Below are 72,089 nucleotides of genomic sequence, written 5' to 3' on the forward strand. Positions count from 1 at the left end.
CTGGAGCTTTCATCATTAACATTTTTATGTGTATCAGTCATTGCTGCAATATAAGAAGCACAGCAGCCAATGTGCACAGCAAACTTACACAAAGAATGACATGATAGTGACCAGGGATTTTTTTTTTAATTTAAGAAATGTGATTAGGTAATTCTTTGAAATAGCATAAGGGATCATCTAGTCTCATTTTAGACATTCAGCACAGATTTCATTTAAGTCAAAGGTTACAGGGAAAAGGCAGGAGAATGGGGTTGAGAGGGATAATAAATCAACCACAATGGGAATGATGGAGCAGACTCGATAGGTCAAGGGGCCTAATTCTGGTCCGATGCCTTGTAGTTTTAATATCTCAAAGTATTCAAACGTGTGACAACTCCAGCAGTATTACACAGGAACATGCTCCAAAGTTTTTGTGCTTGCATCTTTGGAACTGTACTTGAACCCACAATCTTTTGACTGAACTGGCTGACACCTAACTATCTTTGAACTTTTCTTAAATTCTGATAAAGGGCCCAGACGCTATCTAACCTGCTGAGCATTTTTTTAAATTCAGGTTTTCAGCTGGGACCACTTATGTCACTAATCAGCAATCAACTTAAGCAAATAAGTTTCTCTTTTTTTTAAAAGATAAACAAGCAATAACCTAGACCATAATTAGTATAAAACAACAAATTAAACTCAAACATTAGTCCCTACTTGATTTGTACATTCCAGACTCTCCCTGAACACCCTGCATGGTACACCCAGAGCCAGATGCACATCATCCCTCTCCCTCAAGCTGGCTCAATCTTATAGAATCAATTTACCATCCTACCCTGTGACTTCCTGCACTGTTATAGTGAAACCCAACATAACCCCGAGGAACTTCACTTCCTGTCACAGTACCGTGCAGCATTCTGAACTCAATGTCCCTTCCCTCACTGTATCAGAACAGACTATTTCCGCTGCGTGGCCAGTCTGCACCAGTTGCTTAATTTTTCTCTGATTTACTATTTGCAATACCTCACATTTCATTGACATCCTCCAACTGTCCCCTTCACCAATTTAACTCTCCAACAACCCTGGCCTCACCCTAACACAAGCAATCCCTTTGTTATATTCAACGCTCCCCCATTTTTCCTGCAACTTAAACTTAGCTTTTCTTCCTCTTCCCCTCGCGAGCTCTAACCAAAAAAATCCCGAATGTTAACCATAAACTGCTTTTCATTCCACACACGGTGCTTGACCCAGTCAGTGGTTCCAGTATGTTCTGTTTATTTTTCAAATTGACAGATTATCTCGTGAGAGCTGACGATAGTTCTGCGGGTTGCCTTGGTGATGTTTTTGGTCCCGGCGCTGGATTGGACGTTTCGGCGGAGAAGCGGGCCAATAGCGGGAGTCTACTTTGCTTTGCGAACTCTGCGCGGAAAGCTCGAACCGGCTGAGGAGAACGGGCTTCTGTCGCGATCGAAGTCGGAACGGTGTGGACGTTGAAATTTGGGCGCCTCCTTCGCCAAAGAAAAGTTTATCATGACAGAGGCCTTGAAGAAAACGAACCCCGTTACGTCAGCTTCCAGGTGAGAATCGTCGGGGGAAGATTTTCATTTTGAGCTCGCGCCTGAAAAGCACCACAACCAACGGTTCATGACAAGCATGTTTACGTGAATCTAATCATTGACTGAACTGTTACTCAATATAAAAGAAAAGGCAGTTGTGCATTCATCTTGCACTGTTTCCAATTTCGGCTAGTTTCAGAGCATTTAACAATTGAGTATTTAATAAATTGATTGGCGATTTAATAAACAGTCGACGTTTTAGGCTGAGACCCTTCAACGGGACTGAAAAGGAAGGATCTAGAAGCCAGAATATGGAGGTGGTGGTGGGGAGGAGTACAAGCTGGCAAGTGATAGGTGAAATCGGGTGAGGGGGAAGGTTCACAAACACAAGAAAATCTACAGATGCTGGAAATCCAAGCAACACACACAAGATGCTGGAGGAACTCAGCAGGCCAGGCAGCGTCTATGGGAAGGTTGGTGGGTGGGGATGATATGAGTAGCTGGGAAGTGATAGGTTGAGGAGTTAAAGGGCTGAAGAAATCTGATAAAGAGGACAGTGGACTATGGCTAAAGGGGAGGAGGCGGGGAACCAGAGGGAGATGATGAGCAGCAGGTCATGAAGGTGGGAAGGGGTGGGAGGGTCACCAGAGTGAGAGAAAATAAAAGGGAGAGGGAAATAGAGGGGAGTGGTTACTGGAAGTTAGAGAAATCTGTTTATACCATCACGTTGGAGATGATGCAGATAGAATATGAGGTGTTACTCATCCAACAGCTTTGTTGTGGAAGTGGAGGAGGCAGTGGACAAACATATTGCTCAGGGAATAGGAAGTCAAAAGTGGCTACTGGGATATCCTGGTTGTGCAGTGAACAGAGTGAAAGCACACCCCTCCTCCCCCAATCTATATCCAGGCTCTGAATGGTGGTGAGGAGGGAGGAGGTGTGTTCTGTGTTTGTTGAGTGATGTGTATTAATCAGGATACATTGGTGAGACCAATTGTAAATTGGGGGACCACTTCATCAAGCACCTCCACTCCATCCACCAAAAGCAGGACTTCCTGGTGGCCAAATATTTTAATTCCCATTTCCACATGTTGGTCCATGGCTTTTTTGTGGCCACGCTCAAGGTGGAGGAGTACTACCTTGTATTCCATCCGGGTAGTCCCCAACCTGATGGCATGAATATCGATTTCTCCTTCCTGTTTTAAAAAGAAATTCCCTCCCCTTCCTCCTCTACTCACCACTCTAACTTTTACCTTCTCTCACCTGCCTATCACCTCCCTCTGGGTCCCCTCCTCCTTCCCTCTCTCCTGTGGTCCACTCTCCTCTCCTATCAGATTCCTTTTTTGCCAACCCTTGACCTTTTCCACCCACCTGGCTTTCACCTCTTACCTTCCAGCTGACTCTCTTCCCCTCCTCCACCTTTTAATTCTGGTGTCTTCCCCCTTCTTTCTCAATCCTGAAGAATGGTCTTGGCCCGAAAAGTGGACTGTCTATTCATTTCCATAGATGCTACCTGACCTGCTGAGTTCCTCTAGCATTTTGTGTGTGTTACTTTGGATTATACTCTGTTCTTAAATATAAAAGCGTCTAACCCAGGAGGGTGGATGAGGCCTCGGGTCAATATTTGATCCAGAAGACTACATCTTCAGTGGTGCAGCAGTCTCTTAGTATTAGCACAACCGTTTTCTTTTAAAATATGGAAACTTTTTTCGTATGAGGGCTCAAACACACCAACTTCAACCCAGGGTATCAATCAAATTGCAGCTGACACTCTGAAAATAAAAAGATGGTCATTTAATTAGACAGATTGTACCTTAACTGCAAAATATTATACAATGTTCTCTTCATTACATTGAAGATCTGACCAAGGTGACCTGTCTACAATGTCTGGGATGGAACTCTTAAACTACTGTAGGTGGTTAGGGAATCTCTGTGAATATGCTGAGCTTTTGTAATCATTTTGTGAAAACCATTTTCAGAATGATGGGATTGGGCCATCCTTGCAGGAGCTTTCTGAGGGAACGTTAAACAACAGGAATGGGAACCTGTGAAATGTGAAAACTGGATAATATATTTCCAAACAAAAATCAAATCAGGCTAGTTGGCATTAGTGAAGAAATGGTTAATGTTTCTCTGGAACTCAAAAATATGAAGTGAGCAAAGGTAAGGGTATTGTGGAGAGCTTCTTGGATGTTGTAACAAATCATGTTAATTAACTTGAGGAATAAAAGCTTTTAACAAGCTGTTAACCTGCCTTAGTTCATAGCCAATGAACTTGCCAAGTAAAAATCATGTTTATGCACACAGTCAACAAGGTCTTTGTATAGTGATGTAAAATAGCTCCCCGTAGCAGTAGGTTATATTACTTAAAGTGATCATCAGAAACTGAATTGGGGCATTAAACTGGTACTGTGTGTTGTAGGGAGCCGATGTGGGTACAGCAGTAGTTTTAGCAAAGACCATTGCAAGAATAAGGGATGATCTATTCAATATACGTATACTGTAATTGATTTACTTATTATTCTTTTTATTTAATTTATTATTTTTTCTCTCTTCTATATATTATGTATTGCATTGAACTGCTATTGCCAAGTTAACAAATTTCACGTCACATAAACCTGATTCTGATTCTGGGCAGGGCTTTACCAAGTTGTATCCTTTATCCCATTGGGTCAAACCTTGTGAAGGTTAGCTCCATAACTTTAGAACTTGAAGGACTAGTTTTATCTCTTGGCCCTTTTGTCGGCAGATTTCCAGCCCCAGCAATCCCAGTCACATCAAAAATAAGTTGGAGCACATGATCTACTAAGTGGTAGTTTGCATAGCAGTTCCTTAAGGTGCAAGCATAGTTGAGCCCTCTTGGTATCGAGAATCTTTCACAGTTCTACCCAGCCCTGTTTAAGAAACAGAAGTAGGAGTTGGCCATTCAGCCCTTTCTGCCCAGTCTGCCATTCAATCATCATGGCTGATCTTTTACCCCAGTTCCCCTTTGCTGAAGTAACCTGATAAAGCTTCATTCCTTTAATATCAAAATTCCATTTGTGATTTGATAAATGGCAGTGAATTTACCTCCCATAGCCCTTGTTGGCAGAGAACTCTGAAGAATTACGAGCCTCCAAGAAATTTCTTCTTGTCCCTGTCCTGAATGGCAAACCCTTAACTTCATTCTGTGTCCCTGGTCCTAGACACTCCAGCCCCGTGAAGAGTCATGCCTGCACACTATCAAGCCCCATATTTAAAAGGAAATTTTTTTTTAAGCTTATGAGGACACGCAGTCCTCTTTTATTGTCATTTAGTAATGCATGCATTAAGAAATGATACAATGTTTTTCCAGAATGATATCACAGAAACACATGACAAACCAAGACTGAAAAACTAACAAAAACCACATAATTATAACATATAGTTACAACAGTGCAAAGCAATACCGTAATTTGATAAGAACAGACCATGGGCACGGTACAGTCTCAAAGTCTCTCGAAAGTCCCATCATCTCACGCAGACGGTAAACCTCCAGTGCGGCAAACTTGCCAATGCACCATCCCGGAAGCATCCGACCACAGTCCGACTCCGAGTCCGTCCGAAAACTCCAAGCCTCCAACCAACTCTCCGACACCGATGCACCGAGCACCATCTCTGCCGAGCGCTTCGGTCCCGGCAACAGGCAATAGGCAAGGCTGAAGATTTGGGGCCTTCCCTCCGGAGATTCTCAATCATGCAGTGGCAGCGAAGCAGGCATTTCAGAAGTTTCTCCAGATGTTCCTCCGTGCTTCTTCACGTCTGTCTCTATCAAATCAGGATTGTGCACGGCATCCTACTTCACAGATACGATATCAATTCAGAATGGCTCCGTGTGCTGCCTGTTTAATGCCCGTTTAAGCAAGATTCCCTCTCATTCTTAAATTCCAAGAGAGTATAGGCCCGACTTCACTAATCTCTTATTGTATGTAATCTTGTCCTACCTCTCCTGATGTCCAGCAACTCCTTTGTGCCCACATTGGATGAGGTCCCATTGCATTAGAGACAGACTATTATGCTTGATATGTAAGGCTCAGTTTGCAATGAACACAATTTGTGCAAGGGTTCAAGAAACTTAAACCAGTTTGTCAATATCAAGCAGTAGAGCAGGAAGAAGTAGGGTACAGGCTTGCGGTCAAGAAAATGCCCCCAGACTGATGTTGTAACACTACTTAAAAATCCAGAGTCATTCAAAATATTTAAGAAATTTCCAGCCAAAAGACATCTGCCTCTGATTCTTGCAATCAGACCAGGTAAGATTGGATTCCCCTGCCCTTGTGCTAAGGCAGCTCTCACCCCTCTCAGGATTATTTCAGTGTGAGTTGCCGAAGCTGTTGTAGCTAATGTCAGAATCAGGTTTATTATCACTGATACATGGTGTGAAATTTGTTGTTTTGTGTGAGACAAATTACTGTAAGTTACACAAAAAATGCAAAAGAGGAATAGCAAGGTAGTGTTCATGGAATATTCAGAAATCTGATGGAGGGGAAGAAGCTGTTCGTAAAATGTTAAATATGGGTCTTCAAGCTTCTGTAGCTCATCCTTGATGGTAGTAATGAAAAGAGGGCATATTCCAGATCATAAGGGTCCTTAATGATGGAGGACATCTTCTTGAGGCACTACCTTCTGAAGATGTCCCTGATGATGGGGAGGGTTGTGCCCATGATGGAGCCGTTTGAGGCTACAAGCTCTGCAGCCTCTTTCGATCCTGTGCACTGGAGCCTCCATACCAGGCTGTGATGCAGTCCGTCAGAATGCTCTCCATAGTACATCTACAGAAATTTTTTAGGGATTTGGTGATGTGCCAAATCTCAAACTCCTATGTGAAGTACTATATAGCCACTGGTGTGCCTTCTTCATGATTACATCAATATATTGTCTCAGGATAGATACTCTAAGGTAATCACTGGTTGCCGTGTAGTCTCTGTATCTGTGTCATATACGCCAATCTGGAATAACTTTCCAAAAGCATATAGATTACACAAATAAAAAATGCTGATGAACGCTGCAGGCCAGGCAGCATCTATAGGAAGAGGTACAGTCAACATTTCAGGGCCGAGACCCTTCGTCAGGACTAGAGTCAAAATGTGGTCCAAAAGTTGAAGGGCCGAAGAAATTATAGATGGAGAGCAGTGAGAGAGGGTTTCACTAAACTCCCATCGAAGAGAAGATTTAGATTTCTTCAGTGTAGGCATCACTGGAAGAGGCTTCGCAGTAGTGAATTGCTTCCTATAGATGCTGCCTGGCCTGCTGCGTTCACCAGCATTTTTTGTGCATGTTGCTTGAATTTCCAGCATCTGCAAATTTCCTCATGTTTAGATTACACAAAGGATGGTTTGAATCAATAAATTTGGAAATTTATTGTATGTTGGGCAGTAGCTGTGGAGCGAGGAAACAGTTTGTGTTTTGGGGCAATGAATTTCAATTTTGACCTATCATTAATTTCCACCTTGATTCAAAGTCCCCTGATTGTTGGAGGCATGCATTTGCATATAATTAGTTTCAGTATACCTGACAGGAAAGTAAAATGCCATTATTTTGCTTTGGTATTGTGTGCTTTGTGATTTGCCAACCAAAATAACTGAATATGTGGTTTCTGGACAGAAATGAATGTAGGATTCGATCTGTAAAGCCGGTTGACGTCAACAAAGAAAACTGTCCTGACCTAGTGAAGCCAGAGAAAGGAGCTACCAAGCGTGGCAGTAGACTACCTGTGCCAGTGAAAAAGTGCAAAGTAAAATCAGCTCCAGACTTCAAAAAGTTGCATCAAAATTGGGATCAAAACTTCCAGAAGGTAAGTTTCGATTGGACTTAAGAAATCTGCTGATTGTATGCAAAAGGTTGAACAGGCTGGGGCTCTTTTTCCATTGAGAGTGGAGACAGATGGTAATGAGATAGAGCTTGGTGGATTAGGCACTGAAATGTCATTTTTCTTGTAGTTTAACTTTCTAAATGCTTTTATTTTGTTTGTATAATCACCTGTTTGTAAAATGCTCACTGGAATTTTTAGTAATTTGTAATATAGCTGGTTCTGGTTTTTTTTTTGGTAGCTTCTTCGTCTGAAGCCTGAGTCACACCATAAGTCAAACTGTTTCATAGCTTGTTCCTATCAAGGAATTTTCTTATCTGTATAGTTTTCATTATATGACAACCATAACTACTTTGTTCTTTGCCTTTTCTTTGTCTTTGGTTCTTGTTTACAGTAGAGAGTTGGTTACTGTTATTTCTTTATTATGAACAGCTAATAAAACAGCTGTAACCACAAGATTTATGCCTCATCCTTGACTACCGAAGAACTTTCTGAACAATATCATCTCAAGATCCAACAAGGTCTTTGAGATGATCAAAGGGTTTTACAAGGCAAATATAGAAAGGATTTTTTTCACTTCTTTAGAGTTATGGTGAAATCTCTTTACTCAGAAAATGTGAAGAGGCGTTATTGAAATAAATAGCAAAGATGCAATTAGACAAAGTTAAGTAAACATGAGGAATAAAGGATAGGTTGAGATGGGTGAGACTATGCTTATGTGAAGCAAAGACATCAACATAGATAAATTGGGTCATTCCAGCTTTCCCCCCCTGTGTTGTTCATCCTATTTAAAGGAAAGGAATTCCAACTTAGTGTCCATTTTAGTTGAAGGAATTTCATTGTTATCTTCTGAACCACTGTAAGCAGAATTTTCATTTGAAATAAATTATTGAAATTTTAGCAAAGCATTTCCAAGAAGTCACTCACACTGGGGTACCAGTGGCACAATTAACTGTAGTAAAATTGGAACAATTTCTTGATGTTACCCCAATCTTCAGGGGCTCACTTGCTCACTTTCTCACTTTGTATGGAAATAAGTCATTGCTTAGTTTGGAGGCTTCTCTTCTAAAAGCATGTACCAAAGGGAACAGTGGACCCTACATGTCTCTGGATTTCTAATTATACAGTCAGCGTTGATTTCCACCACAAAAGATCAGGACACCATCCCAATAAAGTACAATAGGGTGTACGGTTTTATTTTCCTTTCTGCAAGCTTTTCTATGGTATTATTGCACATGGCTGATCTTATAATTAAAACATTTGATCAAACCAGGAATTGTGGTTTATTTTCCCACCTTTGGTACAGAGGTATCACAGCCAGGTCACATTTTTTCAGGAATTTTTGGATTTTTTGTGTGTTCAAAGTTAGGGCTCCCACAGTTAAAAGGTAAAATTAGAATCTTGCTTTGGATGACCTATACTGGCCTTAACTCCTCTCTGCCAATTCCCCATAAGCATTAATTCTTTGATCTTTCAAATATTTATCTATTCCAGCTAAAATATATCAAATTCCTGGCTTCAACCACCTTCAGCAGCAGAGAATTCCAGACTTTCACTACGCTCTTGAGAGAAGCTGTGTGTTCCTCAAGTGCAACTAAGAATGCACATTAAATGTTAACTTTGGGAGAGATAAGCTGGTTGTGAATTTTCGCCAAGTGTTGCTCAATTTGTGCCTAGTGGTGAGGAAGGAATGGCAGGATGCCGTATGAGTTGCATTACCCTTCACCCACTGCCCTCATTGTTGCAATGGTTACAGCTTTGAAAGGTGCTGTCAAAGAAACCAGGGCAAGTTTCTGCAGTGCATTACATAGACAGAGTACGTTGGTGGAGGGAGCTGATGGTTTAGATGGGTGCTCGAGCCTGTTGACTTGCTGCAACATTTCGGGGCGGTGGGGTATTTAGAAACTCTCACTCTTCTAATCTGCTTTGAGATGTTGATTCTTAATAACTGGAGACTTCAAGACTTCCAAATATTCAGCTAAGAAGGCACTCGAATGTGAATCTAAACAGCAAGGCACACACTGGTCCTGCCTGGATCATCATCATTCTCCCGCAAGCCCATGAGGTGTAATGTAAGCAACCTCGTGAGATTGATTTTGCTATCTCGCCAAAGATGATAGGGGGTCTCATTTTAGACTTTTTAATTGTTAACTTGTAAGTTGCTTTGCTGCACTGCAAGCATTTCAGATGAAACTCGCAATGCGTTTTACAATGACCTTAATATAGAGTTGGCATGTTCATTGCAGTGATTTGTTACACTTAGATTAGTGCCAATCATAACAGTTCCTAGACAAAACCGTGTTAAATAATCACAGATTTTAGAGTAAACAATTTTAAGAATCCGTTCATCACTGAAGTCGTATTAACATACTTCAAAGATTATTGCTAGTCACTCCACCTGTCATTCAAAGCCAGTTTAATAAATTCATTTGTTTTCTACATTTCAAAATGGTTGCACATTATTTCATAGTTCATTTAAGATCAGAAGTAATTTGAATGTAATTTTAACCCATTTAATTGTTTAACTGCCAAAATCTGAAATCAACAAATTAAGTCTTTTGCTTTCTTGCTGAATGCCACTGAATTTAGAAGATGTTATTTTATTCTTTGTCATTTTATTCTGAATATGGTTATTCTCTACTTGGATACTTCTATGTTTTGTTTTATTATTCTAGAAACAAACAGCTGCCAAGAAGGCTTGCACACAGCCAGTTCCATTTAACTTTGCAATACCTAGAGGAGCCAAATCATCTGGGCCTGTGAACACAAATCAAACAACTGGTAAAAATACTCTGGAACTGTCGTTGGCAGTAACCAAGGAAGAGTCACTCAAATCTGAGGAAAGTTGTCCAGTTGGTGCCAAATGTGTAATGGTAGATACAGATCTGGCTGCAGTTGAAACAGTACCAACCCTGAAGCCTAACTCTGGAGAGCTACTGCTCCAAGATAAGCAAGGCTTCAATCCTAGTACATCCGATCAACAAATTGACCAGAATGTGGCAATGAAGAAAAAGAAACAGTACGTAAAAATTCATCTCTCTCAGGCTTGCCAACTGTTAAAGAATGAAACATGTTTATACAGAGAAACCATAGACTACAGAATGCTGTTGCAAAGAGGTGTCTTCTTGCATGAAGCTCTTTAACAGATAGTAATTACGCAAATAGAAGGTAGATTTTAATTGCAAAGGGGGTGGAGTATAAAAATTGACAAGTCCTGTTTATAACTATAGGGCATGGGTAAGGCCATGCTTAAAAATGTTGTCATTTCCTTTACTTACGGTGGGATATTCTTGGATCAGAAGCAGTTCAGATAAGGCTCGTCAGGCTAATACTTATTGAAGCTTGAAATGAGAGGTGGATTTTTGAAAACATAAGATTCTGAAGGGGGCTTAACAATGATGCTGAAGAAGTGCTTCCCCTCATGTGGGTAGCACATTTTCCAAAATAATGGTTTGCCCCTTTATGACTGAGAATGTTTGTAGATCTTTAGAATTCTCTACTCCAGAGAGCTGTGGAGGCTGAATTACTGAATTTATTCATCTCAAGAAGATTAGACTTTTGGACTGGGGAGAATTGACAGGAAGGTGTCAGCTGAGGCCAATATCACATCAGATCAGATTGACTGTGATTGTGGTAAATGGCAAGCTCGAGGGCCATGTGTCATACTACTAATGAAGTTATAAATCCATTCACCAATCAGTTACCTAAAATGTTTTTGAATATTTCTTTTTTACATTTACCAACTTCACTTGTAAAAAGGCTATTTGCTGATGAAATGATTGGATTGGCATACTGTGCAGTATTTCTATCTGCACAAGTTAGTTGAAATTACACAAAGTGGCTTCACGAGTTAATATGGGAACAAAAATGTCAGTTATAGAGTATTAATCAGTTATCTCTGCAAAATTATGAAGAATAACCAAATCTATTTGGGGAAAAATGGGAGGGAAATGCGATTTTAAGAAAACAGAGCCTTTTATAAGAACAGAGAAGGATAACGAGGCCATTCAGCCCCTCACCTGAGTATACAATAAAAACACAAGTAATAAACGTAGGAACAGGTCATTCAACACCCTCATTTCCGCACCCATCCCCCCCATCTCTGCAGCTCAATATGTTCATGACTAATCTTTTACCGTGGCATAATTTTCCTACACTAAGCCTATATCCTTTAATTTGGTAAGTTTCTCTTCTGAATATACTTGGCAACTCGGTCTCCAGGAAGCTCTTATTTAAAGAAATACAAAGATTCATTATTCTCTGAATCAAGTAATGTTGTCTTGGTCTTGAGTGCCTATTCCTTATTCTGAGATTCTGAATTCTAATTTTCAAAACCCCAGCCATGGAAAGCAACATTCTTGTAATTAGCTTGTTAAAAATTGCACATTGCCTGTAGAAATAAAGTCCAGGATGCTTTTTCTCCATTGTCTGAGGAATATAATTTAACTGGACTACCCACAGAGCAGGTCAGAGGAAATGATTTTAAATCAGATGAAATCGTTTTAAGTTTGTAATGCACGCTATTATCATTTCAATCATTCTGAGCTGGTTGGTATATATAAAGGTGTTTTTAGCAAGGTTCAGTCCCTGAGTCATCTATGGCATTCAGTGATGTTAAACTACTTAGTCTGTTTTTTGCTTCCTCCTTTGTGGTTAAGTTCTATCCTTACAATTCAGTTACATTTATCTTATTTTTTCTAGCTTTGATCGTTGGCAGGCAAGTCAAACTCCAAGCAAAACCAAGAGCTCCAAGGTCCAGAATTTAGCACCAGGGATCAAGTCGTCTTCCCCAGTGAAAGAAAAAATTGAGATCCTACAGAAAAAGACCATTAAACCAAAAGCAGGTACCTGGACTAAATCCTTTGTTGCTACCTTGGAAGAGGGCCAAATACATGGGGAGACATGTGCATTCTACTCTCCTACTCTCCATTTTAATTGGGCAACATACCACGTGAGCCGATTGAACTAATTGACCCATTACATAAAATGAAAGCCACTTTACTAAAGCATGTTGATTGCTTTTCTCTAGATTGTTACCAACACGTGATTCCAGTAATGTGGAGAAGAGAACTTGTTTTGCCCTCTCCTGGTGTCAATAACAGTTGCTTAGTCACAAAATACATTTTCATTAAAAGATAAAAATTACGTTTCCATTACTTGTATGGAAAACAGAGCCCTGTGATAATTGGGTTCAGTTTCTCCCTGCATGATGGAAGGCATACAATTTCACTTTGTAGGAGAAAAGTACCAAGTGGTACTTGGGGTTAACGGCAGGTTTAAGTGTAGAAAGCATTATAATTTTGAAGTTGCAGGCTGCAAGTTAGTAATTGTGCAATTAACTGACTAATCCAAATACCTAGTTAGTAATATTTTTGTCTCTGAGCCATGACTGTGGCCTATGGAGTTTTTATAAATATTGCTGGAATCTTCAGATTTTTGTTCAACATTCTAACTTGATTCTTCCATTTTTGTAAAACTATACATTTGGTATATTCATTTCAGATGTTTGAATTTGGAATGTAGTTAGCATGCTTTGCACAGGTAACTAACAAGGAATCCAAATAGTAAAAAGTGTAGTGGAGAATTTCAGTGCACATTCCAATCTAGTAATCATTTGAGAGATGAAAATGGGGCTGGGGCATTTTTGCCTGAAATTTCAAGAGCTTGTCTCCACTCCAAATTCCAATTGTTTATTTTTTTGCTCTCAATGTGATTTACCAAGAAATCCCAATAAATTTAATTTTCAAAAAATGTACATCATTGATATTGTGATTTGCAATTTCCTGGGTGTTTTTTTGCACTCTAAAACAGTTGAGGTAAGTTCAGTAGAAAGTGATGAAAAGCATGGCAGTTGCTAAAATCAGCTGACATCATCTGAAGTTACAAGTGATCACCTGAGACTGCAACATGTGTAAGGTTTTGCTTGCACCCATTTTCCTATTCTGCTGTTCTGCTGACACTCAGCTGGACTCCCTACTTCTGGTCTCCTTTCATCAGGCAGTTTACACACTCATCTGCTGCTGGGGCTCCTTGGGAACAGGTATGGCATGTACTGTAATGATCATTAGGGCAGCTCAATAGAGTAATTATGAATTTGGAAATATTTACTGGATAAGCCTTCAGAATGCATTTCTTCCTACTGACACCAGAGTATTGTCTCTTTCACTGCTACCCTCAAATGAAGAGGCATTTCCTTAAAGTGCTATCTGTCTCACAACATAACCATTTACTCTTTGACATTGTTCCGATGTGACTTTGCACATTCAGGTGAATAGTAGTTTTTCTAACGTCTAAATTTAATGAGAAACAAAATGTGACTTCGGTGAATGTTCTATTCTGTTACATAAGCTCCATGAAGAATGGGATTTTCTTCTGTTTCTTAGATGGCCAGATCATAAAAGGTGATCGATGCTAACACACCACAAAAATGTCATAGAAATCAAAAAGCCACCCCTCACTGCCATCTTTCCCATTCCACTGATGACTTCAAAGTGAGGTAGTGAAGGCCTTCCTGGTGTGTGATATTGTAACCATATCAATGGGTCAACTCTGGCTGTCACATTCTCTCTGGTTCTGAGATCTCTTTACATATTGACTTTGGGGTTAGTAATAGCTATCAGATTTTGAAAACCCCAAAAGGCAAAAACCTGCATATCCCCTCCCATGATCTTGAAGCTGTGCAACACACATCAAAGTTGCTGGTGAACGCAGCAGGCCAGGCAGCATCTCTAGGAAGAGGTACAGTCGACGTTTCAGGCCGAGACCCTTCGTCAGGACTAACTGAAGGAAGAGTGAGTAAGGGATTTGAAAGTGGGAGGGGGAGGGGGAGATCCAAAATGATAGGAGAAGACAGGAGGGGGAGGGATGGAGCCAAGAGCTGGACAGGTGATTGGCAAAGGGGATATGAGAGGATCATGGGACAGGAGATCCGGGGAGAAAGACGGGGAGGGGGGGTGTAAAACAGAGGATGGGCAAGGGGTATAGTCAGAGGGACAGAGGGAGAAAAAGGAGAGTGAGAGAAAGAATGTATGTATAAAAATAAATAATGGATGGGGTACGAAGTTAGAGAAGTCGATGTTCATGCCATCAGGTTGGAGGCTACCCAGATGGAATATAAGGTGTTGTTCCTCCAACCTGAGTGTGGCTTCATCTTTACAGTAGAGGAGGCCATAGATAGACATGTCAGAATGGGAATGGGATGTGGAATTAAAATGTGTGGCCACTGGGAGATCCTGCTTTGTCTGGCGGACAGAGCGTAGGTGTTCAGCAAAGCGGTCTCCCAGTCTGCGTCGGGTCTCGCCACTCTCCTTTTTCTCCCTCTGTCCCTCTGACTATACCCCTTGCCCATCCTCTGTTCTCCCCCCCTCCCCCTTGTCTTTCTCCCTGGGCCTCCTGTCCCATGATCCTCTCATATCCCTTTTGCCAATCACCTGTCCAGCTCTTGGCTCCATCCCTCCCCCTCCTGTCTTCTCCTATCATTTTGGATATCCCCCTCCCCCTCTCACTTTCAAATCTCTTACTAGCTCTTCCTTCAGTTAGTCCTGATGAAGGGTCTCGGCCCGAAACGTCGACCGTACCTCTTCCTAGAGATGCTGCCTGGCCTGCTGCATTCACCAGCAACTTTGATGTGTGTTGCTTGAATTTCCAGCATCTGCAGAATTCCTGTTGTTACATCTTGAAGCTGTGTTTTTTTTTTATGTTGCCAACAGAATTGCAACCTATTTTTCCATGAAGCTGGATCACTGATTGGACTCCACCACTGCCTGTTGCAGATCCCAGAGAAGCTGCTATTTTGTTCCAGGCATTAGTAAACCAAGACTAATTTGACTTGCTGCAAATGGAAGTTGTAGGCTCGTGTAACTCATGTAATCTATCTGTGTTGCACACCTTTAAGTACTGACCTCTGAACAGTCATGTGGGTATAATGTTAACTGTGATGCCTGTAGCAAGGAATCAAAGCTATGGGTGCAGATCTTAAAATCTAAGCTGACATTCCCATACAGGAAATGCTTCACTGTTGGACATGCTGTCCACATTGGAACATTAAACTTGAGTGTCTGTCATCAAGGATGTAATAGATCCTATGGTGCCATTTCAAAGAAAAAACCAGAGCAACCTGGTGTCCTTGTCAATATCAATCTCCTAATTGACATCACTGTATGCTGATTGGCAACTACATTTTCTTGAATTGCAACGATTAACTTCAAAAGTGCTTCATTCATTTATTCACCAGATAGCAATACAGATATTTTTGGTAAGTTTCCTGCCATGCCACCGAGCCACCTAATCTCCTTGTCTTCAAGAGGATCGTGTTGGTGAAACTGGAGCATTTCTTCTTTCCTTTTTTATTGTGTTGTTGCTTTTGCTGCATGCTTCTAAAAGGTGGCACACAATATTTGTTTTGAAATTCTTTGCATTCATAGATTGCCTGCTTATGGAAATTGGCATCAGCCTTTTGTAAACCAAAGGTTGCCCAGTTCAGGACTTGGCTAACACTTAACCCACAATCTCAGTAACCTGCCACTGGATAAGAGGGAATGTCCGTTTGTGTATTCTCATTACTGCCATAGCTGAAAATTTATTTGGCCAGTGTGTACTGATTAAGGCTATTTGATCAGATATGCTTTACATTAGAGCCCATTGACATAGCATAGTACTGACAAAGTAGATCATCTGAAACTTATTCAGCACGCTGACGCTCATTCTGGTTTGGATGCATTGTCAGGACCAGAGCTCAGCAGCCTGAGCTGTACTATGTGTGTGCGCCACTGGATATCTAACTTTTAAACTTCTTGTAAACATTTATCAGATCTTGCACCTTTATGATCACTATTATCATCTGGACATGTTCTTTGCCGTGTGCATTTCCCTCCATTGGAATTTTGCATTTATTATGGATCTCTCATTTATTCTGAGTAATGAGAGATTAAAGTTAGGTTTATCATATTTTGTTGGATATATTTACAACTAAGATATCTTGTGTGCCCTTTCATGTGCTTTACCTGTCTGTCATGGGGGTCATGGTCATACAGAAACAGGTCCTTTACCCCACCAATTCTACACAAAACCATCCATTTACACTAATCCTACATTTAATCCCTCTTTTTAAAAAAAAAAAAAATTCTCCCTTCACTTTCATCAACCCTGTCCACCCCTTCCCTTCCCAGCTTCTACCACTCGCCTACACTCTAGGGGCAATTTGCAGTGGCCAATTTTTGGGATGTGGGAGAAAACCAGAGGAAACCCACACAAGTCACAGGGAGACCATCCAGACTTCATGCAGACAACATCCAAGGTCAGAATTAAACCTGAGCCTCTGCCACTGCGCAGCAGTGGCTCTATTAGCTGTGCCTCTGTGTTACCCGCTGTTTCTTTGAATAGGATATACCAACTTTAACATGAGCTATATTACTTTTTAAAGATGAGCATCTGTGCTCACCCTATCTTCCCACTGCCTTAACAGGGATAGAGTTCCTCTTGTCCTTACCTACCACACCATGAGCTTCCATATCCAACATATCATTCTCTGCAACCAACAATATCTTCACTGGGATTCTACCACCAAATACATCTTTACCATCCTCTATCACCCTCCCCCCCCCCCCCCAAACCACTCTCCATTTTCTGCAGAGATCACTCCCTCTGTGATTTCCTTGTCTATTTGTTCCTTCCCACTAATCGCCCTCCTGGCACTTAACCCCTGCAAACGGAACAAAGCTACACCTGCCCATTTACCTCCTCCCTCACCTCCATTCAGGACCCCAAACCTTCCTTCCAGGTAAGGCAACATTTCACCTGCAAATCTATTGGGGTTGTCTACTGTATCCGGTGCTCCCGAAGTGGCCTCCTCTGCACCGGTGAGACCCAAGATACTGTATATTGGGGGATTGCTTTGCAAAGCACCTTTGCTCCATCCACAGCAAGCAGGATTTCCTGGTGGCCAACCATTTTAATTCCAATCCCTTTTCCCATTTTGACATGTTGGTCCACGGCCTCCTCCACTGCAGCGATTAGACAACTCTCAGGTTGGAGGACCAGCACCTCGAATTCTATCTGGGTAACCTCCAACCTGATGGCATGAACATCAATTTCTCTAACTTGCACTAATTTTTCCCCCTTTTCCTTCCCTCTTCTTCCATTCCCCACTCTGGCTTACCTCATACCTTTTCTATTCTCCTCATCTGCCTATCACCTCCCCCTGATGCTGCTCCTCCTCCCCTTTTCCCATGCTGCACTCTCCTCTCCTATCAGATTCCTTCAGCCCTATACCTTTTCCACCCATCACCTCTTAGGTTCTCACTTCATTCCCTCTCCCCCCACCCACCTGTCTCCACCTATCACCTTTATCTTCTACTTCTTCCCTACTCTCTTTTTCTGGCTTCTTCCCCCTTCCTTTCCAGTCCTGATGAAGAGTCTCAACCCAAGACGTCGACTATTTATTTCTTTGTATGAATGCTCCCTGACCTGCTGAGTTCTTCCAGTATTTCGTGTGTGTGTGTGTTGCTGTGGATTTCCAGAATCTCTAATGTTTACATTTTTCAAAATGGCAGAGTTTTCCATTTCCCTCACCAACTGGAAATAAATTACAAACACTTGTACTAATAGCTTTTTTATGTCGAGCATTCATTTGTTCAGTCATCCTTTTAAAGTGGAAGCTATTGCACACTGGTATTTTCCTAAGCAAAGCCCCAGTGTTTCTAATTGTCCATGTATTATATAAACAGTGAGTTTAAGGATTTGATACTAGAATGACAAACTTCACTTGTGGAAGAAGGACATTGATCACAGAGTGGAATGGACTCAGTGCAAGAGCAATGCAGCTAGTGAGGGTCTTGTTTCCCTGCCCTCTCCATGTAGTCCTGCATTTCTCTTAATTCTGCATGTACAATAGCACGGTATTCTGCATGTTTAAAGTGGGAGCAGTGTTTCCATGTGGGAACATCCAGAATAACACTTTTCTATACAATTATAGGCAATAGTGATGGAGATTTTGTGAGTAATCCAATGGCATTACAGAGCATCCTATCGAATATTGGAATTGATGCATTTAATATTATCAGTGACAAACCCAGTCTGGCAAATGGAGTGTCTGTGAAAAAGAGCATCCTAAATTCTAAGCCATCTAATCTAAATCCAGGTATTTTCCATATATTTTTAATAGTTTCTGTATTGTTTCAAACAAGTAGCATTGTTTATATCAGAAGCTGTAAAGAGACCATGGCTACAAGTTTTTTTTTGTGTGGATTTTCTTGATGTAGGTAATATCAAAAGTATGGCACTGGGGAATGCCCTATCGACTGATGACAGGAATACTTTCGGCATCCTCTGTGGCAAATCTAGCATGATAATCCAAGCCCCTGCGAAGGACAGTGTGCTCCATTGCAAGTATCCTGCGCAAAACCCATTTGCGGTAGGTTATTTTGAAAAGAATGCTCAAAGTATTTGCCGCAAACTTGGCTGATATTTGTAAGCAATTTAAGTGTAGGTCTTTACCACAATTAATACTTGCAGTAATTTCAAAATGTTATCTGAGTTTAGTATCATTGTGCGCAATTTTGGCAATAACTTTTCTATATCATGCTTTAATTCGGAGTTCCTTGCTATTTCTTTTGGCCCATGTGAAATGCCCAAGACCAAGCTGTTAAGTGGATTTACAGGGAGTAAAGATTCCCTGGCAAGTACAACTCTATTTGACTGACTTCTGTAGGGGCAGAGGCTTGGTATACAGCACTGGACTTTGCTATATTGCACCTTGAAGTAACTAGCAGATTACACACCATCATGCCCCCTTCCATCCACCATATTCTGGATGAAAAAGCACTGAACTTTGGATGACAGCTTCTGGAAGGCATAACCCAGGAGATTGTGTTTTCTGAGTTTAACAGCTACTTCATTGCAGAAGCAAGCATATCTCCTATATCTGGAATGAACAATTTTTGGGGCCTGACATGTATTTATTCCTGCATTCAGGGACAGAGCATTATTCATGTTCTCACAATTTATGGGCCATTTCTGCTGATCAGAGGCTGCTTCTAGTATAGCCTTCAGTCTCAGGTGCACCAGCCCATATTTGTAACAAAAACAGATTATTTGGTCACTATCATACTTCTGGTAGTGGCCCTTGCAGTGTGCAAATTGCTGCCAGTTTTGATGGAGTGCAACAGGAGCAAAGTTTCACAAGTACTTCATAGGCTACAATGTGCTTTGGGAATTCCAGAGGTGGTGAATGGCATATGCAAATAAATACGAACTAATGTCTAAAGATAAGTTGGTAACCACAGTCCTTGGAAATACCATCTTCACTTAAATTAATGGGATATTGCAATAAATTTGGTTCTTTGTGGCATCCTCTGGAAGTAATACAGGGCTTTAGATTACAATATCCTGCTGATGATTGATCTAATAGATGAATGAGTTATTAATGAGATTTGGATTACATATAGCTTGAGATCTGAACCTATTACAGTTTGTTTGTATTTCTACCCCGTTTGCTCCCAGTAACTCTGAAAATGAACTGCTTAATTGGCCTTTGCTTTCTTTGATATACCCTTGAGGTCATGGGTGACTTGCTTGCACTCTGGTTCTGAGATGGGTGATGAAACGAGTGTCTGGATCATGAGTGTTGCCTTGAAGTTTTATGTGTGTGTCTTTGACAATATGGAGCTTGTTATGATTAGATTGTGCTCCAAGTATTTTGGCAGGAGGGTGAATCTGTTAGAGTTGGCGTTCCTTGCTAATCATACATTTCCAGAGATTTGTGGATATTTAGATGCTAGTGTTGAGGTCGACCAGGGGGTTCGGTTTGGTTGCCTTTGGGATGAGTTTTCTCAAGGATGGCATAGCTTGTGGTTTTTGCCCTGACCTGTAGCTTCTAGAGTTGGGGCATATGTATTGGTTCCATGTTAAAAGTGAGCTTAGGGTCAAGAGACATTCATTTATCCTACAGGGAAAGTCTCTGAGACATCAGATAATTCATTCTTTTTAGAAACATAGAAAACCTACAACACAATTTTTTGTGGAAATTGATTCCACAAAGACTGTATTCTTTCTGTTTTCCTTTCCTTGTTCTTGCCATCTCTTGCTCTTTTTTTTTTTTTTTTTTTTTTTTTAAGAGCAATGAAGTCGAGATCAGAGCATCCAAATTCCTTGTCTATGATAAAAGCAACATTTCACCTGCTCCCGTTAGGTTGTTCACAGAGTCCTGAAATTGGCCTGTGCATAATTTGTGGCCATTGTTCTCCAGTTGCCACTGAGACTGACCATGGCAAGGTTTCAGCCCAATAATAAGGGGGTGCTTGTGAGACCAGTCCTTGCTACATGGACACTAGCACGTGCATACTTTTGCCTACTGCTGCCTCCTTTTATTCTATTTCCATCTTGCCCTTGCTGGTGGATACTTAATGCCTGGCCCTGCCTCACTACACTTAGTCAAAGAAAGCTGCAGTGTTAGTGCTAAACTCCAGCAGTACACCACTCCATAACTAGGGATCCCGACCCTTGATTTTTTTTCCTTCTATTTGTAAGACCATTAGACATAGGAGTGGAATTAGGCCATTCGGCCCATCAAGTCTGCTTTGCCATTCGATCATGGCTGATCCCCTCTCAATCCTATTCTGCCTTCTTCCCATAACCTTTGACACTTACTAATCAAGAACCTATCAACCTCTGATTTAAATGTACCCAATGATTTAGCCTCCACAGCCATTTGTGCCAATGAATTCTATAGATACACCATACCCTGGCTAAAGAAACTCCCCCTCATCTGTGTTCTAAAGAGACGTCCTTCTATTCTGAGGCTGTGCCTGCTGGTCCTAGACTCTGCCACCATCGGAAGCATCCTCTCCACATCCACTCTATCTAGGCCTTTCAATATTCGGTAGGTTACAATGAAATCTACTCCCCCACCCCACCCCTGGCCATTGTTGCCTTTAAGCTGCACAGGTGTACGGCCACACAGTAACTGAAATGCTCCTGCACACGTAGTCTTTGTTGCCGTACAGCTGGAATTTTCTTTTTTACAAAGTGCCACGAAGTTTACAAGCCATATAAAAAAATAAAATAAAATAAATTTCCTGCTCAAAGCAATGGTTGATCTGTGCGGCAGTTTAAAAAAAATTAGAGAGTGAATGTTGCACCCCTGCCACCTCATTCTTCTAAACTCCAGTGAATATAGGCCCAAAGCCATCAAGTGCTCTCATTCGTTAACCAGGAATTAATCATTGCCAGGATAATTTTCCTGAACCTCTTCTGGACCCTCTCCAATGGCAGCACACCCTTCATAGATACATGACCCAAAACTGCTCGCAATACTCCGAGCCTCAGCATTAAAACCTATTCAGCTTAACGGGGGATGCCAAGCAGGGGATGTGAGTGAATAATTAATCTACAACAAATAATTTACGTCTATGCATTATTTTTAAATTTGGAGATTTGAAACAAGATGCTATACAGATCTCGAAGCATTTTAGACTCCTAAATCTGGAATACTAACAGTTTCACTTTCCACAGATGCTGTCAGACTTGAACATTTCCAGCATTTTGTGTTTAATTTCAGATTTCTGGCACCTGCAATTTATTGATTTTCATATTAGACTCCTGACACACTCCCCCCCCAAAAAATCATAATTGGATAAATGCTATTATAGTTTGTTCCAGTTTATTTAATGCTTTTCTTCTTTCAAAATGTTACAGATATGATTTCATTCCATAGCATCACTGACATTCTGAATGGAATGCAAAGTCCTTCTGAATCCATAGACTACTTCTGAAGTCGAATTATTATGTTGGAAAATGTCTCATGAATCATAACCTTGTTGATAAAGTTCAAAGTACATTTATTATCAAACTATGTGTGCTTTATGCAACCTTGAGATTCGTCTCCTTACAGGCAGCCACAAAACAAAGAAACCCAGTAGAACTCATTTAAAAATAAAGTCCGTCAAACACCCAATATGCAGAGAGGGGGAGAAAAAAACAAATTATGCAAACAATAAAAGTAAGCAAATTGCATTCAGAACAAAAGTGAGTCCATAGACACAAAACCCGGAGCAGGCCTCAGCCTCAGTGCAGTGTAGAGCCGAGTAAACATTGCAGAGCAGCGAGCAGAACCAGTCCAGTACCCTAGCCTTTCAATCCATCTGGCCCGGCATTTAAATCTTCTAAACATTGGGTCATTCCCCGCACTAGGGCCTGGGCCCTGCCACATCGATACGGACCCTGCTGCCATGTTTCAGCCCATACCCACACTTTCCAAATAGGCCTGGCACTTAGATCGATCAAATCTCGCTCTTGGTTTAGGTGGACAGGCCTCGAATCTGCCTTTCTTCCACTCTGTTTGGCCCCACATTGCCTCGACTTTGCCTCGCACCCATACACTTTGAACCTCTCTCAGCCTCTCCTTCGCTTGCCTCTCTATTGTTTGGGGTGATCGTTTACTATAAATTTTACAAGAATAAGTGTTATTAATAAAGTATTTAGATGTAATCTTTGTTTTGTTTGTTGCCAGTAAGTAGTTGCTGGGCTTCAGCAGCGCCATCTTAAACTGGAAGATAAGGTCACTAAGATTTTATCATATTGAACGGATGAAACTTTTACTGTATCCACCCAATTTGTGAAAGTAATCTGGTGTGAGAATCGGAGTTTTAAAGTAAATTGTCAGAGAAAGTATTAAATCATAGGATGGTGGTTAGTTTTTAAGGTAGTAAGTTGCATTTGCTCCTAAGAGTTGTTTGACTGCTGCCAAAGGCATGTACATGATTTTTATCTCTTTGTTTTACCACCACCAACAGTATGCTGTTGTCATTGTATCAAGAGTGGAGCTTTTCTGAATTCAGGACCATTTAGGGGCAACTGGTCAGGGTCGGAGTCACCGGGGTTCATGAATCTGGACCAGGTACACAGTTAGCTGGGGTCTAGATTGGATATGTGGGCAAGTACAAACTGGTTGCAAGTAATGTGGACTTGATTAGTGTAGATTTTTAGAATATATCGGGAGCAAGACTGTAGCCAGGCAAAGTGTGGCCCCTCTTGGGGACCAAATGGGTAATCTGTGTGTGGAGTCAGGCGATGTGCACAAGGTCCCAGGTGAATACTTCCCACTTGTGGTCATGAAGAAGATGGAAGAAGTATGTAGATAAAATGGAGTAGGTCGGTATTAAGAATGAGGAGGTGTTAGATGTCGTGAGGTGTATGGGGTTTGATAAATTCCCAGGACCAGATGACATCTATTCCCAGATTGGTATGGGAAACAAAGAAGGAGTTTACTGGGGCCCTGAATAAATTTTGCATCTTTATGTCAGAGCTCTGAAGCAATGTGCTCCACCTGCCTGGATAAGTGCAACTTGCGAGAAGCAACCTGCTAGATTTGCACTTCATCAACCACCCTAAACATTTATTCACTCCCCCATTAATGCATAGTGACTGTCTGTGAAGTACACCACATTTACTTGCACCTTCCAAACTTGCTATTCCTACTCCCAAGAAGACAATGGCAGCAGATACATAGAGCATAATCCTAACAGGCACACCATCCAGACTTGGAAATTCATTGTCATTGAATCTAAATCCTTGAATGTCTTGCTCAATGACGGTATGGGAGCACAGCATTTCAAGAAAGTAGTTTCCCACTATGCTATCAAGGACAATTTGGATAGATAATGAATGTTGGCCTCATCATTAAAAATTCAGTGGAGCCAAGCTAAGGTTCTACCCAAGAGAATTAGAGGGTTGCTCTGGTAACCAAATTTGTTGTAAGGAAGAAACCTTGCTGATCAAAAGATCCCAAATGTTGTTCTTGGTCTGTGCCTACTTGACCAAAGTTGCAATTATGATTCTGCCAGTTGTTTTGATGCTCCTAATCAGGGAGCGGTAAAATAAACAACATTGTTCGATCCTTCTGGAGAGTGAGCAGAAGGATAAGTGTTTCATTTTGCCTGGCCATGTAGACCCCTACAGTCAAATTGTCTGTTAATTATCTTGCGGGATTAGTGAATAATGGTAATTTAGGTTATGTACCAGTGTATGGGATTATAATTCTTTTGTTGTGCAGAGATATCAAAATAAATCACAACACTGTTCAAAGTTGTGTATTTTCCTTGAATATGTGCTGTTAATATTGAAAGGCTCAAGAAAGAGATGCGCTTCCAAAAAAGGGGTTTCAGAGTCTGGATGGCAGTGACCACAGCTCAAATTAGAAAAAAATTCTAATGGGTTCTCTTCTTTTACATGTTGTTCCAGAGGCTAAAATATTGGAATATTGATGTTCTCAATTCCACTTCCTTAGTTGTGTAAGCATAACTTCAGATTATCTGAAAAGTGCTGACTTGGTCTTTGAAGTTTGTAACACAGTGTAGGGAAAGTAATGCATATTGAAGTGCAAATCTAAGAATGGACAATTCCTCGCAATGTGAGCTACAATTGAAGAATCCCGCGGGAAATATCTTGTCTTGTAATGTGTAAGGTTGTACAGATTGAGAATGCAAATAGATTTGATGTTCCTGGGTTAAGATATGGGTCATACAAACAGGAGGTAGGAGCAGGGGTAGGCCACTCAGCCCATCAAGCCTGTTTCGCTGCTTAATAAGATTGTGGCTGATCCAATTGGTGCCTCAACTATGTGTGGTCATCTACCTCCAATAATTTTTCACCCTCCTTATTCAGTATCTATCTACCATTCCCTTAAAAATATCCAAATACTGTTTCCACCACTCTTTTGAGGAAGAGAGTTCCAAAGGCATCAACCTTCCATAAGGAAAATAACTTGTCATTTCTGCCTTTGTGGGTGACTACTTATTTTGAAGTAGTGACTCTGAGTTCTAAGTTCTCCAAAAAGGAAACATATGCTCCACATCCACCACAGGATCTTTTGTGTGTTTCAATTAAGTTTCATTTTGCTCCTCTGAATTCCAGAAGATAATAAGCCTAACCTATTCAACCTTGTTTAATTTTTACTTGCAGATGGGGAGATCATCATATATGCCTTGTAATCGCCCTGCTCTTCCATTTTCCTCGGGCCGTGCTTCCTGCATTGCTAAACTGGATACCAAGGGTAAGCTGCTGTTCATAATTGCTTTAACCCACATGTAAAACCTCATACAGGATGTAGGGAATGGGAAGAGAGTTGTGGTAGTGATTTTCCATCCCTTTTCTCATCCCATATATGCATGGTTTTGTCCAGAGCCTCATCCTTTCTTCTCTCATTTAGTCCATAGTCTAGACTTGTCCACCTGTGCAATGAAATAAACTGGTGTAACAAACTCAATGATGTTTTTAAAACATAGTTTGCATTTTTAATTTGTTTCCTTGCATTGCTAATAATACCATCACGTCCTGCTCTACTGTTCATGCAGATCACCTAGATTTCTCTTCGTAGCTTTTGTTGTTCCAGGAAGTACTGTTACTACATCTAAAATTATCAATTTCAGTTTGACATTGTTATCCGATGCAATCAAGAAACAGACAGTACTCAACCGCTATTCCACATTAAACCATAATTGCAAAGGAGATACCAAGAACTATACAGCTTTTAGTTTTGGAACTGCCATGTTATAACCTAATTCTAGGAATGACTTCCACGTCAATGAGTTTAGCGTAGAACATCTTTTTCCACTTGCTCCTTCTGTTGCTAGCACTGTAGTCCACTGATGACACCCATATTGGCAAGATAAACTGACATTGGACTTGTTATGCTACATTTTGGAATCTGGTGCTACAGGTCAGTAAGCAGCCTGGGTATGGAGACCTGTGTAACAGAAAAACCATGCACCAGTAGGGAATCTGGACCTGTAATTGTCCTAAATGCAAGTGTTACTCTAATTCCATTGCTACCTACTTCCTGCAATGCATCCAGCTAGTGGGGAGAGAAAGCAATTTGAGACCAACCAGGTGCTCAAGTCTGCCAGAGAAGAGTTGGATGTTGGATAATTTGCATTAGATCATTCTCACATCCTTGGATGTCATTGTATCAGATTTGATTACAGAATCAAATGTACAGTGGCAAAGTACCTAATGGACGGATGAACAGAGGTTTGTTTTATTCTTTTTGGGGTACTTCCAGAAGCCCCTTCCTTCCCCACCCACATGCCATTCCTATAAAAAGAGGCGTGTTTTCATCTTGTGACTGGGCAAGTTATAAATTAGGCCACCAGCCTCACATTTTCATTTATTTTTTTGTCTTCACTGCAGATGATAATTCCAAATGGCAATAACATAGAATCACCTTCTGCTGCAGACTCCTTTTTCCCCCCACACCCCCCCCCCCGCAACTTTCACAACTTTCACTGATGGAGCTGTTGTATTTTTATTCCACATCTGTATACTTGGTTTTATTCAAGATCTGATTAAGGAAACAGCAGATTTCAATATGTTCACAAAGTACCATGACAGTGCATTTTTTAATCATGAAAACAATTTAACAACGTTCCATTTACTTTCTGTTTCAGCTTCTGAAATAAGTTCTCCAAACAGAATTCTTCAACCATTGAAACTGTACAACCCAATGAGCAGTAGACATCATTTATCATCAAAGAAATTAGCCAGATATAAACCTAATGGCCCAGACTCCAACTTGGTTTGTAAAAGTCTTTTAAATGTCTATGGATAGCAGCACTAAGCAACTTGATATTTTTTGCTCTTGTGAGTTATAAATCTCTTTAATTTTCTTCCTTTCTTCCAGCCCCAGCTGTCAAAATATGGGAATATCGTGATCAAGTTAATTACAGGATAATGTTCTTTATTGGAAGTAGCTATCCTGTTAGACCCAATCCTGGTCAACTACTGGGGATGTGTTTAATGGAAAAGAGTATTTCCTCTCTTATCTATACTACTGAGCCACCAAGTTTGCACATTTACCTCAGAAATTCAAATTTCTTGACCTCCTCTTGATGTGTTTTATGGGGTGAAGAAATCTGTACCACAATATTTGTTTTCCTACTTGCTAACTTAATGTGTCGATTGTATCAATTAAATTCAAAATTTGATTTTCTGCATTCTTTACATCTAGTGACTATTTGTTTAGCTTTTATGGCTGATGCTATGTGGGGGTAAATAATGACTGCAAGGTATCCCAACAATAGTCAAAGTGAAGAGGAAATTGATTTCTGGCTTCCTGTTTCTGATTTGTTTTAGGATACAGAAGAACTAAACTGACCTGCTGTAAAGCATTAATACAAAGTGGAAACTAAAGACTGCAGGGACTACCTATGGAGTGTAGATTTCAGAATGTGGAATACAATTGTCTTAAATGTTCAAACAATATTTAGGAAGTAAAAGTTATTGTAAACTCTATCAATGATAATCAACAATAATCTATCAATGTCTTTAACTGACAAATTTCAATTCAGTTCTCCCCTCTGATCTCGTTCCAGATAAACAGTCTTAACCCAAAACGTGACTGTCCATTTCGCTCCAGAGTTCCTCCACCAGTATTTTTTTTTTTTTTTTGCTACAATCTTCGGTGCTTTTATTGTGATCTTTGATGGCTTTGATGGTACCAGTACAGTACAGAACAGCCCCTTCAGCCCACAATGTTGTGTTGAGCTCCAAAGCCAATCTAAAACATCCCTCCCACATAGCCCTCCATTTTTCTTTCATCCATGTGACTATATTCCTCCTAATGTATCTGCCTCTACCACCACCCCTGGCAGTGTGTCCCATGCAGTTACTATTTTTTAACATTTTACACGTTTTTTTAAATTCTATCTTCAACATCACCCCCCCTCCCATACTCTCCTCCAAACACCTTTAAATTGTGCCTTCTCATATTAGCCATTTCCACCCTGAGTAAAAGGTGCTGGATATCCACTCTATCTATGCCTCTTATCATCTTGCACACATCTATCAAGTCATCTCTCATCTTTCTTCACTCCAAAGAGAAAAGGTCCTGCTTGCTATTTCTTCATAAGACATGTTCTCTAATGCAGGAGGTGTCCTGGTAAATCTCTGCATCGTCTTTGAAGCTTCCATGTCCTTCCAAAAACTGAACACAATACTCCAAGTGTGGTTTAACCAGAGTTTTATAGAGCTGCAACATTACCTCACAGCTGTTCAGCTCAATATCCTGACTAATGAAAGCCAGCACATTATACGTCGCCTTAACAACCCTATCAATTTGCGTGGCAGCTTTGAAGGATCTGTGGACATCGGCTTCACGCTACTAAGAATCCCACCATTAACCTTGTACTCTGCCTTCAACTTCAACCTAGTGTGTCAGTTTGAGCAAAGGATAAGCTTTTAATTTAGACATCCTGCAATTATTGGATTCCAAGTTAGAAAAAATTCAGAATGGAGAAATAAATTTATATTAATCTCAGCTATGTCAGCAAGATCAGTAAGTCTTTTACTCATTAAAATTGTCCAGTTTCATAATGTGGCCTTTGTTTCCTCATCCCTTTCAATCCACTTCCATGATCTAAGAACTGCGTAACACTTTCTTCACCTCTCCTCAGATGGAAGGAGCTAGTGAGTCTTCTAGCTGTGCCACTCCCATGTTGATTTCTGCTGGAGCTTCCTGTACTTTGAAACCAAATACCAGAAGTAGGTGAAAAAAACTGTGTGTCTTAATAGGTTGCTCAACTTTGAGATGTCCCAGAGTACTTCATGATAAAGTCTAGTCACTGTTTTGACATTGAGATATATAGCAGACAATTTGTGTGTATCAAGCTTCCACAAGCAGCATTTTAACAGCAACTAGGCAGGACAACCGATCTGACCCACGAGCTGTTCTAATCTGAATATCAGGAGCCAAGTGATCAGGCCAGTGCTGGTTTCTTTTTCATTTTATTTGCCCACAATTGCTCAGTAAACGATGGTTGAATCCATGTCTTCTGGTTATACATTGGTAATGCAACTATTTGAAAAATACACAAAGGTTCAAAGTATCAACTCTCACATGAGAGTTGGTGCAAGCTGGAATGCAGCAGTGGAGCTTTGTATGCAAAAGTTCTGCATTGTTCAGTTTCAACTGGTGTCCTGTGTACTAGACATCCTAAAAATCATTTTGAATATTGATAAAAGAAGCTTATTGAAAGTGAGCCAGGAACCCATTACACTAGTTATGTTTGAAGATAATAAAAGCATGGATGAGAGCAGAAACAAAATATCTTTGAGAGGTGGAATCTTGGCTTGGGAACAAATTGGACAAAGGTTGCAAAGGGTGTTGAGCCTGAGAGAAAGGGCAGGAAGTGAGAGTAAAGCCAGTGGTTACATGATGACATTTGTGGCAGAGAAAATGGGGTCAAGCAAGCAGCATGTAACTATCAGGCAATACAGAGTCGAGAGGTGCTGACAGAGAGCTAGGTTTATTTAAAATGTATTTGAAATGGAGTATGAGAAGTTTCTTTACAGCAAGGGTTGGGGCTTTATAATAATGAGGCAGCCTACAGAGAAATCGTCATCATCCTGACACTGGTGTCAAGAAAACAACCTCTCCCTCAATGTTGCAAAAACAAAGGAGCTGGTTGTGCATTGCAGGAGGAATGGAGACGGGCTAACCCCTACTGACATCAATGGATCTGGGGTTGAGAGAGTAAGCAGCTTCAAGGTCCTCGGCGTCCACATCTCCGAGGACCTCGTGGTCTGTACACACCAGCTGTGTGGTGAAAAGGCACAACGCCACCTCTTTCACCTCAGACGGCTGAAGAAGTTTCGTATGGGCCTCCAGATCCTAAGAACTTTCTCCAGGGCACAATTGAGAGCATCCTGACTGGCTGCATCACTGCCTGGTATGGGAGCTGTACCTCCCTTAATCGCAGGATTCTGCAGAGAGTGGTGCGGACAACCCAGCACATCTGTAGATGTGAACTTCCCATGATTCAAGACAGGTGTGTAAAAAGGGCCCGAATGATCATTGGGGACCCAAGTCACCCCAACCACAAACTGTTCCTGCTGCTACCATCCAGGAAACGGTACTGTAGCATAAAAGCCAGGACCAACAGGCTCCGGGACAGCTTCTTCCACCAGGCCGTCAGACTGATTAATTAATGCTGACACAACTGCATTTCTATGTTATATTGACTGTCATGTTGTACATACTATTTATTATAAATTACTATAAATCACACATTGCATATTTAGACAGAGATGTAACGTAAAGATTTTTACTCATGTATATGAAGGATGAAAGTAATAGTCAATTCAAATTAATTCAATTCAACAGTGAAACTCATAGCAAATAAATACAGAAGTGGAGTTGGCTTTGACTGAGATTGTTCAGTGTGTTCACCAAAGATAATTGATTAGTTAGAGATATCATTGTCCTTTATGTTAGTTTAAAACTGTCAACCAAGGCAAAACATTGTGCTGCCTTTTTGTATTGTCACTCTTGTTTTGCAAGGCAATGGTGATGCTAACAGTATGAAAACTTCTCTTTCAGCTCTGGGCATGCAATCACCTGAAGATGCGTCACGGCCATCTAACTATCCCTCGAGCAGTACTCGCACTCCATCTGAAAAGCTATGGCAATTGAGCCACACACCTGCTCCCCCCTCCAGTGTGGTCAGTATACGTTGGGGTTTGGTTTTAACTGGTTGTTAATTGGTTTCCTCAAAATGAAAATAACAAGGTAGTAAGACATGGTGCAAGAAAATAATAACTGAGAAAAGTGCTTGTTGTGGAAGTTAGCACACACAGAAATAGGAGCAGGAATAAGCCTGTCCACCATTCAATATGATCATAGCTGATCTACACTGGCCTCCGCTCTGTGCTAGTTCTCCACACCCTTCTATTACATGATGTATCAAATATTTATCCACCTTAGTTCCAGAGATTTACCACCCTTTGTAAGAGGTTCCTGCACACCTCAGTTTTACTTGGTCGTCCCTTTATCTTGTAGTTGTGTCCTTTTGTTTGAGACTCTCCCACTAATGAAAACATCCCAACATCAACCCTGTCCTGCCCCCTTAGAGTTTTGTATGTTTGAATAAGGACACTTTTCCTTCTTCTAAACTCTTAGGAACACCAGCCCAAAGTATTTGGTCTCTCTTGATGGGATAATCTTTTTATCCCAGGAATTAGCCTGGTGAGTTCTCCTTTGGACTGTCTCCAGTGTTACTGTTTAGTTTTTTTCCTGGGGCAAGGGGATCAAAACTGCACAATATTCCAAGTGTGTTCTCACCAACATCCTGTACAATTCTAACAAAACCTCCCTATTTTTAAAGCTCTAATTCCTTGGCAATGAAGCTCAAAATGCCATTTTTTTTCCTTAACTACTTGTTAGACCTGCCCTCTAAATGTTTGTGATTGATACACTAGAACACCTAGATCCTTGTGAACTTCACCCACTTTTAGTCTCTTTCCGTACATAATTAGCCTTTCGATTTCCCTTACCAAGATGCACAATCTCGCTCTTCCCCACATTAAACTTCATTTGCCAGTCTTTTCCCCAGTCACTCAATCCATCTATATCCGTTGCAGAGTCACAATGTCCTCATCACAATGTGCACTTCCACTTATTTTCATATCATTGGCAAATTTGGAAATTTTGCATACTGTTCCTTCCTCCAGGTGAATATTGTAAATGGTGAACAATTGTGGGCCAGAATCTGATCCCTGCAGTACGCTGCTAGTTACCTCCTTCCAGTCTGAATAGGACCCAGTTATTCTGACTGTTTTCTATGAGACTGCCACCTTTCAGTTCATTCTAACATGCTTCTTCCTTCACCGGGCTTTTAACTTATGCACCAGCATCTTAAGTGACACCTTGTCAAAAGCTTTTTGGAAACCACAGGTTCCCCTCGAAACCTCCATGTTACATCCTCAAAGATTTTGAGCAAATTTGTTGAATGTATTGAGCTTTCCTAAATTATTAGCTACTTCCTCTTTGATTATTAACTTACTCATTGGGACTGAGCCTGAAAATTAATGTGTAACTTCAAGGATATGATGTGCATGTTTTGTACCTCTCAATTGAAATTGACGTTGAAAATAATCTACCCTTGCCTCTTACCCTAGTGTTGGTTACTTGCAAGCTTTCTAAGTTGCTTGATACTCCAGGGGAAGGAGCAGATCATATTATTGTATCCATACTCATTCAATCTGTTTTTTAATATTCCTAACCTACCTGCCCATAGCCCCTAAATAGTGACCATCCTGCTGTGAATTGCACTGTATGGTATTAGGTGTGATACCAGAAGTATAGAACAATACAGCAGCAAGCATTTGAAATCCTTAAAAATGGTGATTGAAGAATGATAAAAGGAATCTGTTTGAGATAAAATAGAAGGTCGTGTTCTGCTGTAAAACTCCGATAATCCACAATCCTGCCATTCAGAAAGGATGACAATTCGGCATCTGGCACACCAGAAGACACTTGCAATTACAACTTGGGTGCCAGTTCCCCCACACACGCTATCTCACCTGGTTATGTTAGTTGCTCTTCCATTTGCAGGGTTCACTGAAGTGTTACTTGTAAATTTTTTTAAAATTAAAATTGTATTGAACTATTAATAAAGTAGCATCCAAAAATCCAGAAGATCTGCTGGTCCGGCACCACTCGAGCCTGAAAATGCCATATTAAGAGTTTACTGTACTTTGTATGGCATGTTTTGTCTGTTAGTGCGTATTTAGTGCCATAAGGATGGCTCCGGGGTTGTGTTGTGGTCTTTGTGTGAGACGTGGGAATTCTGGGAGACCTTCAGCTTCCCGGATAACCACATCCGCACCAGGTGCACTGAGGTGCAGCTCCTCAGAGAGCGTGTTAAGGAACTGGAGCTGCAGCTCGATGACCTTCAGCTCATAATGGAAACTGAGGAGTTGATAGATAGAAGCTACAGGGAGGTGATTACCCCCAAGCTGTACGAGGCAGGAAAATGGGTGACTGTCAGGAGTGGGAAAGGAAATGAGCAGCCAGTACTGAGTACCCCTGTGGATGGGTTATGCATGAACCCGAGGGGGACCAATATCCTTGCAGGCAAGTTTGCTAGAGCTGTTGTAGGGGGTTTAAAGTAATTTGACAGTGGGATGGGAACTGGAGTGATAAGGCTGAGGATGGGGCAGTTGGTATACAAGTAGATGCAGTATGTAGGGAGACTGTCAGGAAGGACAGGCAGATGGTAGGGAAAAATTGCAGTCAATGTGATGAGTTGCAATGTAAAAAAGGGGGACAAAATCAGAAAGAGTGATGGATACAGGACTGAAGGTGTTATATTTAAATGCACACAGTATAAGGAATAAAGTGGATGATATTGTAGTACAGTTAGAGATTGGCAGGTATGACGTTCTGGGCATCACTGAGTCGTGGCTAAAAGAAGATTATAGTTTGGAACTTAACATCCAAGGATATACATTGTATTGAAAGAACAGGCAGGTACGCAGAGGTGGTGGTGAAACTCTAATGGTAAAAAATGAAATCAAATCCTTCAAGAGGTTGGCATAGGATTTGAAGATGTAGAACTCTTGTGGGTAGAGTTAAGAAATTGCAAGGGTAAAAAGATTCTGGTGGGAGTTGTATACAAACCTCTGAACAGCAGCCAGGATGTGGGCTACAAATTACAACAGGTGACAGAAAACGCATGACAAAAGGGCAATGTTATGATAGTCATAGGGAATTTCAATATGTAGGTAGATTGGAAAAATCAGGTTGGTGCTGATTTTGGGTCCCAAGAGAGAGAATTTGTAGAATGCCTATAAGTTGGCTTTTACAGCAGCTTGTGTTTGAGCCCACTAGGAAATCAGCTGTTCTGGATTGGGTATTTTGTAATTAATCAGATTTGATTAGGGAGGTTAATTAAGGTAAAGGAACCCCTACAGGGAACAATGATCATAATATGATAGAATTCACCCTGCAGTTTGAGATGGAGGAGGTAAAGTCAGATGTATCAGTATTACAATGGCATAAAGGGAATTACAGAGGCATGAGAGAGGAGCTGGCCAAAGTTAATTGGAAAGGGACATTAACAGGGATGACAGCAGAGCAATTTTTAAGAGCAATTCAGAAGGTGCAGGAAAGATGCATCCCAAAAAAGTAGTGCAGTAGTATTCTAACAACAGGATGATGCAACCTGGCTGACAACATAAAGCCAACATAAAAGCAAAAGGGAGAGTATGTAATAGAGCAAAGCATAGTGGGGAAGTTAGGGGATTGGGAAAATCCTAAAAACCAACAGAAGGCAATAAAAAAGCCGTATGGGGAGTGGGGAAGATGAAATACAAAGGTAAGCTAGTCAGTACTATCAAAGAGGATACCAAAAGTTTCTTTAGATTATATAAAGAGTAAAAGAAAAAGGTGAAATGTTAGACCACTGGATAATGACGCTGGAGAAGTAGTAATGGGGACAAGGGAATGGTGGATGAACTGAATAAGTATTTTGCATCAGTCTTCACTGTGGAAGATACTAGCAGTATGCCAGAAGTTTGAGTGTCAGGGGGCAGGTGAGTGTTGTTGCTATTACTACTGAGAAGGTACTTGGGAAGCTGAAAGGTCTGAAGGTAGATAAGTCACCCGGACCAGATGGACTCCACCCTGGGGTTCTGAAAGAGGTAGCTGAAAAGATTGTGGAGGCATTAGTAATGATCTTTAAAGAATAAATAGATTATGGCATAGTTCCAGAGGACTGGAAAATTGCAAATGTCACTTCACTTTTCAAGAAGGGAGGGAGGCAGAAGAAAGGAAATTTTAGACCAGTTAGCCTGACCTCAGTGGTTGGAAAGATGTTGAAGTCGATTGTTAAGTCTCTAGCAATTCACTTACCAACACAACTGATAACAGATGACTCAATAGCCTCGACAGATAGCACAATAGCCACAGTTCTACACACCGTCCTTGCACATCTGGAGAAGAAGGATGCTTATGTGAGAATGCTGTTCTTGGACTACAGTTCAGTTTTCCACACCATAATTCCCTCCAGGCTCAACAAGAAGCTCAGAGACCTCTGCATTCACCTTGCTCTGTGCATCTGGATCCTGGACTTCCTGTCAGATCGCTGGCAGGTGGTAAGAGTGGGCTCCCTCATCTCTGTCGCTCTGATACTCAACACAGGAGCCCCTCAGGGCTGTGTGCTGAACCCCTCATTTACTCCCTGTATACCCATGACTATGTCGCCACCCACAGCTCCAATCTGTTAATTAAATTTGCTGATGATACTACATTGATAGGTCTTGTCTCAAATAATAACGAGGAAGCCTACAGAGAAGTCATCACCCTGACACAGTGGTGTCAAGAAAACGACCTCTCCCCCAGTGTTGCAAAAACAAAGGAGCTGGTTGTGGATTACAGGAGGAATGGAGACAGGCTAACCCCTATTGACATCAATGGATCTGGGGTTGAGAGGGTGAACAGCTTTAAGTTCCTCAGCATGCACATTACCAAAAGGATCTCACGTGGTCTGTACATACTGGCTGTGTGGTGAAAAAGGCACAACAGCGCCTCTTTCACCTCAGACGGTTGAGGAAGTTTGGTGTGGGCCCCCAAATCCTAAGGACTTTCTACAGGGGCACAATTGAGAGCATCCTGACTGGCTGCATGACTGCCTGGTATGGGAACTGTACTTCCCTGAATCACAGGATTCTGCAGAGAGTGGTGCCCAGCCCATCTCTAGACGTGAACTTCCCACTATTCAGGACATTTACAAAGACAGATGTGTAAAAAGGGCTCGAAGGATCATTAGGGTCCCGAGTCACCCCAACCACAAACTGTTCCAGCTGCTACCATCCAGGAAACGGTACCACAGCATAAAAGCCAGGACCAACAGGCTCCAGGAGAAGCTTTTTCCATCAGGCCATCAGACTGATTAATTCACACTGATACATTGTATTTCTATGCTATATTGACTGTTCTGTTGTACATACTATTTATTATGAATTACTATAAGTTGCACATTTAGACGGAAACATAACATAAAAGATTTTTACTCCCCGTGTATGTGAAGGATGGAAGAAATAAAGTCAATTCATTTAAATTCAATGTGTTTTCGGAGTATTTGGAGGCACATAATAAAATAGGCCAAAGTCAGCATGGTTTTCTAATGGGGATGTTTTGCCTGACCAATCTGTTAGAATTATTCCACAGGGTCAGTGTTGGGACTGCTTTTTACATTATATGTCAATGATTTTAGTGACAGAATTGATGGCTTTGTGGCCAAGTTTGCGGACAGTACAAAGATAGGTGGAGAGGCAAGTAGTGTTGAAGGAGCAGAGAGGCTACAGAAGGACTTGGAAAGGTTAGGAGAATGGGCAAAGAAGTGGCAGATGGAATACAGTGTCAGGAGGTGTATGGTCATGCATTTTGGTAAAAGGAATAAAATTATTGACTATTTTCAGAATGAGGAGAAAATTCAAAAATCTGAGGTGCAAAGGGACTTGTCCTCGTGCATGATTCCCTAAAGGTTAATTTGTAGGTTGAGTCTTTGGTGAGAAAGGCAAATGCATTCATTTTGAGAGGACTAAAATATAAAAGCAAGAATGTAATTCTGAGGCTTTTTAAGGCACTGGTAAGGCCTCGCTTGGAGTATTGTGAGCAGAAAGGATGTGCTGACATTGAGAGGGTTCAGAGGAGGTTTGTGAAAATGATTCCAGGAATGAAAGGGTTTTCATATGAGAAGCATTTGATGCTCTGGGTCTTTAAACGCTAGAATGTGAAAGAATGAGGGGGGGATCTTATTGAAACCTTTCAAATGTTGAAAGGCCTAGATAGAGTGGATGTGGAGAGAATGTTTCCTATAATGGGGGAGTCTAGGTCCAGGGGGCACAGCCTCAGAATAGAGGGATGTCCATTTAGAATGGAGATGAGGAGGAATTTCTTTAGCCAAAAAGGTAATAAATCATGGAATTCATTGTCACAGGCGACTGGAGGCCAGGTTATTGGGTGCATTTAGGGCAGAGGCTGATAGATTCTTGATTAGTCAGGGTGTGAAAGGTTCCAGGGAGAAGGCAGGAGAATAGGGTTGAGAAGGAAAATAGATCAGCCAAGATGAAATGGTGGAGAAGACTCATGGGCCGAATAGCCTAATTTTGCTCCTATGTCTCATGGCTTTATGGTCATTTGACATCTGTGTTAATTAAAATGAGAGCATAATTTTCCCTCTTTAGTATGCCCACTGAATTAGTGGGCATTTAGTGACAATGGGGTCTCATCGATTTAATAAAGAATTCTTACATGTGTACTTCATTTGTCATCAGATCTTTAAAAGTGGCCATTTGTTGGTTTAAAGTTATTGCTCCTCTTCTTATTTCTCATTTCTCAGAATGATTTCTCATTTAATGGCATGATTGGCAAGTTCCAATTTCAGTTCATATACCAATAGATCTTATTTTACAATTCTCGCTACCTGATCTTTATGCATGCTTCCTTTTCTTGTAAGAATGGATTGAGAATTTGAGATCTCGAATTTCTAGTTACACTTTCATTCATAGGCATTGAGAAATGTAATACAAATCTTTTGTTAACATAGCTCCATTTCATTCTTACAGGTTGCAAATTACAAATATGTGAAATGGTCAGATGTTCGCTCTGTTAAAGGCAAGGATACTAACAGGACTGCATCAGACAATGAAAAGGATCCAATGGCAAGTGACTGATACCTAGATTTCAATTCAACGATGTACCATATTATAACTCGGTGGAGGTGTGGGAGGAGAGTTGTCGTTTGAAACAGTTGTTCTGAACATTTTTTTTTTTTTTTTTTACCAATCTTTCAGTTACCCATCATAATACTAGCATTGTGGCTTGCACCCATCTTTTTTTCTCTCCCTCTGTAAAGCACCATTGTAAGCTCTCCCCTTCAAGGTGCAAAGTTGTTAAATGATATGGTTAAATATTGAACTAAATAATCACTTCAAACTAGATGTGCGATCATGTTGATAATTTATTTTTCAATAGACAGAGGTTCATCTTTTCAGAGAATTAGTGTGATGATTTTGCACTGTATAATAGATTTGTCATTTCTCTACTTTAGGATCAGATAGTAATTTGTCTTTTCAATGATCCTGAGGATGGAAATAAAGAGAAAGTACCAGAGACACCAAGCCTGAAGCAAGAACTAGAAGGACCAAAGTCTCAGGAGAGTCCAGCACTTGTGGACCTAAAGCTGGAAAAGCTGAAGGTACAAGAACCAGTGTTTAATGACATAATTTAAACCTGATTAAAAATATTGCTACCAGTGATGTTGACTTGGCATCCCTTGGGTATTATAAGTACTTTGTTAACTTTCTTCTTTCCCCAGTAATTTTGTATTGAGACAGGACTAGTGGGAGACTTGAGGCAAAACTCAGCCCCTTTTAACCTACCACATTCTTGCTCCTTTCTTTTTTTAAAAAAAAGAGCTTTGAACAAATGAAAACAGCAAATTAGTCTAATTTATTCTACCATTGCATTTGTTAGCTTAATTTAAAGTTCTGAGTGGGAGAGATTTTTTTTGTTTTTTCTCTCCGTCTCTCTCTCCCCCCCCCCCCCCATCTTTTTTTTTCATGTACTGAGCTTCCTTCCCTGTCTACTGTTCTCTGGCCAAATGTACAGGTTGAAAAGCTGCTCAGTTTTCAGCTGCTAATTCTAATCTTTACTTCTCACTGTGTGTGCGTCTTAAAGCAATGTGTTTACTGAGCAGGGGAACTGATTTTCTGTGTCACTTGGTTCTACTTTCTCCAAGCCCTCACTGTTATGATATTTTTTGATTTTATAGAAAATTGAGCTCCTTGCTCAGCTTCTACGGAAAGAGATTCAGGAGGTGAAGATAATTGAAGAGACACTTGCAGAAAGCAGCTGTGATGCAAGTGTACCCTTCCTGTCAGAAGGATGTCCCAAACTGTCTGGTGCCATCTTGAAACCTAGTCCCATTGCCACTGCCTCCAATCAGCAAGAAGCTGAAGGATGTGTTCCACCATCTGGCAATACAGAACTGACTTCCAGTCAAAAACCTACAGTGGTGCACGACTCAGAAAAGATTAATGCTGTTTCTGGAGCTGCAAGTGAGTTTTGTACTATCAAGCAGCAGTCTGAGATCTTGCTTCCTTCTACTGAACACCCTTTGAATGTGATGGGCACGTTACCCACATCTGTCAGCTACAACTCTGCAGACTTGCTCCCAACTGCCCAAGGATTGAAGCACCAACCTCCCTCCTGTAGTAGCAACACAGGTGAGCTACTTGTATGTTAAGGTGCAGAACTGTTTTACGGTTCTATTAAAGTGGAATCTTCTCCAGAAGTGTAGCTATGTTCAATCTGGCATGTCCCTTTGTAAAAACCACAGAATGGTAATTACTGTTAATTAAGGTTAATTTCCATTGTTAAATTTTCAGATTGGCACACGCCTGTATGGCTCCAGGTCAACATCCAACTGGCTGCCTATCTTTGTTTATTTATATTGTGACACTTTTTTAGAAGGATGGGTGTCTGAAGCAATATTCTGATATATTGAGAGGATGGGAATTGCTATGGCGTTAAGATAGACAGCGGCCTCCTTATTTATGGCCTTATGTGCCTTCATTGATTAGATCTATTCCCCTTTTCTTTCTACACCAGCCTTCCATATCCTTTTAAAATTAGAATTTAAATGAAATGGCTTGTGCTGTTAAAACTCCGTCCTTTTATTTATTAGTTGGTTATAAAGCTAGTGAGAATGTTTCAATTCTGTGAATAACTATTAGAATTGCAAAATGACTTTGAGTTCTACATGGTATTGAATAAATCACTCTGTAAAATCCATCATTTTGCCAGGATTTACAATCTCCAATTTGAACTAAAATGCACGGCACCTCTATGTGATTTGAATCTTTGTTTGATCACTGAATTAAAAGCATACAGCAAAAATTAGGGATAGTCATTCTCAGCACAGGAGGAGTATAAAATAAATAAATAAATAAATAAATCCCTGCAGGTGACTGGAATTAATACAGTACAGGGAAAAAAACTTTCTTTTAGAAAAGAAAGGTCTGGCACTTGTATAGCATTTTATTGTATGTCATTGTCCATGTCTGAAAATACATCAATGAAAGACTTATGTATACAGTGGTGATTTGGCACAATGTGTAACAGAAGAGGAATAGCTAAAATACACCCAGTGTTGGCCTAGGTTGAGTCCTGGAGTGGAGTTTCCAACCCGTAACACTTCCACCTTCTACCCTGATCGTGAATCAATGAATAACTGTTGTTTAATCCCATACTTGTGAATTGTGAAGCCTGTTGAATGCAATTTAGAAATAGTTACTCATTCCACTTTTGGAAAGCATAAAGGCAAGTGTTGATTAGAGAACTCTTGGAGAGAGTAAATTATGTTTGACTTGGATATATTGTACCCAAAAGACTCCAGTAGAGTACTACTGAAGCTGCACTGTGAATTTTAAAACCTGTCCATTCTGACCTTCAGAGAGAAGTAGCCTGTACTTGACTGACATGAAACAGAGGTTTGGTGAGATCCATTCTGGGTGCCGGAAGCATTTTCAGGAGGCTCTTTTGGATGAAGAGGTTGCCTGCTATTTTCCTCATGTCAATCTGTCACTTGATGGGAGGAAAGAAAGAAGCTGCACCAACCCTGTGGCCAAAATACTTGAGCAGCAAGAAGTTATGGTGAGTAATACTGGCAACCAAAAAAAAAAATATTGTCCTATCCCCAGTGTAAGGAAAGAAATGGGTCAATATTCCTTGACCCATTCATGGTTTACAACATGCTAGATCTAGATTAGTGGCCTGCTTGTATACAACAACATTACAAATCGACCTAAATACATGTAAACAATGAAGCAATGCATGGCTTACACAAAGTGAGGTGCAAATCGTAGGGAAGACACTCAAAAGTCAGACTCCAAGTTAATCTTCAAATTGGCTGAAGCCAATTTGCATGAAGTAAGCACATTGCCACCACTTTAATTGCATTTCATCTTTAAATTTTAGAGAACTTTGCAGAAGTTTCCATTACTTGAACCCAGATGTAATGAAATTGTAACTGTGGGAAGCAGCTGCTTTCCATTTTTTTGGTTTGTAACTTTACAAATTTGCAACCCTGAAATTCAGCCTAGAAGCTTCTAAATCTTGGATTGTAATTTTTTTATATATATTTCTGCTTCACAGCACTTTGTCCCAATTGAGCTACCTCCCCGCATAACCAGCCAGGAGTCTGTCAAGGAATGTCTACTGTCTGTTCAGGAGGAGCAAGGAAGCCCTGCCCTGTAGATGCATTTATGAAGTTTGAAATTTTCTGTTTTATTGTTCTAATTCCAGTGAGGAAACAAGTTTAATTGCAGTAAAATGATGCCCTTTGAACTTTGGTTACATTGCCAGTTGGAGAGCAATTTTCAGTGTTCCACACTAAAACACAAAGACCATACTTTATTTACATAAATCTTTCTCTACATATGCTGTCTCATTTGTACAAGTAAGCACTTAGTGATTAATCAATTCAATACACTGCCTGATTCGCACAAGCATCCGGGCAACGTAACACTTCTACCTACTATTGTAAACAACGTCTTTCAGCAATGTGGAAATTGTCTAAATTTCAGTGTACCTGACAATACACTAACACACTGTGACCACTTGATTAATAAGTTGTGGTGTGTTTCCTGTAATCTCTGATATGAACAAGACATTATGATGCATGCAACTACAATCCTTTTGGAGCTACCAGTTTTATTATTAAAGGACTCCTGCAGTTTCACAACCTTGAGTTACACCAGTTAACTGAAATATCCCTATAAACTGATTGCAGGAGCTTGACGACTGCCACAAAGTTAAGGGAATGCAATGCCTATTTAAACTAGAGAATGCAGAGCAGTCATATTGGTTCATATGACTGCTTCTTAAGTACAAGGACAACAGTTTATTTTCTAACAATGCCATGGTGCAGTAATGTATCCAGTTTAAACTGAATTGTTAGCCAAGTGTAAAATAACCTGTTTAAAAGTAGTTTCCCAAATCCAGTGACTCATTTGATTCAGATTCAACCAGGAGTGTTCAACAGTGAAGGTAGCCAAAATCTTGCGACACCACCAAAATATGTTTGCAAATTTAAAAATACAACATCCATCCTCAGTCTCCTCCATCATTTGGTGTGTGTGAAAACTACTCAGCATCATACTGACTTGTACTTAATATGTAAGTATGGCATTATACTATTCAGATGTTATCTTTGCACACTTCCCCATTGAGTGGAGCTTTTGTGTGCCAGGGTTGAGTTTTAATATTTCTGACAAAATTCTTATTAACTAGTTACTGATGAGCCAGTGGCTTGGTGCCCTGAATGTCAGTAAAACTATTGTTTACACTTTATAACCAATATATGCTTAAATCTTGACTATATCTGTTGTATTTGGGCACAAGTTAAGTTCTTTTGTCTTGTAATTTATGCAGTTTTGAAAGTTAAAATAAATTTTCACTTGACTATTTTGAGTTTTAAATGATTTCTAAACCATTCCAATCTTGTCTTTTCCTTTTGACTCTTCCTTACAGCGGTGTCTATTTACTGTTTGAGGAAAATAATTACCCAGAAATGATCATTTGTAGGGCCTAGATTTGATTCCTGATTTTCCTGACTTAAGCAGCCTCAATTGCAATACCAACAGTTGAGGTGGGCAATGCACATTTTCTCTATTATCATTCTCAATCTGGTAGCAGGGGAAAGATAATACTGTTTGGCTGGAGATTAAACTCGCAATTAAGGAGGACTCTATGTCACCTTAGTGGATTTAATGATGTATTTCCATAACATAAAATTAATGGTGTTTCTCATTTTGACAGTGCTAAGACAATCTACAATCTATGAATAGGGCCCCATAGCCTCAAGGGCTTTGTAATAGTTTATTGTATCTACCTAGGAGGGAAAGTTACATCTTGTCCAAAGGCAATGTCTCTATGAATGTGGAGCTCCTTTAAAGTCAAAGTCGAGTTTATCATCATACACACAAATGCATGTATGCACAGCAGAAGTGATAAAATTACTTGCAGCAGTATCAAAGTTACACAGCATCCAATATACAATATTCACAAGAAAAATATAAATTTAAATTATACAAGTGTTGTCCTGTAGCTGCCAGTGTGGATTTTTGGGATTCTGGACTCATGACTTCCCTGACTCTGATACAGGTTGTAATGAAATTGCCCATAAGGAAATGGTAAGCATTTTTTCCCCTCTGAAAGCACAGATTGGGAATGGAAATGAAGAGGTACTTACTTGTATGCCTCAGTAACCATTTCCACAACACTCTGCCTCATTAGAACATTAGGCATTCCTTATATTTAAATAGAAGGCAACAAAGAAAGATAACTTTAATATAAAGCAGGAGCACAACAGTACAGCAAAAGCATTCAATATCTGCAAAACTAAAATCAAAATGAACACCATTCCATGTCGTCTGCTGGCACAAAAAAAATATTCATAGGGAACTAGTAAGTTCTACTCAAAATATTAATATTAGACCCACTCAAATGGGCTGGGGGTGGGAATGATTTTTCTTTCTCCTAACCTTCTCTCCAGAAGTTGGTGACTTTTGCATAATCATTCACCCAAAAGATCGTTGAAATAAGAATAGTAAATGCTGGTAAGTTATTTTCGAGTCAAACCCAGCTATACTTTTAACCAAACTTGGTATTCTTGCCAACAAGAGCCAGTGGATAACAATAGTGGAACAGCAACACTAACTGAATTCTAATCTCCCTTACTGAGAAATAACTTGAGCCAATAAACTACTGTTGAGTTACAGAGCATTGAATGCAACAGTGATTAGACTTGAATGGTTGGCTGGATTGAAGCTAGCCATCAGGGATCTTGGCTTTAAGGATGCTGCTTAATTCAGTTAAGGTTCCTTGTTATTGCACTGACTGAAAGATGGTATTCCATTCTATAATCCTATAGAAAATGTATGGCTGATGTTGAGCACTGCCTGTTTCTGCATGTAAGTACTATGAAATCTTATCTCCTGTCTCTGTACCCCTTTAGAATAAATTCTTGTGTATGTTGCCTATGCAGTATTTTTAAGCCTGTTTTAAAAACAGTAAGGCTCTCTCAGAGTAGAGAAAGATACCATACTAAACTTATTTATTGAGATACAATGCGGAATAGGCCCTTCAAGCCACATTGCCAGCAACCCTCGATTTTAAACCTTACTAACCAGGACGTCTTTGGACGGTGGGAGGAAACCAGAGCACTGGAGGAACCCCATGCATTCCACGGGGAAGATGTACTGATTCCTCACAGGTAACATTGAAATTGAACACTGAGCAGTAATAGCGTAGCCATGTGGTGCCAGCAAGAAGATATTGTATGAATTTCAAAGAATAGGTGTCCTTGGCTGTTTTTAAGAATTGTAACTGATTAAAGATCCTCTTTTTAATGATCAACCATCAGTTGAAAGTTGATATCCCTTCTCCTCTGTGTAGATCACATTAGGATTTCATTTGATTTCCAATCAAGTCTTTTCCCTCCCAAGTACAGCATTTATAGAAATTCAAGACATGGATGCCTCATGATTGATAATTATAAACTACCTTGAGGATGCCAGTTAAAGTTTTGTATCTAGGTAGCCATGTGACTCATGTTACCTAGGAGTTGCCTTCATATCATAATGACAGCCAATTTTCAAATGAAATAAGATGCTGTTTGCCAGGAGGTGGCGCAATTTGCAACTTTTTTAACTCTGGCCTCTAACCTGATTATGTTGTTTTAAGTAAATTGGATGCTTTCAAAGTCCTGCAACAAATGAGTTTTACAATGTTCAAGAATTGATATAACTGCACAACTATTATTCAAATAACTAGCAATCCAAAACCTTGTTTTCTATATTCACTTGGGGAGATTAGAATTGTAAAAAAAAGGTTAACATCGCAATGATTCACTTTGAAGAAAAGTTCAAATATCCCAGTACTTGTTTCAACAATACCTTCTCTCATGACTTTGAGATGTTGGAACAGTTTACTGCAGAATATCTTGTACTTTATGTTGTAGATAACAGACTTATAATCCACCATACTTTAAAGTCACTGTCAGATGAGATGATCGCTCAGGAGAACTTTTGAGCAAATGGCAGCAGGGTTGAATTTCTGATGGGGACCGAAGACAGTGGCCTTAGTCTTGTGAATATCTAATTGGAGGAAGCTTCTTCTCATCCCGTACTGTTTGTGAGACAAAGTGAGAACACAGATATAAAGGATAGGAGAAGGCAGGTTTTAGAGGGGTAGAGCTAGATGTCATTCTTCACGTGAAAATTGATGCTGAGTTTTTGGAAAATGATGTTATCGTGTGGATAAGAAATGAGAGGAGACCGAGAACAGGCTGGGGGGGAGGGGAAATAGAGTGATACTGTATTTCCCCTCCCTTGCTGAGGAATAACTTGAGCCAATAAATTGGTCCCACTACTGGTCGGTTGCAGAGCATTGACTTAGACTTAAACTTAGCATTACTTAAACCTAACAGTGCATTAGACTGGGATGGTTGGCTGGATTCAAGCTAGCCATTAGGGATCTTGACAGTTGGGATGCTGCATAATTCAATTTATTCACTAAAGGTTCCTTGTTATAGCAATGAAAAGTGGTGTTCGATTTGTACATGAGTGGTTCTGGTGTGGAAAGACAAGCTATTGCAGATGTCCTGAAGAAGGGTCTCACCCCAAAACGTTGACTGTTCAGATCAATGGAGGCTGCCTGACCTGCTGAGTTCTTCCAGCAGTTTGTGTTTTGCAGATGATTTTTGGACTGTGACTGAAGAGATAAAAATAGAACCATGTGATTGGAGACCCACCCAGCTGTATGACAATAACAAGGCATCACAAAATATTTACTATTGTCGCATTCACATAAAGAATTATTTGTAACATTGAAAATGTTCATGTTTGTATTATTGCACAAATTGAAACCTGAACAAGTTTCGGATCTGAGAGGCAACAGCCTACTCATGATTTTTTTTAGAAAGAAAAGGTTGGTTGGAGAAGGAGGGGTAGTTTACAGGGACAAAAGGGTCGAGAGCTGGTTCGATGGCAGGAAGTTTCTCGATCACTAATTTAGTGTCAGGGAAGCAGAAGATGGAATTTGTTGCCAAGGTGAGCCGTAAGGGATGAAGGCAGGTGACCAGATGAGGTTCAGGGAAAGAGGTGACCTAGGGGAAGTTTGGACTGGTGACTGAGGGAAGAAAGAGATGGCTGAATGGATGGTCGAGGTGGAGAAAAGGATGAGGGAAATGAAAAGAGTGCAGCAGAGAAAAGAAGCTGAGATTATTATGTTTCAGGGTGCTGGGAATATTTAACAGGCCAGGCAGCGTCTGTGGAGAGAGAAACAGTTGGCAGTAAGATTCTCTCCCCAGATACTGCCTGACCTGCTGAGTGTTTCCAGTGTTGTGTGTTTTGATTGCCACAATTGTTAGGTGATCAATCCTTCTGAAGCTCAAAAGTACCAGTCCCAGATTCCCTCTTCCCCCTTGAAGATCCAGCTTCCCCCCTACCCACTCCTACACCGCTATCCATGCATTTTCCACACAGCTTTTACTTCAATCGGGTCATGAAGTGATTCCAGCTCTCACACAGTGAGCAGGAATTTATGTTTTGACGAGAACCTTGCTTGCAGTGTACAGCAGTGAGAGCTGCTTAGCCTGCACCACAACTCCCAGACTGGGACCCTGAGTATCCATTTTAAACATTACTTTGTTTAAGAGGCAGAATGCAATCTAAATTTTGACGTTACATGTCCCAAGGCATTAAACTGGGCTAGAGTCACACACAGAAAAAAAAAATTCACTTCATGAAACGCCCATAAATTTCAAGACTGATAACAAAGTTTAGTTGTCAGTCAATTTCAAAGGGCATCTTAAAGCAGGAAAATGAGGTGGGGAGGTTTGGGAGGTATAGGGGGCAAAATTCCAAAGCTTGGGTCCCAAGCAGCTGGCTGTAATAGTGAAAGGGTTAAAATTGGGAGAAAACATAAGAAACAGGAAGAGGAGCAGAACATCCGTTCCTTTGAGGCTTCTTCATTGTACATTAAAATCGTGGCTGATCTACCTTAGCACCATCTTCCTGCACTATCCCCACATCTGTTGACTCCCTTAATGCCCAGAAATCCATTGAATTCTGGATTTGAATGAACATTTATATTCATTTATTTATCACATGTACATTGAAACATGCAGTGAAATACATCATTCATGTTGACAGCCAACACAACCTAACGATATGCTGGGGATAGCCCACAAGTGATGCCACACATTACAGCACCAACATAGCATACCCATATCAAGTAAAACAATTCAAGCAAGAATAACACAGCAACACCAAAACAACAACAGCAAAACAAGTCTCCCTCCCCCCTCCCCGTCTCCCCCCTCCCTGCCCCCCCGTCTCCCTGCCCCCCCCGTCTCCCCTCCCCCCATCTCCCCTCCCCTCCCCTCATCTCCAAACCCAGGACAGGCCACCTCCAGGTCTCCAAGTGCCAGTCTCTGGCCCAAACTCACAGATATCAGGTCTCCAACTCCCAGGAGTCTCAATCATCTGGCCTCCGGCTTCCAGACACACCAACTTTGATCTTCATCCTTTGGGCTTCGAGATTGACCCCAGGGCTCGCTGATTACAGGACTTGATGACTGAGCCTCCAGGGTGGAGAACTCTGAAGGTTCATCTCTCGCTGAATGAATACGTTTCTCCTCATCTCAGCCCTAGATGGCTACCCCTTATTCTCAAACTGTGTCTCCCTGTCCTAGGCTGCTCATCTTCCTGCACCATAGAAAGCATTCCATCTGGATGCATAACGGCCTGCCTGTGACCACAAGAAACAGCAGAGAGATGTGGACACAGCTCAGCACATTGCAGGAACCAGCCTCCCCTCTATAAACTCAGTCTGTACTACTCACTGTCTCAGTAAAGCAGCCAGCATAATCAAAGATCTCAAACACCCCAGACATTCTTTAGTCTCCACTCCCCCACCAGGCACACGATACAAAAGCCTGAAAACGTGTACCACCAGGCTCACGGGCAGCTTCCACCCCACTGTTATCAGACTCTTGAACTGACCTCTGATACGATAAGATGGGCTTTTAGCCTCATAATCTACCTCGTTATGATCTTGCACTTTATTGTCTGCCTGCACTGCACTCTTTCAGTAGTTTTTACACTTTATTCTGTATTGTTATTGTTTTACCTCATTCTATCTCAATGCACTGTGTAATGATTTGATTTGTAGAAACAGATTGCAGGACAAGATTTTCACTGTATCTTGGTACATGGGACAATAATAAACCAGTTCCAATGCTGTACCATCTAGAGAGCTTGTCAGGATGGGAGAGTTTACAGAGACGTTGGTGTGAGCAGTGCAAATCTGCAGAGGGAAGCACTGTTGGAGAGTTTCGGTCTGAGATCAGCAGAGAATCCAGAATGATATCATGCAGATCATAAGGAGCAGCTCAAACACAAGGGTCTTTGCTATCAAGTGCAAATCTGTGCAGAGAACTACAGGTTGTATGGATGAAAAACATTACACAGATCACAGAGGCTGACTTCAGTTTTAAGGCTGTGAAACGTGCTTGGGTTTCTATGATTTCTGAAGTAAGAAAAGGTGGTTGAGAAAAGTGGATCAGTATTTGCTGTGTGTCTGGAACACGTGCTGCTCCCTTCTGCTTTTCCTGTCTCTGATAAGTGGTTCATGACAGAAACAGATGTTAATCCAATAATAAATTAAACCAAGGCATAGAGAGAGGGAACAGGCTTTCTGTGGAAACCATCTTCAAATAAACATATTCATGAGTAATTATCTGGAGAACAAGCATAATATTGAAAATGTATGAGAGCTCCCGAGGAACAAAGCATTTCTCCCCCACTCACTCATCACTTCATTCCACACCTCCCACCCCCACCTATCCCAGCCTTCTCCTTCTCAATGTTATATTTTCCTCCCAGTTTTCTCCCCACCAGACTTTTTTTCTGTCAGCACCCCTTAATATTTCACCTACACAGCTATGGTTCATGTTGTCCATGTGTTCGACTGGGTTGGGGTGGGGAGGTCTGTATTGAACTCCTCCTCCTGCTGCTGCCTCGGGCTACCTGTCTAACTTTCACTGACATCTCAGTGTTGAGGTAGCATTGTTACAGCTGTGAATTAGTGAGAGGTGTGGAATAAAGTGAAGTGTTCATGCCAGGTGTGTGTTCCATAGTGAAAGCCTATGAAATAGCCATGGTTCAGTGTTTAATTATCCCTCACAGGTCATACAGCAAGCTTGGCAGTGAGTCTGTACAACTGAGGGATTCTCGAAGGACAACAGGGTTTTGTAAAAGCATCAGTTTAATCGACTAAATGTTGATTTGAACATAAATTGACAAGTGGTACATGGCACGGTTTTGGAAACATTCTTTCAAAATCATTTCTTTTGTTAGAATATCTTTAACACAGCTTATCAGTTGCTTGTTTTTTTTAAACTTGCTGTCAGCAAACTAGATGGGGAAAAAATGCAGTGGATGTTAAGCAAAGAGAGATGTAGAGCTGTGTAAACAATGCAGATTCAGGCACGAGTGGATGTGTCAGCAGTTAGTGACGCCAGCTTTCTTTTGCTTTCTCTTTTGTTCTCTGTGCAAAAGGGGGGATAAACACTGTGTGGATCAAGGGGTGGCATTCTGCTGACTTGTTCATGCTGTAGCTCCATAGTCCAGCCAGCACAGCAGATCTGGAAATGATAGCCAAATTCATTGTTCATAATGTTAGCCTTGCATTTCAGGTTCTGATGTTGGGGGTCACAGTTCCATAATGTTAGTTTGCCCATCCCTCAACACAGCTAGCAGTAAAGACACAGCCACACCTCGGGGGATTGCTTTGGGGGGGGGTTCCTTCTGTGATTTAGAACCATATTGGCATGATTCAACAGGAGGATGAAGAGAGAAACTAGAGAGAGTTGTGGACACAGCTCAGCACATCAGAGAAAACAGCCTTCCCTTTATGGATTATGCTTCTCGCTGCCTCAGTAAAGCAGCCGGCATAATCAATGACCCCACCCACCCCAGATATTCTCTCTTCTCCCCCTCTCCCATCAGGCAGAAGATACAAAAGTCTGAAAGCATGTACCACCAGGCTCAAGGACAGCTTCTATGCCACTGCTATCGGACTCTTGTATGATAAGATGAACTCTTGGCCTCATAATCTACCTCATACAATCTTGCATTTTATTATTTGCATGCACTGTGCATTTCCAGTACAAGAGTCTGATAATAGTGGGTTAGAAGCTGTAGAATGGATTCCAGAGCACTCACCACCCAAGTCAGTGACTACAACAGAGATCTGTTTGGATTGTATATTGAATAATATCTCTCATAATGATGCATCATGCATTTTGGGTTACTAACATCTAGCCAAGGTTTAAGGTATCATCCTGTAATGCAGGACAGGACAACTGTAGGGGCCATGGTAACATGACATTATTACAGCGTGGGGCGTCAGAGTTTGGAGTTGGAGCTTAGAAAAATAGAGGGCTACGCGTAACCCGAGATAATTTCTAAAGTAAGGACGTGTTCGGCATAGCATTGTGGGCCAAAGGGCCTGTATTGTGCTGTGGGTTTTCTATGTTTCAGTTCCGGCATCCTCTGTAAGCAAGTTTGTCCGTTTCCTCTCTGGCCCCTTCCTATCCTATTCTCCAATAGACTTGGTACAACAACCATGGGTGCCATTTGTGTTTAGATGCTGCTGTACTTTTGGGGAGTAGTTCTATTCATAAGCTGTGTCCTAACATGGCTTGCTCTTTAAGGAATTGTAGAAAAATGGCCTGAAGTAGAGAGAAGATGAGAAACACTAAGGAACAGCAACTGAGTGGGCCCTCATTTACAAATGAAGTCTAAAACTGCTCATTGATCTTTACTGAAACAGGGTAGATGGGTAGACGACATGAGAATTAGCTATTTGTAGCAGCAGGAGAGCACATTGCAAACACAACAAACTCTGTTACCTGGCCAGACTGGCAGCTTTGAAACGGGTTAGAGGACTGTGACCAGTGGGCTGCTGATGGTACAAAGCTGGGTGTCAGTGTGGGCTGTGAGGAGGATGCAGAGAAGCTTCAGAACAGATTGTTAATGGATAAAGATATGGCAGCTGGAATATAATCAGAAAAATATGTCGGGATATAATCTTTGATAGAAAAAAGTTGGACAAGATTGTAAAGGTAGTGAGAGGTTGTAAGGTGTTGGTGTTCAGAGGGACTTGTACACAAATCACTGGAAATTAATATGCAGATACAGCAAGAAATAGGAAGGCAAACAGTATGTTGGTCTTTATTGCAAGACGATTTGACAAGGCAAGACATCTTACTGGAATAAAGGAGAACGCTGGTAAGGCTGCATCAGGAATACTCTGCACAGGCCTGGTCTGCCTCCCTAAGGAAAGCTATACTTATGATTGTGGAAGTGCAGCAAAGATTGGCCAGATTGACGTCTGAACTGGCAGGTTTGTTGTATAAAGAGTGATTAAGCGGACTGTGCAGATACTCTTCACATGAATGAGAGAGATCCTCACTGAAACAGACAAAATGGTAAAAGGCCTGACAGAGATGGTGTTTCTCTGGCTGGGGTGTCTAGAACCAATGGTCACAGTCTCAGGCTAAGCGGTTTGCCATTCAGAACTTAGATAGGGATATGTTGTTGGTGAATCTTTCTCCCCAGGAGGGCTGTGGATATCACAGGTAATGTACAACAAGATGTTGGCATAATAAAGGGAATCCTGCCACAGCCAATATGCATTCTATCTCATTAACCCTCTAGACGAATGGATTTGGCCTCCGTTACTAATAGAGTACTTCAAATCTTTATTTAATAAACTTGTCATTGCTTTTCATAAAGCAGTCCTTTCCCTTCAATGTAAATTAAGTGGCTTCTCCCTCAAATCTCAGCCAAAACACTTTGGACAACAGTTGCCAAGGTAACAGCAGCATGTGGAGTGAAGCAGCCACTCCTGCACTTTGAAATGAAAAGACCCTGTTACCATGACAACGCGATGATCAGTAATACTTCAGAAAACTGCGGAGTGAAAGAAATCTGTGTACCCAGTTATTTTTTTGATGCTATGCACATTGTGTTTCTATTCCTATCCTTTGACCCTTGCCCTTAACCAACAGTTTGCTGACATCCCCCCCCCCCCCTTGACCCATGGACAGTGAGGGCACAGGGAAATTCGATCCTTTTCTCCGAGTGTCATAAAGGTGGCTCATTTCCAACCGGCACGAGTTGTCAGAATTGTACAACTATAAACAAAAGACTACAGAGAAGTCTCCATTTGAAAAAACATTCTGATTCAATTGGCCACCATTCAATCTCCATGCTGAAGACAGAGTTCAATATCTTCCTCCTATTATGCTCAAGTAACCATGGCTCAATAATAATAATAATAATAGTAATAGTAATCAGGAGCCTTAATCTAATTATCATTAAAAAAAACTGATATGCTAGTGTCTTTCAGGGAAGGTAACCTGCCATCCTTCTTTCTTCTGGGCTATTTGTGACTCCAAACCCACCAATGATGGTGACTCTTATCTGCCTCCTGAAGTGGTCCAGAAAGCCATTCAGTTCAATGCAGACACAGGAGAGGCTGGAATTTGGAGCAAAAATAAACTACCAGAGGAACTCAGCAGGTCAGAGAGCATCTGTGGAGAGAAATGGACTGTTGACATTTCAGCCATCTCCCTCTCTATCTTTCAGGCTAGATAAAGGGGTTTGACCCGAAATGTTGACTGTCCATTTCCCTCCAAAATGCTGCCTTACTCATTGAGTTCCTTCAGTGGATTTTTTTTTTTTTTTTTTTTTTTTTTGACCCATTCAGTTCAAATATCGTTAGTGATGGGTAATGAATGCTGGTCTCATCGGCAATGCCAAAATCCAGCTGAGAGATTCAAAGTGGTGTCACTTGCAACCTAATTTATACTGACACCAAAAAGTCAAGAAATAGTCATTGGAACACCTCTACTTTTTGAGGAGACTGAAAAGAACTGAACTCTGCACATTATCACAGTGCTTTACAGTACAGATCACCCGGGTTCAATTCCTGCCACTGCCTGCAAGGAGTTGTACGTTCTCCCTGTGACTGCATGCATTTCCTCCGGGTGCTCCAGTTTCCTCCCACAGTCCAAAGACATACCCACTAGTAGGTTAATTAGTCATTGTAAATTGTCCCGTGATTCGGCTACGATTAAATCAGGGGTTGCTGGGCAGTGTGGCTCGAAGGGCTGGAAGAACTGTATCCCAATAAATAAATAAATATACTCACATCATTCTACAGATGTGCAGTAGAGAGCATCCTAACAAGCTGCATTACAGTGTGGTATGGAAACTGCACTAGGGTGGACAGGAAGGCTCAACAGTGGTAGTCAAAGCTGCCCAACTCATCACCAGCACCAGCCTACCCACCATCAAGAACCTGTACACAGAAAGGTGCCGGAAAAGGACCGGTAACATCATATAGGATCTCACCCACCCTGCTCATGGACTGCTTGTCCCACTCACAATAGGGAGGAGACTACATAGCATTCAGCGGAGGACCACCAGACTCAAAAACAGTTACTTCTCCCAAGCAGGAAGGCCGATCAACACCTTCACCTACTAACCCACCGCCACTACTTTACCATTTCCTGTCAGTCTCCTCATGTACAGTCTAGCATCAATTTATGGACATACAATCAATCTATGTATACAATCTGTCTTATGTATTTATATTTATAGTGTTTTTATTATTATTGTTATTATTCCGTTCTTTATCTTTTCTGTCTTTTGTGCTGCATTGGACCCGGAGTATCAATTATTTCATTCTCTTTGCACTTGTGTGCAGGACATAACATTACATAATCTTGAGTCTTGAATCTTTAATGAATTTCATTTAAGATTGGTGTTAAACAACACAACATGGCTGTGCGTGGATCCCATGTGTTTCCAGCTTAATGTCACCTGTCACTTCTATAACCACAGCTCACATTCCCAACAAGCAGAGCGCGCCTTTACCCACTCACTCTCTGAGTAAAAGTATTGCTGAGTGTGAGAGGAGATTTGAGGGGAGTGTATAAGATAATATTAGATTTAGATAGGGTAAGTGGAGGGAAGCTCTTCCCAAAGGGCACAGATTGGAAAAAGATACCAAAGGGACGTACGGAAAGCTTCCGTAGTTATGATTCAGCCTGCAGGGGAAGAATCAGCCAGGGCCTTCAAAAGACTATCCTCTATAAAGGATGCACCTCAAGGATGTGTACTTAGCCCAATTGTTAGTGTAATCTCATTGGCTCTTCACGCAGCCTGGATCACCTGGACAATACAAATACCTATGTCAGGATGCTGTTTATTGACTACAGCTCAGCGGTTAACATACCATTCCACAGTTTTGATCAACAAGCTACAGAATCTGGGCCTCTGTACCTCTCTCTGCAACTGGATCCCCAACTTCCTAATCAGACCACAGTCTGTGCGGATCAGAAATGATATCACTACCTCACTGACAATCAACGCTGGTGCACCTCAGGGGTGTGTGCTTAGCCCACTGCTCTATTCTCTGTACACCCACTAATGTGTGGCTAGGCACAACTCAAATACCATCCATAAATTTACTGACAATACAACTATTGGCAGAATTTCAGATGGTGATGAGAGACCGTACAGGAACGAGATATATCAGCTGGTCAGGTGGTGTAGCAACAACCTTGCACTCAAAGAATTGTTTGTGGACTTCAGAAAAGGTAAGACAAGACAACATGCACCAACCCTCATAGAAAAATCAGAAGTGGAAAGCATAAGCCATTTTAAGTTCCTCTGGGTGTCAAATATCCTTGAGGATCGATCATGGACCCAACACATCAATACAGCTATAAAGAAGACACAACAGCGGCTATATTTCATTAGAAGTTTGAGGAGATTTGGAATGTCACCAAAAACACTTGACAATTTCTACAGATGTACCATGGAGAGCATTTGAACAGGCTGCATCAGCGTCTGGTATGGGGGTGGGGAGGCACTACACAGGTTCAAAATTATCTGTAGAGTTATAAAGTTAGTCAGGTCCATCATGGACACTAGCCTCTGTGGTATCCAGGACAATTTCAAGGAATGATGCCTCAAAAAGGAAGCATCCATCACCCAGGTCATAGATACTTCACATTTTTCTCTATTATTATGTATTGCATTGTACTACTGCTACTAAGACAACAAATTTCATGGCATATGCTGGTGATGTTAAACCTGATCCTGATTCTGAACCCATGAATACAAACTCACTATTCCTCTTTTGCACAAATTATTTATTGTAACTTGCGGTAATTTCTATGTCTTTGCACTGTACTGCTGCTGCAAAACAACAAATTGTACGACATATGTCAGTGACAATACAGCAGATTCTGAAAAGGGAAGCGCATAGACACTTTGCAATGTCAAGGGAAAAGGGCAAGGAATGGGACTAGTAGAGTTGCTCTACTTGGAGCTGGCATGAACTCGATGGGCCAAGTAGCCTCATTGTATGCCTAACAACTCTATAATACTGCGCAGCAAAGCTCAACATTCATATCTTCACCAATGGCTTACCATAAGACCATTCGGCCCATCAAGTCTGCACCGTCATTTCATCATAACTGATTTATTATCCCTCTCAAACCCATTTTCCTGCATTCTTCCAGTAACCTTTGACGTCCTCACTAATCAACAACCTATCAACCTCCACTTTAAATGTAACCAGTAACTTGGCCTGCATAGCCATCTGTGGCAAAGAATTCCACAGATTCACTACCCTTTGGCTAAAGAAATTTTTCCACTACCTTCTGGCTAAAGAATGTTCTAAATGGACATCCCTCAATTCTGAGGCTGTGCCCTCTGGTCCTAGACTCCCCCTCTGTAGAAACATTTTCTCCATATCCACTTAATCGAGGCCTTTCAATATTAACTAGGTTGCAATGAGATTCCCCCACATTCTTATAAACTCCAGTGAGTACAGGCCCAGAGCTATCAAACGCACCTCATATGTTAACCCTTTCATTCCTGGGGTCATTCTTAATAACCTCAAACACAAAATAATCTGCAGATGCTGGGGTCAAAGCAAACACTCACAACACGCTGGAGGAACTCAGCAGGTCGGGCAGCATACGTGGAAACGATCAGTCGACGTTTTGGGCCGGAACCCTTCATCAGGACTGTAGAGGGAAGGGGCAGAGGCCCGATAAAGAAGGTGGGGGGAGGGTGGGAAGGAGAAGGCTGGTAGGTTCCAGGTGAAAAACCAGTAAGGGGAAAGATAAAGGGGTGGGGAGGGGAAGCAGGGAGGGGATAGGCAGGAAAGGTGAAGAAGGAATAGGGGAAAGCACAATGGGTAGTAGAAGGAGGCGGAACCATGAGGGAGGTAGTAGGCAGCTGGGGGAGGGGGCACAGTGACATAGGGATAGAGGAAGGGAGGGGGAGGGAATTACCGGAAGTTGGAGTATTCTATGTTCATACCAAGGGGCTGGAGACTACCTAGATGGTATATGAGGTGTTGCTCCTCCAACCTGAGTTTAGCCTCATCATGGCAGTAGAGGAGGCCATGTATGGACATATCTGAATGGGAGTGTGAAGCAGAGTTGAAGTGGGTGGCTACTGGGAGATCCTGTCTGTTTTGGCGGACGGAGCGGAGGTGCTCGACGAAGTGGTCCCCCAACCTGCGTCGGGTTTCATTCCCCATGAAGAAGGCCTCAAAGCCCTCCGCTACTTTCTGGATAATAGACCTCACCAATTTCCCACCACCACTACCCTCCTCCAGTTGGCGGAACTGGTTCTCACACTCAATAACTTCTCTTTTGGCTCTTCCCACTTTCTTCAGACTAAGGGTGTAGCTATGGGAACTCGCATGGGCCCTAGCTATGCCTGCCTCTTCGTTGGTTATGTGGAACAGTCTGTGCTCCAAACCTATTCTGGTACTGCTCCCCAACTTTAACTTCGGTACATTGACGACTACATTGGTGCTGCTTCCTGCACCCATGCTGAGCTCGTCAATTTCATCGACTTTACTTCTAAACTTCCACCCAGCCCTCAAATTCACTTGGTCTATCTCGGACACTTCTCTCCCCTTTCTCGATGTCTCGGTCTCCATCCCTGGAGACAGACTGTCCACTGACATCTTCTACAAGCCCACTGACTCTCATAACTACCTCGACTATACCTCTTCCCACCCCACCACATGCAAAAATGCCATTCCCTATTCCCAGTTCCTCCGTCTCCGCCGCATCTGCTCCAAGGATGAGGTTTTCTGTTCCAGAACATCTCAAAAGTCCTCTTTCTTTAAGGATCGTGGTTTCCCTTCTGCTGTCATCAATGATGCCCTCACCCGCATCTCCTCCATGTCCCACACTTCAGCTCTCACCCCATCTTCCCGCCACCACAACAGGGACAGAGTTCCCCTTATCCTCACCTACCACCCCACTAGCCTCCGGATCCAGCACATTATCCTCCGCAACTTCCGCCACCTCCAACAGGACCCCACCACCAAGCACATCTTTCCCTCTCCACCCCTCTCCACCTTCCGCAGGGATCGGTCCCTCCGAGACTCCCTGGTCCACACGTCCCTCCCCACGGATCTCCCACCTGGCACTTAGCCCTGTAAGCGTAAGTGCTACATCTGTCCCTACACCTCCTCTCTTGCCACCATTCAGGGCCCCAAACAGTCCTTCCAGGTGAGGCAACACGTCACTTGTGAGTCTGTTGGGGTCACCTATTGCATCTGGTGCGGCCTCCTCTACATCGGCGAAACCCGACGCAGATTGGGGGACCGCCTCGTCGAGCACCTCCGCTCCATCCGCCACAACAGACAGGATCTCCCGGTAGCCACCCACTTCAACTCTGCTTCCCACTCCCATTCAGATATGTCCATACATGGCCTCCTCTACTGGCATGATGAGGCTAAACTCAGGTTGGAGGAGCAACACCTCATATACCGTCTAGGTAGTCTCCAGCCCTTTGGTATGAACATAGAATTCTCCAACTTCCGGTAATTCCCTCCCCCTCCCTTCCCCTATCCCTATGTCACTCTGCCCCCTCCCCCAGCTGCCTATCACCTCCCTCATGGTTCTGCTTCCTTCTACTACCCATTGTGTTTCCCCCTATTCCTTCTTCACCTTCCCTGCCTATCCCCTCCCTGCCTCCCCTCCCCCACCCCTTTATCTTTCCCCTTACTGGTTTTTCACCTGGAACCTACCAGCCTTCTCCTTCCCACCCTCCCCCCACCTTCTTTATAGGGCCTCTGCCCCTTCCCTCTTCAGTCCTGACGAAGGGTTCTGGCTCGAAATGTCGACCGATCTTTTCCACGGATGCTGCCCGACCTGCTGAGTTCCTCCAGCGTGTTGTGAGTGTTTTCTTAATAACCTCCTCTGGACCCTCCCCAAGCCACCACATCTTTTCTTAGATGAGAGGCCCAAAACGGCTCACTATACTCTAAGTGCGGTCTGACCAATGCCTTACAAAGCCTCAGCATTACATCCTTGGTTTTGTATTCTAGTCCTCTTGAAATGAATGCTAACATCACATTTGCCTTCCTTACCATTGACTCAACCTGAAAATTAACCTTTAGGGAATTCTACACAAGGACCCCCAAGTCCCTCTGCAGCTCTGACTTTTGACTTTTCTCCCCACTTAGAAAATAGTCTATGCCTTTATTCCTTCTGCTGAAGTGCATGACCATACACTTCCCTACATTGTATTCCATCTGCCATTTCTTTGCCAATTCTCCTAATCTGTCTAAATCCTTCTGCAGATACCCTGCTGCTTCAACACTCCCCGCCCCTCCACCTATCTTAGTATCATCTGTAAACTTGGCTACAAAGCCATCAATACCTTCACCCAAATCATTGACATGCAATGTGAAAAGAAAGGGTCTCAACAACTAGTCACCGCCAGCTAACCGGAAAAGGCTCCCTTTATTCTCACTCTTTGCCTCCTGCCAGTCAGCCAATGCTCTATCCATGCTAGTATCTTTCCTGTAATACCATGGGCTCTTATCTCATTAAGCAGCCTCATATGCAGCACCTTGGCAAAGGCCTTCTGAAAATCCAAATAAACAACATCCATTTTGTCTATCCTGCCTGTTATTTCCTCAAAGAATTTCAACAGATTTGTCAGGCAACATTTCCCCTATAGATAACCATACTGACTTTGGTCTATCTTATCATGTGTCTCCAAGTACCCGAAACCTCATCCTTAATAATAGACTTCAATATCTTCCCAACCACTGACGTCAGGCTAACTGGCCTATATACTGTAATTTCCTTTTTCTGCCTCCCTCCCTTCTTGAAGAGTGGAGTGACATTAGCAATTTTCCAGTCCTCCGGAACCATGCCAGAATCAAGTGATTCTTGAAAGATCATTACTGATGCCTTCACAATCTCTTCTGCTACCTCTTTCAGAACCCTGGGCTGTAATCTATCTGGTCCAGCTGACTTATCTACCTTCAAACCTTTCAGCTTCTCGAGCACCTTCTCCTTAATAATAGCAGTGACACTCACTTCTGCCACTGACACTCACACTTTGGCATTCTGCTAGCGCCTTCCACAGTGAAGACTGATGCAAAATACTTATGAAGATCCTCCGCCATTTCCTTGTCCCCATTACTACTTCTCCAGCATCATTTTCTTGCAGTACTCTTGCCTCTCTTTTACTCTTTATATATCCGAAGAAACATTTGGTATCCTTTTTAATATTATTAGCTAGCTTACCTTCATATTCCATCTTTTCTGTCTTTATGGCTTTTTAGTTGCCACCTGGTAGTTTTTAAAAGTTTCCAAATTCTCTACCTTCCCACTAATTTTTGCTATATTATATGCCCTCTCTTTTGCTTTTATGCTGTCTTTGACCTCCCTTATCAGTGAAGGTTGCCACATCCTTCCTTTAGAATACTTCTTCATCTTTGGGATTTATATATCCTGCATTTTCCAGATTGCCCCCAGAAACTCCAGCCACTGCTGTTCTGCCATCATCCCTGCCAGTGACCCCTTCCAAACAACTTTAGCCAGCTTCTCTCTCATGCCTCTGTAATTCTCTTTACTCCACTGTAATAGTGATACATCTGACTTTATCTTCTCCCTCTCAAACTGTAGGGTGAATTCTATCATATTATGATCATTGCTTCCTAAGGGTTCCTTTACTTTAAGCTTCCTAATCAAATCTGGGTCATTACACAACATCCTATCCGGAATTGCTGTTCCCCAAGTGGGCTCAACCACAAGCTGCTCTAAAAAGCCATCTCATAGGCATTCTACAAATTCTCTCTCTTGGGAACCAACACCAAACTAATTTTCCCAATCTACCTGCATATTGAAATCTCCCATGACTATTGTAACATTGCACTTTTGACATGCATTTTCTATCTCCTGCTGTAATCTGTAGCCCACATTTTAGCTACTGTTCAGAGGCCTGTGTATAACTTCCATCAGAGCCTTTTTACCATTGCAGTTCCTTAACTCTATCCACAATGATTCAACACCTTCTGATCCTATGTCAGCTCTTTCTAAGGATTAGATTAGATTTCGTTTTTACAAACAGAGCCACGCCCCCCCCCCCCACCTACCTGCCTCTCCTTTCGATATAATGTGTATCTGTTGTGGATTTAGTATTTCAGTAGTATTTGAGTAATATTGTAAATATATTGCTTGATTAAGCATTCTTGGTCATTTAAATAATTCATTATGGATTATATGTAAAAATAAATGAATTGCATAGTCATGTCGCTACTGTGTGAGTATGCCTCACTAAAGTAAAACTGAAGTTAGACTTCACATTCCCAGCTCTTTTCTTTTTCTTTTAATTGGTTTTTATGTTTTGGAGTTGCAAAACACAACAGTGGTAATGAACCCAAGACTCAAACCTTGCAAGTGTTGGCCTGGGAGAGATCAGCAGATCGAGCAACTTTCCACGCACTGTTCGGGATGCCACACATCCAGAAGATGCCAAGAGCAGCGCCTCTCCATCTCTGGGAATGGCCTGCATTACCCTGGCAGAGGATTCACGTGGATTTTGCTGGACTATTCATGGGCACAAACTTCTTGATAGCAGTGGATGCAGCTACCAAGTGGCCAGAAGTGCTCCCAATAGCCTCCACTACAGCCTCGTTCACTGTTGATGTGTTGAGAAGCCTCTTCTCAAGGACTGGTATTCCAGAACACTTAGTCAGTGACAATATGGACCACAGTTTGCTGCAGAACATTTTCAGTTATTCTTGAAAAGGAATGGAATAAGACAGATTACGTCTGCACCATACCACCCAGCTACAAATGTCTTGGTGCAAAGGTTTATCCAGAGTGTGGAGAATACACTGTGCACAATGTCAGTAGAACGCACTACACTAACACTGAACCAGAAGCTCACCAGTTTCCTCCTTGCATATCATAATGCAGCATGCTACATGACCAACAACTCACCAGCTATGCTGTTCCTGGTCATCATTTGCACTCACACTTGGATCTTCCCAAACCCAGAAGGAGCATGCAGGACAAACAGCTGAGACAAATTGATGCTCCTCAAACAAGTTCGATGTTTCATCCCTGGACAAGCAGTCCTGGCGAGGGACTACAGAGGTGATCAAAAGTGGGTATTGGAAAGATTAAGGACAGAACTGGACCATTCTCCTACACAGTGGAGATTGCGTCTGGTGTCATCTGGAGACAACACATTGATCAGTTGAGGAGAGCAGAGTCAATTGTTGGAGAAGAGAGGTGTCCAGAGCTGTCTGAACCACTTCCTGCAGTTCCAGTCAACTAACTCCTACGACCACCACGGAGGCAGCCCCAGAACCTGAGATTGTTTCACAACCACAAGTCCCACCTGGCAAGCAGAGTGCCCCCTACCCCCCATGTCAGGAAAGATGTTATTCCTCAAGAGTACAAAATCCTCCACAGGGATTAAATCTTTAGGCCTGAATGGGACAATTTAAAATTTACTATGTTGTCGATGTCTATACAGCAGTTGTTTTATATAATATACTGTGTATACTGTTGAGATACATTCTCCATTGAGTTGGAGTTTATAGCTAAGCAGGGAGGAGTGTTGTGTATTTAATATTTCAATATTTGAGTAATCTTGTAAATATGTTGTTTGATTAAGCATTCTTGTTCATTTAAATAATTCGTTACAGATTATATGTAAAAGTAAGTGAATTGCATACATTATGACGCTACCATGTGATTCGAGTGTGCCTCACAAAGTAAAACCAAAATTAGACTCGTATTCTTGACTCCTTTGTTTTCCTTTCAATTAGTTTTTATGTTTTGGAGTTACAAAACATAACAGTGTCCTCGGATGTTAACCTCCCAATTATGATCTTCTTTCAGCCAGGACACAATGATGCCCACAACATCTCTAACAGCACCACAAGATTGTCTATCTTATTCCGTATACTGTGTGCATTCAAATATAGCACCTACTGTCCTGTGTTCATCACCCTTTTCAATTTTGTCCCCCTTTTACATTGCAACTCATCCTGTTGACTGCAATGTTGCCCTATCATCAGCCTCTCCTTGCTAGCAGACGCACTACACACCGTCTCTGTTTGTAAACCAACTACCTCATCTTCAGCCCTATCACTCCAGTTCCCGTCCCCTTGCCAAATTAGTTTAAACCCTCCCAAACAACTCTAGCAAACCTGCCCACAAGGATATTGGTCCCCTTGGAGTTCAGGTGTAGCCTGTCCCTTTTGTACAGGCCAAACCTTTCCCAGAAGAGATCCCAATGATCCAGAAATCTGAAACCCTGTCCCTGCTCCAGTTTATGTTGGTTCAGACTGAGGACAGGTTTGAGTTAAACTGATAACTTCCAGGGCAAATAACCTACTCACTTTGAGTAAGCAGGCTGGTAGGTAGGAGGGCACCTACTTGGGTGGAGTGCTTAGCTAGTTTTGAACTAGCAGGAGAGGAAAGGAGAAAGAGCCATTGCTGACCACTCAACGATGCCATTTCTGGTTTCTGCTCAAACTGACCTCCGCACCCCGCACTCGGAAAGAACTGCTCTTCCCAATGGAGAACTTTTTACTGTGAGCTCCCAGTGTTTCGCATCACGTGATTTAAGCAGAGAATGGATCAAATGCTGATCATGGGTTCATTTGCTTCAAGAGAAATGCCTGTGTCATTTGTTTTCAGCTGGGGAAAATGGTACATCTTTTCAAGCTTTAGTCGTAAATCTACATTTCAGTCCAATTTTCTCCGTTGAAGGGTTCTAACCTATGAGTTTTTAGCCACCTGACCATGGCAACCTTGTGGAGAGTGGAAGGCTGCACTTTCAGCTCCATCTTCACATTACCGTTGCTGCTGTAATCATCTTAGAACCGCTTCGGCATACACGACAGAATTACAGACGGTAGGAGGGAGCGGGCAGTCACACCAATGCAATGCCAGCTTCAAATGGATTACCACAGTAGAGCAGATCAAAGAATGTCATAAAGAGTAATTAGACATACCCACCAAGGGAAAAAGACTCTTATCTACTCTGTCATTTACAATCATGATTTTGTATTTCTCTAACAGGTCCCCCCTCGGCTGCCTCTGCTTCAGGAGAAACAGGCCCAACATCACCAATCTCTCCTCTTAAGTAAAACACTCCATCCCATTCAACAACCTTTTGAATCTTCTCTACCCTCTTCAGCGCCATCTTGCCCTGCCCATAGCGTGGCGAGCAACAGCACATTGTGCTCCAAGAGTGGGCCAAATAATGCTTTATAAAGTTGAAACATAATGCTCTAGTATTCTGTGCCACAGCTAATGAGGGCAAGTGTCCCATGCACCCCTTGGCACAATTGGCAGGGGAAAAAAAATATTTTTTTTGATGCAGCCACAGTGGGATGCCACACGCTACAGATAGCAGTCTGCTTCTGTGTTAACAACCTCTATTGTCCAATCTGTGCTCAGATTCCACCTCAACATTGACTGTCCCAGTTCTTTATGTCTGATCTGTCCGGTGTCCAACCTGTCACGCCCCACGACCCTGCAACGGCCTGGCTTCTGGCATGTCGAGCTGTACGTACAGAGCTCCTGGGAAAGTAACGTGTGTGACCAAAGCACATCGGCAGCCATTACACTCACCATCCACGTGATTGCTCACAACATGTGGCTGCACTCTCAGCTCAGGGTTTGGACTTCAGATCCCATTCCTGAGAGCTCAGCAAGAAAATCGCAGCTGACGCTCCCAGCACAGAACTGATGGAGCGCATTCAAGGTTTGTCCTTGGCTGCGTGTGTTGGGTGTGCCGCAGTTCCAAAATTTGGCGCTGTGGAGAATTTTGAAAGCATCCAAACCTCTTCCTCCTTTGCTACCTCACCACCCCACCCCACCTCACACCTCACCCAACTCGCAAACTTGCATTGATTTGAAAAAGATATTAAAGGTTGAAGGACTTGCACAGTTCAGTTCAATAACCTCATGAGATAGATAGATAGATAGATATACTTTATTGATCCTGAGGGAAATTGGGTTTTGTTGCAGCCACACCAACCAAGAATAGAGCATAAATATAGCAATACAAAAACCACAAACAATCAAACAACAAAATGCAAACTATGTCAGATGGAAAATAAGTCCAGGACCAGTCTACTGGCTCAGGGTATCTGACCCTCCACGGGAGGAGCTGCACTTTCGATGGCCACAGGCAGGAACGACCTCCCATGACGCCAGTGTTGTATCTCAGTGGAATGTGGCCGAAGTCCAACAGTAAAAAGTTCAATATCCAGTCTGCAAACACGTTCCTCGATCATAATATGGCCCGGATTGCACCATCCGTTGTTAACCAGATCAGTAAGCACCCAACTCCTTTATGCTTACCGCTCTCAGTGCACTTCCGGTCAGCCGGAACGGTATTACCCACCGAACTCCTCTTCTCCAAAAGTCTCTGTTCTCTTTCCTCGGCTTTGTGATCCTCCTCTGTGTGTTTTCCTCCGGATTTCAGCAGGGGTGGCCACCGCTCTGTTCGCTAAGCCGGCTGGCAATAACCCATTATTGCTGAGGTTAACACTAGCAGAGCACAGAATAACTGACAATAGTGATTGACACCATGCACATGCTACGGTATCGTGTGATTAGTGTGTGCAAGCATGGAGAAATTGCTCTGCAATCGTCCTTTTGATCAGATGTTTAGCCAATCTTCCCATGTATCCTCTCAGCCGAATGCAAAAGATCCTGGGCCACTTTGAAGGAAGGCAGGGAATCTCTTCCTGGAATCTTGGCTAATAGCTACTTTGTCACCAACATCACTATCTTGTCATGATAGTTTCACGGTCTGTGGGAGCTTGCTGTGTGCAATAGTGAATAGATTTTAAAAGGGGATATGAAGTGCTTTTGGGATGGCAGGGTGGAGATACGTCTCTACCAAAGGCGATATAAGGTGCTCCTTCCCTCCACTAGCCTGCAGGTCACCCTTGGGCAAGGTGTAGCTCCTGCTTAACCCACCCCCCCACCCCTGATCAGGGTCACGTGAAGCCATGGGACCATGGTTATGCGACCACTGATGCCAGGGAGATAATCTCTGAAGAGTATTGATAATGGCTGGGGTCACCCATCTAGTAGAGACACCGCCCAGAAACAAGGCAATGACAAACCACTTCGGTAGAAAAATTTGCCAAGAACAATCATGAGACCATGATCGCCTACGTTATAGACACGGAACATAATGATGATGATGAAGTGCTTTGGGGTGTTGTGAAGTCAGGAAAGGTGCACAAAATGTGGATTCTTTCTTTTATTTAATGTAGAGGTACAGCACGGAACAAGTCCTTTGACCGCATGAGCTGTCCTACCCAGAAACCCACTTATTTAACCCTAGCCTAATCACAGCATAATTCACAATGACCAATTAACCTACTAACCAGCACGCTTTTGGACTCCGGGAGGAAACCCACGCAGTCACAGGAAGGATGTAAATTCCTTACAGACGGCACCGAAATTGAACTCCGAATCCCGACGCCCAGAGCTGTGTTAGCGTTGCACTATCTGCTATGCTAGTGTTCCCTTCTCTCTGTGTTGCACTGGTTTGTATCCTGGAGGCCATATGCAAAATAACATCTCCTCCAATGTCTAAGTGAGCAGGGATGAGGGATGGAGGACCTTCTCCTAAGAGTTCGCCTACCTGATTGGTGGCATCAAGTCTTGTTTCCTGCTGATAGTAGACCAAGCCTGGTGTCACCATGAAGGCAGAAGTTTGTTTGGACAGTGTTGGTGTCTCTGAATATGCTTATGTAAGAGGTGCAAGTAACATCAAGAGACTAATTGCAGCATTATCCACCAATAGCAATAGGGATCCCAGTGAGAAGACATGTTTAAGTCAATGGGATGTAAATGACAGAGCACAGACATACTCTTGGCAATATTTGGAGTTCGCAAGAGACTCTGCAACACACACAAAATGCTGGAGGAACTCAGCAGGCCAGGCAGCATCTATGGAGAGGAATAAAGAGCCGATGTTTCGGGCCGAGACCCTTCATCAAGACTGGAAAGGAAGGGGGCAGAAGCCAGAATAAGAAGGTTGGGGGAGAGGAAGGAGTACAAGATGGCAGGTGATAGGTGAGACCAGGTGAGGGGGAAGGTGGGTTTGTGGGTGAGTGGGGGAGTGGGGATAAACTAAGAAGCTGGGAGGTGATTGGTGGAAGAGATAAAGGGGATGAAGAAAAATGCTTGGGGGTCCTCTGGTGATGTGCTGTGAATGGGCGCGAGTTGAGAGAGTGATAGGACTGTCAATTTTTGGTGGGGAAAGAGAGATGTAGTAAGAACTTGTGCAAGTGGATGAGAAGGATATTCAATGAACCTGGTCTTCTTTCCTTATATTGTTTCTCATCTCAATCTATCAAAATAATAATTATTACTCAGCATTTATAATTAATCACAAACAGTGTTGTTTTTATAAAACATTTCTGATGATGTTAACCAGGCAATAATGAATTATTCAGAGCTGAACTGTGTGGGTCCTGCAATCCTCAAATCAATGCAGGTTAGCGAGGTGGGGGAGTGTGGGTGCAGTGGAAACAGAGGAGGAGGTCTGGATGCTGAATTAAATGGATTAACTTGTTTCTTTTATAAGTAATAGGTCTGTCCCACTCTTGAGCTCTTTGGGGGTCCCTTGTGGTTGAAAGACACAGCTCTGAGAAATACTCTGGAGTTGAATCAGGCAACAGAACCATCAGCAGGCAGCATGCCCATCCGAGAGGTAAGAAACAGAGTTTAATTCTCCCCTCCCCAATCAATCGGAGAATTAATTTACCAACTGCAGGTAATTTCTAGATGGCTCGACATGGGATTCTGAATTATTTTGTTTGAGTGTGCTTAAACAAGTGGTTTGAAGTGTTCACTGTCTGCAGATTACAGCTTTAAACTTGTATTTTCGAACTGACTAGCGATGTGCCTTAGCGTGGCAAATAGTGTGGAGAGACAGTGACAGATGGAGCAAACAAGTAAAGATTCATCAAAAGCGAACGAAAATTAGCCACTGCTGCATGAAGTCAATTGATGGATAAACACAAGCAGATAGGTTTACTTCTGAAAGAGGAGGCAAGGATAGAAAACTGCAAGGTGGTATAAACAGACAGACAATGGATGGACGTTAAAATGTGAAGTGTAACTATAAATTAAGATGGTGTACAAGGTTATTAAAGAAATGGATATATGGAAATAATTTAGTGGCAGAAAGAAGTACAAGTGATTGATAGGTTGATGGTGGAAATACAATGTTCATAAGTCCATGCATTGGTAGATATGGGTTTTTATACAGTATAAATTACTAAGTCTGTAATCACATCCATCTGTGCTGTGACAAAACAACATGGCTTTGTGTGGGATCGAATAGATGTTATATGCAGTGTTCCCTCCTGTGGGCAGATGCTGTAAATGAATTAACTGATCTGGCCAGCTTAACAGAATTGCTGTGTAATTACTGAAAGAGATGTCCTAGTGATGGAGAAGCCAGTATTCATTTTCAAGTTGTTGGATGAGTGCAGATGTTGTGTAAATGGTGCCCGTTCTCCTGTACAAATGCTGTTCAGGTGGTGCTTGGCTCCTGTCAGACAGCTCTGGAGGCTTTCCTTTTCACTGTTCATGCCCAGCCCCGTCATTGCAGCTGAACGGAGTCACGGCTACTTTCCTCACACAGGGTAAGTTATAGTGTTTGGGGGCTTCGTCGTCTGTAGTGAGTCTTCAGGAGACAGTGCCTCAAGAAAGTGGCATCCATCGTTAAGGACCCTCACCATCCAGGACATGCCCTCTTCTCATTACTACCCCTGAGGAGGAGGTACAGGAGCCCGAAGACGATTTGGGAATCTTCTGCCATCAGATTTCTGAATGGTCCATGAACTCATGGTCACTACGTCACTATTTTGCCTGTTTTGCAATATTTATTTATTTATTATATATTTCTTATTGTAATGTATAGTTTTTTTTATCTATTCCACTGTACTGCTGCTGCAAAACAACAAATTTCATGACATATGTGAGTGATATGTTCTGATTCTGATTGTGGAGAATCTATTAATTCTCTGTGGATACCTCCGGTGAAATGACTCTGTGTTACGTGAATAATGTTGTTCAACTTGTCTGGTGAAAAATAGAGTTTAAAAAAATCGAGTCTCGATTCAGTCCCTCGGGTCTATGTCACCTCCTTACAGTCAGTCTCTTCAAGCCCACACACTGCCCTTTCCCTGCAGCCCTGCAGACCATTTCCCCTCAACTACCCATCCAATCCCTTTCAAAAGCCTTGATTGATTCTACTTCCACAGGTCGTGAGTTACGGGATATAAGCCCTCTCTGTAAAAGGCCTTTCTTGTGTCCTCTCTATAGAGTCATAGAGAAGTGCAGCACACAAACCGGCCCCTCGGCCCATCTAGTCCATGCCAAAACAATTTGAACTGCCTAACCACATTGACCACAGCCCTCCATACCCCTACTATCCATGTACCCATCCAAATTTCTCTTAACTGTTGAAATCAAGCTCACGTGCGCCACTTGTGCTGGCGGCTCATTCCACACCCTGAGCGAAGAAGTTTCCCCTCATGTTCCCTTAAACTTTTCACCTTTCACCCTTTAGCCATGAACCCTGGTTGTTGTCCCACCCTACCTCAGTGGAAAAGCCTGCTTGCATCTACCCTATCTATACCCCTCATATGTCTATTGCCCTTCACCTTGAATCTCCAACTCTAACCCTGGAACCATACATTAATGAGAGCAGCTTCTCTCTGTGTACCCAGTCTAAACCTGTCTGTGGAGAGCAGGATAGAAAGAAGATGGGGCAAAATGAAGCAACAATATCACGTCCCATGAATGGGTAAACAAAAACACCAGTCTGAGGGATATTTCAGTATGGAAATCCATGGAAAACAGCTGGAGTCTTTGGGAAATTCATACAGAACAAACAAAATGCTTAAGGAACTCAACGGGGGAAAGAAACAGTCGACATTTCGGGCCAAGGCCCTTCATCGGGACTGGAAAGGGAGAGGGCAGAACAGGGAATCACAAGGCAGCACTGGGTTCTTCTAGTAACACCTGCAGACTCCACCTGAGACATATAAATGCACATTTGGTGAAGAAGTCTGTTCTCACCAGAAACCAAGTCATTCTTTTGGGAAAGTATGATGCTTTCTGGGAATGACAGAGGTTGGGTTTGACTTGTGAGTGAGTAGGTGGGGCAAACTAGTGTTGGGGCAGAAGTGTTCTATATGATGTTAGCAAAGAGTGCGAAAGCCATCAGGATGGATGTTAAGGGAACTGAGGAAAAGGGACAGAGAAGATCATCTGACCTCTGTTTGCTTTTAAATGAGAAGCTGGATTAGAATGAGAGGCAAACTTGATGAGATGAGGTGAGGCAGACTCTGTGGAGTTTAAATACAGGCAGAGACCAAATCGGCCTGATTTGCAATAATCCATTAGGTAGGAATTGTCCAACCAGTACATGTGACTATCCCATAAATGAAGATTGCAAGGAAACAAAATCTAAAAGCAGAGAAGGATTTCCATGGTGACATTGTCCGTGTTTGCCTTAGGAGCTGAGGAGTCGCAGGTTCTGGCGTTCAGTCTTAGCAGAGCTGCTCGGTTCACTGATCTTGGTTTCAGTTATCCTGGGAGCCTCTGCCCCTGGGCAGGAAGGTGGAGCTTCGGACCTGATGCAGGTGGCTGTGGCTGCTGGCTTTTCGGCACTCAGCCTGATCCACTGCTTTGGAGAAATCAGCGGGGCGCAGATGAACCCAGCTGTCACCCTTGCTTTCCTGTGCACCAGGAAGCTGGACTTCCTCCAGTTTGTGTTCTACCTTCTGGCGCAGTGCCTCGGCGCAGTGATTGGATCAGGGATCATCTACATGTCACTCCCGGCCAAGTCAACATCAAGACTTTTAGTCAACATGGTGAGTCCATTTTCCTTGCTAGTTCATTATGATGCTTTCTCTCTTGGTTTACAGTAAAGGTGCATTTTTCCAAAGTGGAGAATGGAGCCAAAACAAAACAAAAGTAAACGAATCACTTCACGGTGGACATTGGAAAGCTGGGGAATGGCACAGAGTTGCTGACAGGCATTCTCATAAAAACATGGGCACTGAACACTCTTGTAATCTTACTACCTCTATACATCGATAAAGAGACCTATGAAAACATCTAAAAACATGCATCTTGATATTCATCATTGGTTGCTAGTGCCAAATGATGTGTGCAGTAACATCAGAGCATTGTACTTTACCTCCAAAATTCATTCCAATGAAGCCAGTGAAATAAATTTTGAAGTTGGAGTAGAATGTATTTGATGTTACTGACACGGGCTGCTTAACAAGGTAAAGTCCTATGGTGTTACAGGAAAGATACTGGCATAGATAGTGGAATGGCTGACAGGCAGGAGACAGTGAGTGGGGAAAAAAGGGGGCCTTTTCTGGTTGGCTGCCAGTGACTAGTGATGTTCTGCAGGGGTCAGTATTGGGACCACTACTTTTCACATTGTTTGTCAATGATCTGGGTAATGGAACTGATGGCTTTGTGGCAAAGTTTGCAGCTGAGTAGGTTACATGGTCGACACAACATTGTGGGCCGAAGGGCCTGTAATGTGCTGTAGACTTCTGTGTTCTATGACATGAAGATAGGTGGAGATGTAGGTAGTGCTGAGGAAGCAATGTGATTGTAGCAGGACTTGGACAAATTGGAAGATCGGACAAAAAATTGGCAGATAGAATATAGTGTTGGAAAATGTATGATAATGCATTTTAGTAAAAGGAACAATAGTGCGGACTATTATCTAAATGGGGAGAAGGTTCAAACATCAGAGGTGCAGAGGGACTTAGGAGTCCTCATGCAAGACCCCCAGAAGGTTAACTTACAGGTCGAGTCTGTGGTAAAAGCAACAAATGCAATGTTGGCATTTATTTCAAGGGGAATAGAATATAAAAACAAGGAGATAATGCTGAGCCTTTAACACACTAGTCAGGCTGCACTTGGAGTATTATCAACAGTTTTGGGTCCCATAGCTCAGAAAGGATGTGTTGTCATAGGAGAGAATCCAGAGGAGGTTCACAAGGATGATTCTGGGACTGAAGGGGTTAACATATGAGGAGCGTTTGGCTGCTTTGGGCCTGTACTCACTGGAACTTAGAAGCATGTGGGGGGATCTCATTGAAACCTACCGAATGTTGAAAGGACTAGATAAGATGGATGTGGAGAGGATGTTTCCTGTGGTAGGGGAATCCAGAACTAAAGGGCACAGCCTCAAAATTGAAGGCCGTCCTTTTAGAACAGAGGTAAGGAGGAATTTTTTTTAGCCAGGGAGTAGTGAATCTGTGGAATGTTCTGCCACAGACTGCGATGGAGGCCAAGTCCGTGGGTATATTTAAGGTGGAAGTTGATCATTTCCTGATTGGTCAGGGCATCAAAGGGTATGGTGAGGAAGGCAGG

The 72,089-nt window shown here is 42.0% G+C and overlaps 2 protein-coding genes across 2 annotated transcripts in view; both read left to right on the forward strand.

Moving 5' to 3' along the window:
- Positions 1 to 956: 956 nt before the first annotated feature.
- LOC140191809 (uncharacterized) lies at positions 957 to 42,655 on the forward strand. Its single transcript, XM_072249594.1, has 15 exons — positions 957 to 1,556; positions 7,158 to 7,347; positions 10,038 to 10,381; positions 12,064 to 12,206; positions 18,335 to 18,499; positions 18,621 to 18,772; positions 25,318 to 25,408; positions 26,802 to 26,929; positions 28,806 to 28,893; positions 30,731 to 30,852; positions 37,762 to 37,857; positions 38,247 to 38,393; positions 38,970 to 39,423; positions 40,653 to 40,852; positions 41,354 to 42,655. The coding sequence occupies exons 1-15, from the start codon at positions 1,510 to 1,512 to the stop codon at positions 41,453 to 41,455; spliced, it is 2,469 nt and encodes an 822-aa protein (XP_072105695.1). The 5' UTR covers positions 957 to 1,509; the 3' UTR covers positions 41,456 to 42,655.
- A 24,713-nt stretch (positions 42,656 to 67,368) lies between these two features.
- The window catches only part of LOC140191542 (aquaporin-4), a 12,052-nt gene continuing 7,331 nt past the window's right edge, over positions 67,369 to 72,089 (forward strand). Inside the window, exons 1-2 of the mRNA XM_072249005.1 lie at positions 67,369 to 67,383; positions 70,205 to 70,561. Coding sequence (XP_072105106.1) covers positions 67,369 to 67,383; positions 70,205 to 70,561 — 372 coding nt within the window. The remainder of the gene's footprint in view (positions 67,384 to 70,204; positions 70,562 to 72,089) is intronic.

The sequence above is a fragment of the Mobula birostris genome, chromosome X (genome assembly GCF_030028105.1).
Source record: "Mobula birostris isolate sMobBir1 chromosome X, sMobBir1.hap1, whole genome shotgun sequence".
NCBI lineage: Eukaryota > Metazoa > Chordata > Chondrichthyes > Myliobatiformes > Myliobatidae > Mobula > Mobula birostris.

Excerpts from the sequence above, each read along its gene's own strand:
- LOC140191809 (XM_072249594.1), top strand. The coding sequence starts at position 1,510 with ATGACAGAGGCCTTGAAGAAAACGAACCCCGTTACGTCAGCTTCCAG. Across the intron at positions 25,409-26,801 it reads TGCTAAACTGGATACCAAGG|CTTCTGAAATAAGTTCTCCA; the intron begins GTAAGCTGCTGT and ends TTTCTGTTTCAG. Across the intron at positions 37,858-38,246 it reads ACAATGAAAAGGATCCAATG|GATCAGATAGTAATTTGTCT; the intron begins GCAAGTGACTGA and ends TCTCTACTTTAG.